We start from the raw sequence: 72,089 nt of genomic DNA, 5'->3' as shown, positions 1-72,089 counted from the left end.
GGGGGGTATAGGGCCGCCGAATTTAAAGGTTAAGCTCGGGAGGTTGCATTGGAAGTCTAACCCTAGCAGCGTGGCAGCGCAGAGGTGAGGGAGGACATAGAGTCGGAAATCCTTAAATCCTCTTCCCTGGACCGTGAGGTTAGCTACGCGAACCCTTTGATCTCTACAGAGTGAGACCCGGAGGCCAGGGAGATTCTTTGATTAACTGAGAGTATGGGAAGAGAACAGTGCCTTACCGTGTTGGGGTGTATGAAGCTCTCTGTGCTCCCGGAGTCGATCAGGCAGGATGTTTTCTGTCCGTTGATGAGCACGGGCGTCGTCGCGATCGAGAGAGTTTGGGGCCGAGACAGGTCCAGGGTCACCGAGGCGAGTCGTGGTAGAAGCTGAAGATTTTCCTCGGGCCGTGTGCAGTCATCCGAATCGAGGTCCTGAGACTCTAGTCAAGATAGCGGCGCCCACGGGTCACACATGGCTGGGGGTGGGCAAGATGGCGGCGCCCACGCATCGCACGTGGTCCCTGGGGAACAAGATGGCCGGGCCCGGTGCCCGCACGTGGTTTGGGAAATTGAAGATGGCGGCGCCCACGGGCCGCACGTGGCCTACGGAGAGAGTTGTGGCGGCGGCCCTGGTTCGCCCCTGGAGACAGCGCCGACCGCCCGGGCCTGGCATACCGCTACAAAATGCCCCTTTTTGCCACAGCCTTTGCAAATGGAGGAGCAGGCCGGGCAGCGATGCCAGGGGTGCTTGGCTTGCCCGCAAAAATAGCAGCGGGGCCCCTGGAGTTGCCTGGCAGCCATGCGGCGCAAGCTTGTGGGGGGTTGGGGGATGCATCGGGGTCGGCCGCGGGTAAGTTCCACGCTGCCCATGGGGCTGCCGCGCGGTCGGGGACGTACTCGCGGCCGTTGCGGGAGGCCACATCTAGGGAGCTAGCGAGGGCCCGTGCCTCCTTGAGGCCGAGTGTCTCTTTCTCCAGCAGCCGCTGACGGATTTGGGAGGACAGCATACCTGCAACGAATGCGTCCCGGATTAAAAGTTCCGTGTGGTTGCTGGCTGAAACTAGCGGACAGTCACAGTTCCTCCCTTGTACCAGAAGTGCGCAGTAGAATTCGTCTAGCGATTCCCCCGGGATTTGTCGCCTTGTCGCTAGCAGATGTCGGGCGTAAACCTGATTTACTGGGTGAATGTACTGTCCTTTCAACAGGGCCATCGCGGCCTTGAAATCATCAGCATCCTCGATGAGCGTGTAGATCTTTGGGCTCACCCTCGAGTGGAGAACTTGCAGTTTCTGGTCCTCCGTGGGTGTAGTCGTGGCCGTCCCGAGGTACCCGTTGAAGCACGCCAGCCAGTGTTTGAAGGTTGCCGCTGGGTTTGCCGCGTGGGGGCTAAGTTGCAGACACTCTGGCTTGATGCGTAGCTCCAATCTTCAAAATCTAGTCCAATAAATTGATGCACGATCAATAACTGTCGAAGCGAGATTGGAGTACAATTGAAGGCTTTATCGGACCCCAGCAGCACAGTACAGAATGCAGCAGCTAGGGAGACACAGACTCTTATACTCCGCCTTACTGGGCGGAATCAGCAGGCAGGCTTCACCAATGATCTTACTGTCTCAGGTACCTCCCACACCAATGACCTTACAGCATCAACCTAGGTGCCGTAATACCTCTAATACCGACTACCACACATATCATGACATCTCCCCCTTTGTTTTGTTTTTTATAGATGTATAGACATGTGAATGTGTCTGTCTAATGTGACTGACTGAGGAAAACAGAGCAAACAAAACAAATGCTCATAAGTCCAGTCTCTGGGGCTTGCATCTGATCCTCGTCAACCGCCGGAGAGGTGGTGGAGGGGATGACGGTGTCTTGACAGGCGAGTGGGAGGCACAACTGGTGGCCTCGTGGTTCGAGGTGTCTGGAGGTGGCAATTTGACATGTGGAAATGGAGGGGAAAGTGGCTGTGGGCAAGCAACGTTTCACAGTGCCCTTCAATTCCTTTGCATTATGGCGCCATCAGCCATACGTATGACATAGGACCTGGGCGCGGCCTGTCGAACAACGACAGCCGGAGCAGACCACGTACCACCTGGTATCTTGACCCTGACCGTGTCTGCCAGGGATTGCACGTCCAAATCAGTGGCATGTGCGTCACAGCCCTGCTTCTGGCTGTTACGAAGCTGCTGCATCTTCTGCAGCACCGGGAGGTGATCAAGGTTGGGCAGGTGTATGGCTGGAAGCATCGTCCGCAGGTCCCTGTTCATCAGCAGTTGAGCTGGCGACATGCTAGTGGACAAGGGGGTCACCCGGTATGCAAGTAGTGCAAGGTGTATGTCGGAAGCGGAGTCCGAGGCCTTGCGGATGAGCTGCTTAATGATGTGCACCCCTTTTTCGACTTTGCCATTGGACTGCGGCTAGTGCGGACTGGAGGTGACATGCCTGAAATTGTACCTCTTGGCAAACGTGGACCATTCTCGACAGTGGAAGCACGAGCCATTGTCGCTCATCACGGATGCCATGCCGTGAGAATGTCTCTTTACGCGCTTTGATGACGGTCCGTGAGGTGAGGTCTGGCAGCTTCAGCACCTCAGGATAGTTCAAAAAGTAATCGATGATTAAGATATAGTCGCGACCATTCGCGTGCAATAGATCAATGCCAGCCTTGGAGCACAGAGAGGTCTCTAGGTCATGTCGTTGGAGCGTCTCCTTGCTCTGCGCTGGTTGGAACCTCTGACAGGTTTCGCAGTTCAGGACCATGTCTGTGATGTCCTGGTTGATGCCGGGCCAGTAGACAGCTTGCCAGGCCCTGTGTCTGCACCTTTCCACGCCCAGGTGTCCCTCATGAATCTGCCGCAGCACCATGCTCTGGAGACATAGCGGGATGACTATCCTGTCCACCTTGAGCAGCATGCCGTCGATCAGCGTCAGGTCGTCCTTGATGTTGTAGAATTGAGGGCATTGCCCTTTCTGCCAGCCATTGCCGAGGTTGTGGATGACTCGCTGCAACAGGGGGTCTTTGGCGTCTCTTCTCGGATGTTCTCGACCTTCTCATCTGTTGCCAGGAGAGTGCTTGCACACAGTTGTACCTGCAATTCAATGTGCTGGATGATATCCAGGGCTCACTGGGTGAGTTGACGGAGCGGGACAATGCATCGGCGATGATGAGCTCCTTGCCAGGTGTGTACACCAAATTGAAATCATACCTCCAGAGTTTGAGCAGACTTCTCTGCAAATGAGGCGTCATGTCGTTCAGGTCCTTTTGGATGATATGGACCAGAGGCCTAAGATCCGTCTCAACAGCAAATGTTGGCAAGCCGTAGACATAATCATGAAATTTGAGGATGTCGATGAGAAGACTTTAACACTCCTTCTCAATCTGCACATATCTGGTCTCAGTGGGCGTCATTGCCCGTGACGCGTATACTATTGGTACCCAGGATGACGTGTCATCTCTTCGAAGCAACACCGCGCCAATGCCATCCTGACTCGCATCTGTGGATATCTTGGTCTCTCGGTCTGGGTCAAAGAATGCAAGGACGGGTGCAGTGGTGAGCTTGGCTTTCAGCTCCAGCCACTCTGTTCGGTGCTCTGCCTTCCACTCAAAGGCGGTATATTTTTTCACCAGGTTGCGTAGAGCCGTGGTGTGTGTGGCCAAATTCGGGATGAACGTGCCAAGAAAATTGACCATTCCCAGGAAGCGCAGTACTGCCTTCTTGTCCTCGGAGACTTTCATTGCCTTGATGGCTTTAATTTTGTCTGTGTCCGGGCGCATAACTTGTTGCGAAATCTGATTGCCGAGGAACTCCAGTGTGGATGTCCCAAAACAGCACTTGGACTTGTTTAGCTTGAGGCCATGTTCATGTATGCATCAAAATACTTTCTTGAGTCGCGACACATGTTCCTCTGGGGTTGTGGACCAGATTATGATATCATCAACGTAGACACGAACCCCTTCTATTCCCTCCATCATCTGTTCCATGATGCAATGGAAAATCTCTGATGCTGAGATGATGCCAACTGGCATTCGGTTGTAGCAGAATCTGCCAAAAGGCTTGTTGAAGGTGCAGAGCCTTCTGCTGGATTCTTCAAATTGAATTTGCCAAAATCCTTGGGATGCGTCCAGTTTTGTGAAGAAGCGCGCATGTGCCATGTCACTCATGATGTCTTCCCTCTTAGGGATGGGGTAATGTTCCCGCATAATGTTTTTGTTTAGATCCTTGGGGTCAATGCAAATGTGTAGGTCCCCCAAAGGCTTCTTTACGCACACCATCGAGCTGACCCAGTCGGTTGGATCAGTGACCTTGGAGATGATGCCTTTTTGTTGTAGACTCGTGAGCTCTGCCTTCGGGCGCTCTCTCAGTGGAGCAGGGACACGTCGTGGTGTGTGGACCACTGGCTTGGCATCAGGCCGCAGTAGAATCTTGTACTCATACGGCAGCGTGCCCATCTCGCTAAATACATCTGGGTACTGGGTTAGGATGTTGTCCATGTTGGCCTGAAGATCCGAATGAGACGGCATTGTGGTGTAGACCCGTTGAATGAGATTCAGTTGCTTGCAGGCGTGTGGACCTAGCAGGGACACCCTGTCTGGTTTAACAATCTCGAAGTGTCAGCTTGCTTGTGTGTGTCGGCTGGACACCTGCTGATGGCAGGACCCCAGTACCTTGATTGCGTTTCCATTGTAGTCCAGGAGTTTGCATATCATGACAATAATCATCTTCCATTGTTCTCGGTATGTCTCCAACCAATCGAGCGGTTTTCCATGATTCCCACTGACTTCAAAATTGCTAAGATTCCTCGGTGTGACATTCAGTCAATTGCTGCTTCGATGTCAAGGACAGTCGCCCTCACAACACCTCTTAAATTTAGCTCTTTTGTCCATGTTTGAACCAAGTCTGTAATGAGGGCGGGAGCTGACGGAATCTAAACTAAGCATCAGTATTCAGGTTATTGCTGAGTAAATGCCTCTTGACAGCAGTGTTAGCAACACCTTTCATCACTTGTTGATGATTGAGAGTTGATTGATGGGACGGTAAGTGGCTGGATTGGATTTGTCCGACTTTTTATGGATGGGCCATTACTGGGCAATTTTCCACATTGTTGGGTTGATGCCAGTATTGTAGCTGTTCTGGAACAACGTGGCTAATATATGATTAGTTCTGAAGTAAAAGTCTTCAGTACTACAGCTGGGATATTCTCAGGGCATGAATGTCCAGCCGCTTTGGGCTCTCACTTGAGCACAACGCGGCCAGAGGCACTGCCAAGAGCCAGGGGGTGAGGAGGCCTTGCCCATAAAATGAGGGTGGGGGGGGTTGAAGGGTGTGAGAGTGCAGGACAGGTAAATTGGGCCTCCAGGAAGTTGCAGTGGTGATGGGCGGGGGTCCTAGAAGGGAGCGGGTGCTGTAAGGGAGCTTGGGGGGGAGCCTGAAGAGGGCGTCTCCCAGGGATCCCATAGCGGGGTGTCCTTACTTGAGGGGTGTGGGGTAGTGTCCAAGTGTGTTGCCCATGGGTGCGGGTGTGGGGGACCCACAAGCTCACTTAGGGATTGTGGTACCCTTTCAAAATGGTGGCCCGATCTCTGAGTTCAGCTCCCCAGTGCTAAAAAAAATAATTCTGGGCGAGATTCTCCGATCGCTGACCGTGAAATCGCGTTCAGCGATTGGCCGGAGAATCCCCGTTCATGCCGGAATCTGGGGAGGTGCCATTTTTTGTGATGCTCAGCCCACTCAAAAACGGCATACTCGGGACGTACACAGCACGTCGTATGATGGCTTCAGGACGTCACCTGAGGCCCTCCCTGATGCTCCTTCCCCATTGGGCCGAGTCCCTGACGGTGTGGGACACGTGCTCATACCATTCGGGGACCTCGCGTGGCAGCTGCGGACTGAATCGAGCGCCACCCAGTCGGGGGCGGAGCCGTTCCGCTGGCGGGGGGGGGGGCCTTCATCGGGGGGGGGGGGGGGGGGGGCCTTCATCGGGGGATTGGAGGGGGCTGGTCCGGGGGTGGTGGGGCTGGTTACAGGGGGGCAGTTTTTGGCTGCCGGGTCCACGCACGGCCAGTGCCTTGTTGCACTGCGCAGCCACCGTAGGCCGCCGCCATGTGCAAGCGTGGCCACGGATTGGTCATTCTGCCCCCGGACGGAGGACAGAGCTGCAGGATCAGAGAATCCAGCCCTCAAAGTGACGCCTAAACCGGTGAAAAACTCCCCAAGGCCCAAAAAAGTGACTAAGTAGTTTTAACAGAGCTGGCGGGAAACTCGCTGAAAACCCCACCACAAAGGAACTTTGAAATGCTTTGGGAGAATCAGGCTCTCAGTGTCCATTATTTTTGCTGTATGCTGTGCATTCAGCTGTTTCTTGATACGACATGGAGTGAATCAAATTGGCTGAAGATTGACAAGTATAATGCTGGAGAGCACCGGAGGAAGCCAAAATGGATCATTCGCTTGACATTTCTGCTGAAGATTGTTGCAAATGCTTCAGTCTTGCCATTTGCATTGGCTTGCTGGTTCCACCATCATTGAGGATAGCAATGTTTGTGGAGCCTTCCCCAAAAACTGGTTGTTTAATTGTCTACTCTGGACTAGATGTGGCAGGACCACGGATCGTTGATCTGATCCATCGGTCGGGGCTTCTGCTGTTTAGCAAACATGTAGTCCTGTGCTATAATTTAACCTGGAGGACAGGTGGATTTTGAGGGCAATCCAGTACTTTCATGATCAATTGCACAGACTTCCTTTTTATTCCAACTCTGCCAGCCATTGTGTCCCTTCAGCATTTCCACTCCACCAAATTCCTCAATATCCGGGCAACTGTGTTGTTTTTTCATGTCATTTTAAAGCTGAATGTGCATTTAGTTTTAAGATTTTACAGTGATTCTGAGTGCACAGTTTGTTTAATTCAAAAATTTACAAAATTCAATTGATTTCCCTTTAGCCTGGGACAAAGGAAAATCATAATATCTTTAACAGTAAGTTTTCTGTTAACTTAAGCAGAAAAAACATGCATGTTTAAAACAATGATTACATCTGTCACACTCTAGTTGTTTCTAACTCATGTTGCCTTTCAAGTATAAATTTAATGCTGAAATTCTGACCTTGTGATGATGACTGCATCTTAGATGTTGCAAGCAGTGTGAGTGAAACAGCAGAAAGTGGGTTCAACCTGTTTCTATCAGACTGTGTTATGATTCCAACTGATGTTAATGCTGGATAGTCAACTCCCAGAATGGAATCCTGGCTCAATAATGACCGTCATTTTTATTTTTTTGTTTCGAGACATGGATGAACAGAACAGAACTTTTAACAAAATAAGAAAACGTTTATTAAACATGAATATTGTTATGGGGATTGACATATCTGTTGCTGATTATTGTTTATTGTTGGTGGGTGAAAATTCGGAGAAAATGTGAAAAAGGAGGAGAATAAAAAAATTTTTTTTAAAACATGAAAAGATTGGGGGGGTGGCATGGTAACGCAGTGGTTAGCACTGCTGTCTCATGGTGACGAGAACCCGGGTTCGATCCCGGCCCTGGGTCACTGTCCGTGTGGAGTTTGCATATTCTCCCCATGTCTGCGTGGGTCTCACCCCCGCAACCCAAAGATATGGAGGGTAGGTGGATTGGTCATGCAAAATTGCCCTTATTTGGAAATATTTAAAAAAAATTATTTTTAGAAATATGAAAAATTGACTATAATACAATAATCCTTCAACCCATCTATATCTTCACAGGTGTACACAGGTTTTTAAGCACAACATAAGTTACAAAACATATCTTATGCCACAATGCCCTCGGTAAGTGTAGTCCATGTAAATCAACAGATCAACTGTGGTTAGACACATCACACTCAGAAACCAAGTGGCAGATGCTGTACAATAGAACCTCTGTGGAATTCTTATCAAATCCCCCCAGATTCTTATTGCACTGTGAACCAACTGGCCTCACTGGAATCTGAATTCGCCCAGATGTTTCCAAACTCCACTTTTAAAAAACACGGCTTGGAATCTGCTCGCAAACAATTCTTTCTCTTGGATGCCTTCACCAAGGTTCCAGTTTTAGGATTACAATCTCTCCTTTCAGGTTTCCTCTGCCTTGGATTTCTATTTGCTTTCCAGCTTCCACGCTATCAGGTACCCAGCCAACACTACTGCTTCACAGACCGTATTAAGCTGTCATCAACCTTAGGATTATTTCAGGCTTCTCGCTAGCCAACTTCTTCAGTCTGCACTTTTCAACTCTGTCTTTAACTGGGAGTTTCTGTCTGCCCCTTTCTTTAACTTCAATGAATAGTACCTTGTTCAGATTCCAGTTTGTTGCCCTTTTGACTTCAGCCTTCAAAGGACTTGCCTTTCATTCGCTGGTTTCTATAACTATCTGTTATTTAGCTTCTGGTACTTGCCCTCTGCCCCTTACTCCATTTTCCTGCCTCTCTGCTGACAGTTTCTTTGAGAGCTGCTTCCTTTCAGGTACCTGGTTCCAACTAAACCATAAGTGCTTATGCATTTCAGTGTGAGTCCCTGGTTCCTAAGCAACAGCCCAGTCTTTCTTTAAACCCTGTTTTCTTTCACATAGTAATGTACACCATTTGAAATGGAAGCAAAGCCCACAGACATGCAGGCACCCTCCACCAGCACAGATACATGCACCTTGGTGGAAAATGTCAGTGGTCAGGCTTCTGGGGCACAATCTGGTGAGCACCACACTGCTGCTGATGTACATCAGGAGGAGGCAGGAATGCCCAGGCGAGACAGCGGACGGAGGTCGGCTGGATCTGGGTACCAGCCGGATGCTGAGACAATGGAATAAGTATACCTCTGTCTGGAATCGCTCCTGGAGTGAAGTATCCTTTCCTCATAGTTTTACAAATTAAAAAAAAGTGATTGAAGTTTCTGTCTGGTATCCTAGCAAATACTGGGGTCTGCTCTGGGATCGGAATGCAGGCCAGTTGGAATGTTGGCATTTAGTAATAGTTTAAATGTGAAATATTACCTAAACTTAGCATGTAAAACTTATTTGTGTCATTTTGAAACATGAAACAGGAACATAAATTTTCTCACACAGTTGAGATAAGTTCCTATTCTTTTTGAGGAGCTGTGCACATTACGATGCTGCCCTCAAAGTGAGTTTGGTAAAGACTAGATATCAAAGGGCTTCATTCCCATTTCCAGCCATGTTTTAACTCAATCTCCTACCTTCTCTGAGTGTAACTTGCTGCTGAGAATTCAGGCCTGGATTTTAATGTTCTGATTTGGGACCACACTAAGTCAGGAATTAGAAAAGAAATGGCCAATGGGTGGCGAAGGCAAAAGTTCTGCCCTAATATTTGCATATAGCTCCTTCAGTGGAGCAGGAAAGGGAACATGTTGACTACATAGTACCACTGCCCCAGCCACGGTAGCATGGTGGTTAGCATCAATGCTTCACAGCTCCAGGGTCCCAGGTTCGATTCCTGACTGGGTCACTGTCTGTGTGGAGTCTGCACGTCCTCCCCGTGTGTGTATGGGTTTCCTCCGGGTGCTCCGGTTTCCTCCCACAGTCCAAAGATGTGCGGGTTAGGTGGATTGGCCATGCTAAATTGCCCATAGTGTAAGGTTAATGGGGGGATTGTTGGGTTACGGGTATACGGGTTACGTGGGTTTAAGTAGGGTGATCATTGCTCGGCACAACATCAAGGGCCTGTTCTGTGCTGTACTGTTCTATGTTCTATGTATATACTACATATTACTGTACTACATACTACCTGGACCATGTCAGAATTTCTGCAATTTTCAGCAAGGTGGCCAACTATTGGAAATCTCTCCAAATCAAACCTGTAGAGTGGAGAAACAAAGCATGGGTTGGAGGCAGGGAGAGGGTAAAAGGTGAGTAAAAATAGGGCTCCCTCCTTTACAGTTCACCATGAAATGCTGCAGCCTGAGTTATGCCTGTGTTTACGAAAGTGATTAATGACAATAATGTGATTGGAAAAAGTAAGTGACCATTAAAAAATGCGTTTGCCAAGTTGTTAATTTGGAGACATGTCAAGTGAAAGAACAACACTGTAAAAGTGTAAAAGTCTTCAGGTGCATTAGGATAGATTACCACTGGACAAAGTGCTATTCCACATTGTACAATATTGGAAGATCAAGACAGAGACTAGGAATGGATGGAATGGGTGGCACGGCAGCACAGTGGTTAGCACTGTTGCTTCACAGCGTCAGGGTCCCAGGTTCGATTTCCGGCTTGGGGCACTGTCTGTGCGAAGTCTGCTCGTTCTCCCCGTGTCTGTGTGGGTTTCCTCTGGGTGCTCAGGTTTCCTTCCACGTGTCCCGAAAGACGTGCTTGTTAGGTGAATTGGATATTCTGAATTCTCCCTCTGTGTACCCGAACAGGCGCCAGAATGTGGTGACTCGGGGATTTTCACAGTAACTTCATTGCAGTGTTAATGTCAGCCTACTGTGACACTACTAAGGATTATAAGATTATTATTATAAGATTAGAAGTAATCCTGTAGCCAGTAGCACATCTCCTGACTCTCAAAGCGTGTCCACAATCAGGAATGTGATGGAGTACTCTGCACTTCTCTGGATGAGTGCAGCTCCAACATCACGGAAGAAGCTGAACACAATATAGGATGAAGAAACCTGCATGTCTCACACCCATCCACAATATTTACTTCCTCCATCACCAGGAACAGTGGCGACAGTGTGTGCCAGCTACACAAAGTACTGCAGAAACTCAGCAAGCCTCCTTGGACAGCACCTTCCAAACCCATGACTGCAACATCTAGAAAGACAAGGAAGTAGGGCATTTTAACTTGCTGAGTTGGCAATGGCCCACCTCCGTCTCCACCTTGAACCTGACATTAGAGGCAGAAAGCCCTGCCCCAGGAGATGGCAATCCTCTGTCAGAACTGCTGGGATGGAGTTGGTATGACTGGGGGAAATTCATGAATCCTATTCCTGTCCCCATGATGAAAATCAGTGTCTGTGAATTCACACAACGGTTTGTTCTCACCAGCGGGACCTCCTGGTCCCACCACTGGCAGGTTTGCCCGGGGGCGGGAGGTGCATTGAACCGGGAATCCTGTTGGCAGTGCAGGATCAGCAGATTCCTGCTACCGGCCAATGCTGGGCTGCCCGGCCGCTGCGAAAAACGCCGCTGGGGGCACGGAAAATCGCATCCAAGAAGTTGTAATGTAAAATCCAGAAATTTGTAAACTAGAATAGTCTCAAATTGCCTGGGAGGAATTTTCTGTTTATTTTTCACAGTGTTATCTCAGGCGGGGAAAGTGATGTGTAGCGTGCTTTGAAAAAGAAAATTCTGCAAAGGGTCCCACACTGTCATGCTGCTTGGTAGCCTCTCCCTTGCAGAGATTGAGGCATCCATTTTAAAGGTGCCCCAATCTAACAGAGTTAAAAATTTTTTAAAATGATCCACCCCATGGACACGGTAACACCCCCCCCCCCCCCCCACCCGTACATGTGGACTCCACCCACCACAGACAGAGGGAACAAGCCCAGGCTTTCCCCTCTACCCCCCTGGGGGATGGACATAGTTATGAATCCCCAGCAGGTTCTCTTCGGCAGGTTCACGTTGATCTAGACGTGTTGTAATCCTCACCGATGTGATGGCATGCGGTGGGGGGGGGGGGATGTCCGAAAGTGGAAGGTGGTACAGGGAGAAAGCCCGCTAACGATATTAAAATGTATTTAAATGGGGTTCCCATCGTTGCATAGACCCCCATTATGCCGCTGGCAGTGGCTGGGGGCAATTGCATCACGAGATCTCACTGGCAGGAATCTCGTTTTTCGGTCGTTGTGAGATTTCGAAACCCTGTCGCCATTTGCGATCATGGCAAATGGGGTGCAAAATCCTAGCTAACGGCTACGCTTTAAACGTAATTGGCTGTCAATTACTTTGGGATGTCCTGAACTCATGAAATGTGCAACATCAATGCAAACTTTTCATGACAGGAGCACCTCACTGATCACTTTAAGGCATTTCTTTTCCTTCATTTTGATTCAGACAACCATAGTTCTCACTTGCTACACTGTAACTGGGAGCCAATCAAATTGTGTGGTGGAGCCAGGAAGGAGAAGAGCAATATTTGTTGAAGTGAACATAAGGGGTCTTGGTGAATATATCTGCTGAAGCTCATTTGAAACAATGTCACTCAGATCTGCATGAACATCAGTCTAGATGATGTGCTTAATTCCAGGAGCAGGGTTTAAACTCACAACCTTTTGACTGAGACAAGTTAATGTAATTGTGATCTTTAAGAGAGCACAGTCCGATTAGAGTCCAGCTAATTTTCAATATATATGCTGTGGCGTATCTGAAGTGCAGAATGTAATTTCTGATATCGATCTGCTGCCTTCTTCCCAGGCAAGGATGAGATTAACATTATTATTTCACAATGAAACCGAATGGCTTTCCATTGTTCATTTTCAGAGCCATGACTAGTTTCTCAGTTGGTATTACTGAATCCAATGAGTTAACAAATTCCCAGTTTGCAAGTCTTCAGAAATGCAGTATTTTTATAGGAATAATTGTTTTATAGGAAGAACTAAATTGTTGAATCTTTGTGGAATAGATATTGTGCAATACAAGGTATAAGATATGTGGTGAAACATTTACGCTACTGGACTAAATAAGATCAAAAAAGAACAATTGATGTTCAGCTGCTGGGCTGGTTTACTATTTCCTTGTATGCTATTTCTGACCATGCACGTGTTCATTGCTTCTGGTATTGATCCAGATTTCAAGCTCAGAAATAGTAAAATTGTTAACATCTGCTATTGCTTTTCAGGGCAGCCATCAGCATCACAAATAGCTTTCCTTTTATAGCTTGTAAATGCTGGATCACAATGTGACCTCCATAAATCATTTGGAAAATAAAAGGGTTGATTTCAACTGTGAAAGGTTCAACAGTGAAATTGCACTTGAAGGAACGACTTTATTAGCAAATGCAATATTTCGTGAATCAAAGGTGGTCAGGGTTGTAAACCTCAGAAAAAGTTCAAGGATGCACTGCATTTCCTCCTTCTGTACTTTCCTTCCCACTTAACTGCTCTTTGTCCCTTGCACTGAGGATGTGCCAATCGCCCATAAATTCCATTTTGTGAACATGGGACATCGGAAATACATATTGAAGTCAAGATTCGAGTGTTCTCATGTTTGTGGTTAGTGATGTGTTATCTGAGTTGGTTGAACATCGACTGCAACTGGATGCAGTCAGACTCGAATCAGGCTTCTGACACAGGAGATGGTCCAACACTGTTTTATTGAACTTGCTTGTTGCTGTACATAATCTGCTGTGGGTTGACACTCTATTGATCTAAACTGATAACCTCAGACTGGCTTGACCAGACTAGCTCTCTGTCACATGGAGACGGTGCGCATGGCCTTGTACATTCTAACTATCTCTGTAGCTGTATCCAGTGAGAAGAGGAAGAGTCTTAATGCCTTGTGTGTTTGATAGTGGTAGTGCCCTGTCTACCAGCCGACAGAGGGGTTGCCCTGTATGGCAACAGCGCCAGGTTAATATCAGAGGCTGAGTCTGCAGCCCTGCAAAGGAGCTGCTTGACAATATGGACCCCCTTCTCGACCTTCCTGTTTGATTGCGGGTAATGGGGACTGGATGTGATATGCCTGAAGTGGCAGGATCGTGGAAAGTCGGACCACTCTTGGCTTTAGAAACATGGACCGTTGTCACTCATTACTGTGAGTGGTATCCCGTGCCTGGCAAACGTCTCTTTGCAGGCTTTGATGACAGACTTGGACGTGAGGTCCGACAGTTTCACCACTTCCGGGTAGCTGGAGAAGTAGTCGATTAAAAGCACGTAATCACACCCATTTGTGTGAAAGAGGTCTATCCCCACCTTGGACCACGGAGAGGTCACGATCTCGTGCTGTTGCAGTGTTTCCTTGGGCTGCACTGGTTGGAATTTCTGGCATGTTGTGCAGTTGAGGACCATGTTGGCAATGTCCTGATGCCAGGCCAGTAAACTGCCTGCCGAGCTCTGCGTCGACATTTCTCAACCCCAAGGTGACCCTCATGGATCTGTCTGAGCACCATGGTTTATCTGCTTTGGGGAATGACGATTCTATCCAGTTTCAGAAGGATCCCCTCAACAACTGTTAACTCGTCCTTAACGTTGAAGAACTGGGGGCACTGCCCCTGTTGCCAGCCATGGGTGAGGTGTTGCATCACACACTGCAGTAGAGGATCTTTGGTAGTTCATTCGCGTATTTGGATAACTCGTTCATCAGTGGCTGGAGGTTGATGGCACACAACTGTATCTGTGCCTCAATGTGGTGAATGAAGTCGCCCTGTTCACACGGCGTGGTGACGGATCGGAATAGGGCATCCATGATGATCAGCTCCTTACCCGGTGTGTAGACGAGTTCGAAGTCATATCGGCGGAGATGAAGAAGAATTTGCTGCAGCCGAGGTGTCATATAATTTAAATCCTTCTGGATTATGTGGACTGTGCTCTGTATCCACCGTGAACCTTGGCAGACCGTATACGTAGTCATGAAACTTGATTATTCCTGTCAGGAGACCCAAGCATTCTTTTTCGATCTGGGCATACCGTTGTTCGATCGAAGTCATGGCCCTGGAGTCATATGCCACTGGAGCCCAGGACGAGGAGTCATCTCGCTGGAGGAGCACTGCCCCAATGCCATCCTGGCTTGCGTCTGTGGATACCTTGGTATCCTTGGTTGGGTCAAAGAACGCCAGTACTGGGGCTGTGGTGAGCTTTGCCTTCAGCTCAAGCCACTCCGCTTGATGTGCGGGAAGCCACTGGAACACTGTTGACTTTTTTACGAGATGCCGGAGGGCTGTGGTGTGGGATGCTATGTTAGGAATGAATTTTCCGAGAAAATTACCATCCCAAGGAAACGTAGGACTGCCTTTTTGTCCTCTGGGGTCTTCATGGCATTGATTGCCAGCACCTTGTCAGCGTCAGGTTGCACACCCTGCTGTGAAATGTGGCCACCCAGAAACTTGATAACGGACCTAACAAATGAGAATTTGGCCGTGTTGAGCTGGAGGCTGTTTTCGTGGATCCTCTGGAAAACCTGTCTGAGGTGAGCAATGTGATCCTCGGGAGTCGTGGACTAGATGATCACGTCGCCCACATAGACTCGCACCCCCTCAATGCCCTCCATCATTTGCTCCATTATTCGATGAAAGACTTCGGAAGCTGAAATGATGCCGAAAGGCATGTGGTTGTAGCAATACCTGTTGAATGGAGTGTTAAACGTGCACAGCTTCCCACTGGACTCATCCAGCTGTATCGGCCAGAAACCCCGTGAGTGTTCCAGCTTGGTGAAAAATTTGGCACGAGCTATCTCACAGGTTAATTCTTCTCGCTTCGGGACCGGGTAGTGCTCTCGCATGATGTTGCGATTCAGGTCTTTGGGATCATTGCAAATGCGGAGTTCACCAGAGAGTTTCTTTAAGCAGACCATGGAGCTGACCCAGTATGTTGGTTCCGTGAGCTTTGAAATGATGCCCAGGTCTTGGAGTTCTTGTAGCTGCGTTTTCAGACGATCCTTGAGAGGAGCCGGCACCCGGCGTGGTGCATGGATGACTGGGGTTGCATTCGGCTTGAGTAGTATCTTGTAGCGATATGGGAGCGTGCCCATCCCATCAAACACATTGTGGTATCGCGTGAGAATGTCATCTATCTCAGCCTGTAGGTTTGCAATGGGCGAGGCAGTCGCAGGTGTGGAGGACATGGCATGGACTCGCTGGACCAGATTTAGGAGTTTGCATGCACGAGCACTGAGCAGGGATGCCTTGTCAGGCCGGACGACCTCGAATCTTAATGTTGCCTTGATTGCCTTGTGAGATACAGCGAGCTGGCATGATCCACTGGCAGCTATGGCATTGCCATTGTAGTCAAGGAGCTGGCAGGCTGGTGGAAGAATGCTAGGTTGGTCTCGGATGCTGTCGCAGTCTGACTGTGATATGAGATTCGCAGACGCGCCAATGTCCAATTTGAATCGGATGCAACACTGGTTGACCGTGATGACAGCACACCACTCGTCGTCAGGATCCACACTCACGATTAAAAGGCAGTTTGCAGGCGCAGTGGAGACCAGCTCGCGTGTGGTGATCCTGAAAACGATCTGATCCTGGATCATGGAATCAGCCGCTGAGTTTAATTACGTGACTGCGCTAGGAGGCATAGATGGGTCAAGAAGGACTGAAAAGATTCATTCTTACCCTGAAGCCTCTGTTGGAAGATGTACCGACTTCGCAGTGGCTGTCGAATTTCAGTAGAACTGTCGTGAACTTCGTCTTGTCTTCGCCATCGGCAAACGTGAGCGAGTTAAAGATGTGGATGGCTTGATCCCCCGCAGTCGACAGGAACAGCGCGATCTTCCTGACATCCGATGCTACCTTGAGGTCAGAGGCCTCAATATACAGGAGGAACTTCTGTTTGAAGACCTTTTAGTTGGTGCCGAGGTTGCCGGAGATCCGGAGATGCGGAGGGGGCTGAATATTTTCCATGCTGCTGGATGTTTGCTTGCTGGTCGTTGCAGAGTCACTCAAAGTCGGTTCATTAGAGGTAATAGTACCATGATGTGTTACTTGAGTTGGTCTAACATCGACTGCAACGGGATGCAGTCAGACTCGAATCAGGCTTCCGACACAGGAGATGATCCAACACTGTTTTATTGAATTTACTTGTTGCTATACATAATCTGCTGTGAGTTGACACTCTATTAATCTAAACTGATAACCTCAGACTGGCTTGACCAGACTAGCTCTCTGTCACATGGAGAAGGTGCTCATGGCCTTGTGCACTCTAACTATCTCTGTAGCTGTATCCAGTGAGAAGAGACAGAGTCTTAATGTGTGTTTTATAGTGGAAGTATTGTATCTGGTGATTGGTTGTTCTGTGTTGTGTGTGTTCATTGGTTGTCCTGTGTGTCAATCACTGCCTGTCTGCATCTCATTATATCCATGAGTAGCTATTATGACAGGTGCCCCAAAAAACATTTCTCACTGTATTCAACAAATGCTCTAAGAGTTTGAGAATTCAATGAAGTGAAGGGACTTAAATGTTTTTTGGAAACTTCTGTTTTGGAAGGCAGACTGTGTCACTATGCAGAGGCAGGTTATTGAAGCTGACCACAACAAAGCTCTGACCCCCAGTCACCCACCTCTAAAATGCCATTGGCTGTAAAGCCAGAAGATTGGTTTACGTAAGGGATGCATCTTTTTGATTGACAGGAGTACTGCCCTGCTCGCCATTATAGTTGTGCACCAGAGAATGCAGAAGATCCTGGCCAAAATGTATAAGGTTCTGGGAGAGATTTAACAACAACTTCTACTTATGTAATAACGTAACATAGTAAAACATCCCAAATTAATTCACAGGAGAGTTATAAAACAAAATTAGCACTGAGCATCGTTGGAAGGTATTAGGATGGATTGTTTCAAGAGGTAGGTCTTAAGAAGCATCTTAAGAAAAGAAAGAGAGATGGAAATATCTAGGCAGGCAATTCCAGAGCTTAAGGCCTTGGCAGATAAGGACATGGCCATCAATGTCAGAGGATTAAAATTGATGATGGTCAAGAGGCCAAAATAGAGGAACACTGCATATAAAACAATGAATGAACAAAATAGGTCCTAAATTTTTTTGGGTTTTCCAATGCACCATTGCGTTGATAATAGTAATAATAATAATAATCTTTATTGTCACAAGTAGACTTACACTAACACTACAATGAAGTTACTGTGAAAACCCCTACTCGCCACATTCCGGCGCCTGTTCAGGTACATGGAGGGAGAATTCAGAATGTCCAAATTACCGAACAACATGGGCGGGATTCTCCGACCCTGGAGAATCGCTGGGCGGGGGGGGGGGGGGGGGGGGGGGGCGCGAATCACACGGCGCCGCTCTGACGCCGGTTCAACGCGGTCTGCGCGGCGCCGGTCGGGGGCCGCTCAATGCGAGTGCCTGCCGAGTTCAGCTGTGTCCCGCCGGCGTCGCTGCCGTGCGGTCCTACCCGGCGGGAATTCGGTGTTCATGCTGTGGGGGGGGGGGGGGGGCCTGGTGGGGGGGAGGGGGATCCGACTCCGGGGTGTCCCCCACGGTGGCTTGGGCCACGATTGGGGCCGACCGATTGGTGGGCAGGCTTATCCTGGTGAGGGCCTATGTTCCTCCACGTCGGGCTCCTGTAGCTCTCTGCCATGTTGCATCGGGGCCGGCATGGAGATGGCAACCCACGTGCATGCGCGAACTCGTGCCGGCCATGGCGCGCATGCGCGAACTCACGCCGACCATGGCGCGCATGCGTGAACTCGTGCCGGCCATGGCATGCATGCGCAAACTCACGCCGGCCATGGCGCGCATGCGTGAACTCGTGCCGGCTGTGGCACGCATGCGCGAACGCGCGCCGCCTTTGCTGATGCCCAGATCAGCAGCTGGAGCAGCGTGAGGCACTCAAGTGCCGTGCTGGCCCCCTGTGCGGATCAGGATCACGGATCCTAGGGGCCAGATGAAGCCATCGTAAAACGCTCCGACATTTACGCCGCCGTCAACACTTAGCCCCAGGATTGGAGAATCCCGCCCCATGTCTTTCGGGACTTCTGGGAGGAAATCGGAGCAACTGGAGGAAACCCACACTGACACAGGAGAATGTGCAGACTTCGCACAGACAGTGACCCAAGCGCTAATTGAACCTGGGACACTGGAGCTGTGAAGCAACAGTGCTCACCACTGTGCTACCTTGCTGTAAAACCATTGGGAGCATAGTGTCATAGAGTCATAGAAGCATGAAAACAGGCCCTTCGGCTCAACTTGTCCATGCTGCCCAGTTTTTAACCACTAAGCCAGTCCCAATTGCCCACATTTGGCCCATAACTCTCTATACCCATCTTACCCATATATCTGTCTAAATGCTCTTTAAAAGACAAAATTGTACCCACATCTACTACTGCCTCTGTCAGATCGTTCCAGACCGCTCCACCCTCCGTGTGAAAAATGTGTCCCTCTGGACCCTTTTGTATCTCTCCCCTCTCACCTTAAACCTACGCACTCTAGTTTTCGACTCCCCTAGCTTTGGGAAAATATGTTGACCATCTACTTTATCTATGCCTCTCATTATTTTATAGACCCTGATAAGATAACGCCTAAGCTTGCTACGCTCCAGGGAAAAAAGTCCCAGCCTATCCAGTCTCTCCTTATAACTCAAACCATCAAGTCCCGGTAGCATCCTAATAAATCTTTTCTGCACTCTTTCTAGTTTAATAATATCCTTTCTCTAATAGGATGACCAGAACTGCACACAGTATTCCAATTGTGGCCTTACTAAAATCTTGTACAACTTCAACAAGGCGTCCCAACTCCTGTATTCAATGTTCTGACCAATGAAACCAAGCATGCAAGATGCCTTCTTCACCAACCTGTCCACCTGTGACTCCATCTTCAAGGAGCTATGAACCTGTACCCCTAGATCTCACCGTTCTATAGCTCTCCCTAACTCCCTACCATTAACTGAGTAGGTCCTGCTGCGTTTCGATCTACCAAAATGCGTCACCTCACATTTATCTAAATTAAACTCCAGCTGCCATTAATCGGCCCACTGGCCCAATTGATCATGATCACGTTGCAATCCTAGATAACTTTCTTCACTGTCCACTATGCCACCAATCTTGGTATCATCTGCAAACTTACTAACCATGCCTCCTAAATTTGCATCCAACTCAATAATGTAAATAACAAACAGTGGACCCAGCACTGATCCCTGAGGCACACCGCTGTTCACAGGCCTGTAGTTTGAAAAACAACCCTCTACAACCAGCGGTTTTTATCTTCTGTCGTCAAGCCAATTTTGTGACTACTTCACCCTGGATCCCATGCAACAACCTACCAGGCAGTACCTTGCCAAAGGACTTGCTAAAGTCCATGTACACAATGTCAACTGCACTGCCCTCATCTACCATCTTGGTTACCCCTTCAGAAACCTCAATCAAATTCGTGAGACATGATTTTCCACTCACAAAGCCATGCTGAATATCCCTAATCAGTTCTTGCCTCTCTAAATGGCTGTAGATCCTGTCTCTCAGAATACCTTCTGACAACTTACCCACCACAGACGTTATGTGCACTGGTCTGTAGTTCCCAGGCTTTTCCATGCGGCCCTGCTAGGTTTGTCCCTAATTTCGCAACTTTTCTGAAGCTTTTACACAACTTATTGTGTCAAAACGGGAAATGTAAATCAGTGGATCAGTGCGAGAAGACTATCGTACAAGCTAAAGACGCATTGCAAAAGTCAGAAGTCCTGACACAATTTGATCCAAAGTTACCCTTACAACTGGCTTACGACGCATCACCATATGGGGTGGCAGCAGCGGTTTTTCACATAATGCCCAGTGGTGAAGAGAAGCCAATAATGCTTACATCAAGATCCTGGAGCAAAGCAGAAATAAACTGTGCACAGATAGACAAGGAAATTCTAGGCATCATTTTCGGAATCAACCATTTTTACCAATCCCGATATAATGATAATAAGAATAATCTTTATTGTCGCATGTAGGCTTACATTAATACTGCAATGAAGTTATTGCGAAAAGCCCCTAGTCTACATATTTCGGCGCCTGTTTGGGTACACAGAGAGAGAATTCAGAATGTCCAATTCACCTAAAAGCATGTCTTTCAGGACTTGTAGGAGGAAACCGGAGCACCCGGAGGAAACCCACGCAGACACAGGGAGAACGTGCAGACTCTGCACAGATGGTGACCCAAGCCAGGAATCAAACCTGAGGCCCTGGCACTGTGAAGCAACAGTAATAACCACTGTGCTACTGTACTTTATGAATGTAAACCACTGACAAAAATATTTGGGCCGCACACCCGTGTTCCGGATGCAAAGATGCGCGTTGCTATTGTCGGCATGTACATAAATGATAAAATATCATCCATCAAATTTCCATAGGAATGCTGATGGACCTCTAGATTACCTTTACCGAAGGATTGTCCATGAATATTTCGAGTGGTAATATTTTCTATTGCGAAGAACTCCATAACAATCCTGTAGCCATAGGGCAAGTTAAAAAATACATGGAAATGATCCATTTATTTCCAAAGTTATGGGTATAGTACTTTGTGACAAGACCACTGGGTACTGCAAAGGCTACGAACCCTGGCAATATTTCCACAATAGTACTAAAAAATTTGTTGCACCCTTAGCCAAGCCGTTTCAGTACAACCACAACACTGGCATCTACCCAACAATGTAGAAAATTGCCCAGGTGTGTCCTGGGCATAAGCAGGACAAATCTAACCGTGTCAATTACTGATCCATCAACTTACTCTCTATCATCAGTAAAGTGATGGAAGGAGTCATCAACAGTGCTATCAAGCAGAACTTACTCAGCAATAACCTGCTCACTGACACTCGGTTTAGGTTCCGTCAGGGTCACTCAGCTCCTGACCTTCTTACAACCTTGGTTCAAACATGGACAAAAGAGCTGAACTCTAGATGTGAGGTGAGAGTGACTGCCCTTGACATCAAGGTTGTATTTGACTGAGTAGGGAACAAAGGATCTGTAGAACAACTGAAGTCAATGGGAATCAGGGGAAAACCCTTTGCTGATTGGAGTCATACTTGGCACAAAGGAAGGTGATTTTGTTTGTTGGAGGTCAACTATCTCAGTTCCGGACAACACTGTGGGACTAATTGAGGGTAGTGTCCTAGGCCCAACCATCTTAAGCTGCTTCATCAATTATCTCTTTTCCATCATTAGGTCAGAAGTGAGGTGGTTTGCTGATGATTGCACAATGTTTAGCACCATTCGCGATTCCTTGAAGTTCCCTTCAGGCCATTCACCATCCTGACTTGGAAATATGTTGCCGTTCCTCTACTGTTGCTGGGTCAAAATTGTGGAACTTCTTCCCTAACAGCACTGCGGATGTACCTTTACCACAATGGACTGCAGCGATTCAATAGGGTAGCTCACCGCAATTTTCTCAAGGGCAATTAGGGATGGGCAATAAATACTGGCCCAGCCAACACTGCCCACATTCCATGAATGAATGAAAAACAAGGCCATCTAGTGAACGTAGTAACAATCTGTGGCATGGGGTGGCACGGTTGCACAGTGTTTAGCACTGCTGTCTCACAGCACCAGGTCCCTGGCCTTGGGTGACTGTCTCTGTGGAGTTTGCACTTTCTCTGCATCTGCGTGGGTTTCCTCCGGGTGCTCTGGTTTTTCCCCACAGTTCTAAGATGTGCAGGTTAGATGAATTGGCCATGCTAAATTGCCCCATATTGTCTAAAGATGTGCCTAGGATGGGGTTATGGGGATAGGGCGGGGTAGTAGGCCTGGGTAGGGTACTCTTTCAGAGGCTCGGTGAGAATTCAGTGGGCTGAATAGCCTCCTTCTGCACTGTAGCAATTCTATGGTTTTATGGTTCTATGGATGCCATATTTCAACCTTGAGCACAGCTGCAGAACCCATAAAACAGGCCCTACCATGTCAAACATCGCTTCCATTGTGTCTCCCAATCTCCTTCAAAACCGTTTGTTAAAACAATGACATTTTCCTCAACTTTAGAGCCTCAGAACTCTCATTATGGTTGCACAGATGCTGTGTATGAGATTGCAAGGATAATGTGTAGCATTTAGATTAATCAAAACATTAAACCAGTTTTCAACACTAATCAGTACAGTACGATCCCTGGAGTCAGGTCTTTGGAAATTTTGTAGCAGCTTAAATGTTTGATCCTTTAGTGCTGAATTCAAATAAAATTAGAAACAAATTCCCCAACTGTTCTCGGAATCAAATTAGAAGCTAAGCTACAAAGACTCTGAAATAAGATATAATCTTATAGGCATAGAATACGTAAGTGCTGATTGGATGCTATTTAAAAACAAGGAGATTTAATTCAAATAAAAAAGAAAATTGGCACTAGAAGATTGAAATAAAACTAGAAAAAATGCGAGAAGAACAAAGTTGGTCATCCCTCTGGAAAGTGTAAAGAGAGGTCATGACCTTCGGTTTGGTACTGTTAATCAGAGCTTCTCTTATCGACCCTCAACCATCTTCTTAAACACTTACCCCCACCCCATCAACCTTACTCCACGCTCATTTCCAAAAATGGTAAGAAGCACATGGGCTTCTTTGTATTAGAATTGAGACAATTCACTAAGTTGCCTCTTAAGAACATCGGAACATAAGAAATAGGAGCAGCAATAGGCTACACGGCCCCTCAAATCTTTTTTTAAAATTCAGAGTACCCAATTCATTTTTTCCAATTAAAGGGCAATTTAGCGTGGCCAATCCACCTACCCTGCACATCTTTGGGTTGTTGGGGGGTGGGGGGGGGGGGGGGGGGGGGGGGGGGGGAACCTGCTGAAGCCACACCATGCCTCTGTATGGACGTTTGGATGTTTTTGATGCTGCGCTGCAAAGTTGAAACCAATACGCACAACTGATGTGTTACTATTTCCGGGCAAACAACATCACCGAAAACGAGCGGCAGGTGGTCATTTTGCTCACCGCCTGTGGCCCGCATACGTTTGGGGTGATTAGGAGCCTTATGTACCCAGCTGCACCGGACACCAAGGCGTTTGATGAACTTGTGAACTTAGTGGGGCAACATTTTAACCCAACCTCGTCCATGATAGTCTAACGTTACCGGTTCAATACCGCTGAGAGGACCCCAGGAGAATCCTTTCCAGAGTTTCTATTCAGGCTACGCAGGATTGCGGAGTACTGTGACTATGGTGAGACCTTATCAGAAATGTTACGCAACCGTTTGGTTTGCGGTATAAAGAATGCGGCCACCCAGAGAATTTTGTTGGCTGAGCCAACATTGACTTTTCAACAGGCCATTCAAATAGTATTGCCCCAAGAGAGCGGAGAACGGTGAGTGCAGGAGCTACAGGGAATGGATGTGCACGCCTTGGGGCACAACCCCTTCCGTCCAAAAGCATCTCCCCGCTCCCCTGTGGTACCTTGGGCGAGGCAACGTCCGGATCAACGCCAGTGGCCGTCGGACGTTTCTCCACGAAGGGAGCCTTCTCCAGAACCAATGGATGAGGAGCCATGTCCGTGTCGGACCTGTGGGCGTCGACCCCTTCGCCGACGCCGGTCCTGCGGGCGCCAGAGGCGCCATCGTTCCGACAGGAACTGGGGAAGCCCAGGGGCCGTACTTTCCATTGGATGAACCTGTGGCGACTACTCCCGAGGACGTGGAGACGGAGGATGACTGCCTGCAGCTGCATTGTGTAGCAGTTCCCCGTGTGGCCACCATTAAGGTGACAGTACAGATCAATGGTCACCCGTTTGAGATGGAGTTGGACACTGGCGCAGCGGTCTCCATGATTGCCCAGAGGACATTCAACCGCATCAAGCAGGGTATACAGACCCTTGCATTAACCGACACACAGGCCAGGTTGGCCACCTACACGGGGGAACCATTGGACATTGCAGGAACTACGATGACCCCTGTTGTTTATGGACGCCAGGAGGGGCATTTCCCACTTTGCGTAGTGCGTGGCTATGGGCTCTGCCTGTTGGACCGGGACTGTCGTGTTAAGCACACTGAGTTAACATGGGCTGCAACTGGATGCAGCTTTAACTAAAAGATACTCCAGACCTTGAAGTTAGTTAAATTTGACTTATTGAACCTGTCACACAGTTAGCACAGTTCTCTGTGAGTTCGACTCTCTGCTAACCTAAGTGTGATTACTCTGCTTGACTGAACCAGACTAGCTCTTAGCCACGTGCTGGAGGGGTTATGTGATATATAAACCCTGACTCACTCTATAGATGTCCCCAGTGGAAAGAGACAGAGTGTGAGTGCCTCGGCCTTTTATAGTGGGAAACCACCCCCAAGTATTCTGCCTGCTGATTGATTACGTCCTGATCTCTGTGTTCATTAGTTGCCTGTCTGTATCTCATTATGTGCATATCTGCATATCATGACATCTCCCCTTTTGAAATAAGCCAATACTGCCCATTGCTTCCGCACGGATCCAGCGCTGGGCTTTGTTGTTCGCAGCCTACGAGTTTTCTCTGGAGCACAAACCAGGAACCCAGATAGGGAATGCCGACGCACTGAGCCGATTGCTTTATCGACCGGCCCCATGTCGACCCCCACGACCGGTGAGGTGGTTGCAACCCTAAATTGTATGGACTCCTTGCCTGTCACGGCATCACAGATCCGTGAGTGGACCCAGATGGAGCCAGTCCTGTCAAAGGTTCGGCACATAGTCCTGTATGGTGGGCAGCATAGACAGCTCCCAGGTGAGTTGCGACCATTTTCCTCCAAGCTGTCAGCTGTTAGCATGGAAAACGGTATCCTCTTGTGGGCGACGCGTGTGATTGTCCTGGAAAAAGGACAGGAGCTGATACTGAGAGACTTGCACAATGGGCATCCGGGTGTGACCAAAATGAAAATGTTGGCCCGGGGTTATGTCTGGTGGCCAAGCCTCGACACCGACATTGAGAAGATGGCCCAAAACTGCTCCATTTGCCAGGAGCATCAGAAGCTTCCACCGGCTGCGCCCCTACATCACTGGGAATGGCCAGGGCAGCCTCGGGCGCGCTTGCTTGTGGATTTCGTCAGCCCTTTTCAAGGATCCATGTTCCTTCTATTAATCGATGCCCAGTCTAAATAGTTAGAGATGCATAAGATGGTAGGTAGAACATCCTGCGCAACAATCGAGAAGATGCATTTGTCTTTCAGTACGCATGGCCTCCCCGAGGTGCTGGTCATGGACAACGGCACTCTGTTTACAAGTGAGGAGTTTGCGAGGTTCATGAAGATGAACGGCATACGCCATATCCGCACTGCCCCTTACCACCCGGCAGCCCCCATGCAGTGATTGGGGTAGCTCCCGCAGAACTCCTAATGGGCTGGAGACTTCACACCCGCATTAGCATGATTTTCCTGGATATTGGCACAAAAGTATGCCGCACTCAAGAATGGCAGGGACATGGTTTTTCTCGGCATCGGCCGATTCGGCAGTTTGCGCCTGGTGACCCAGTGGTCGTTCGAAATTTTGCTGGTGGTGCCCAGTGGGTCCCTGGTGTAATCTTTCACCAACGGGCCCTACCTCTTTTCAGTGCAAGCCCAGAGTCATCTCCAGTGCAAGCATGTAGATTACGTTCGGTCCAGAAGACCATCTCTTCCAAAGATTCCCCGCCTCCAGAGCTCATTTCTACAGTCACAGAGACCAGACACAGTGGAGAGTATTCCTCACAATCTTCCTCTGGTGCCACACTCAAAGCCTGCGCAGGTCGTTGCAGAACCACGTGGAGATAGAGACGCCGAGATGGTGGAGGCAGCGGACTCCGACTCCGAGATGGAGGCACAGGACGCCTCAGAGGGGGAATCCTCAGGCCATGGGCCGTGGATGTACAACTGTTATGCCGTTCATCACGGAAGCACAGTTCTCCGTCTCGTTACACACCGCCTGATCCAGCACCTTGTGCAAATGGTGTCCGGCCTGCGGCAAAACGAATCCGATACCAGAGTCTTCGGTAGATTCCTTGGACTTTGGTGGTGGGGGGGGGGGGGGGGGGGGGGGGGGGGGGATGTTATCACCTGGCTGCTTACCATTGGCTGGGGACTAATGACAATCCCACAATCCTTTGGGAGTATGAGCTTCCCCAATGAGGAGGTGAAGAAATCATTAGCAGATTCCCTGCATAAAAAAAGCTGGTCAGTTTGGAACGGCTAGAGGAGAGTGAGCAGCAAGGAGGTTGCTGCTGCTGTTGTGTATATATATATATGTTATTGTAAATAAATGTTATTTCTTTCTATCCTTCAACTCGTGCTGGATTCTTCATGGCCCTCACAAAAACCGCCTTTCTTATCCTCGCTACTTTCCCCGTCCACACAAATAACGAGGCCAGCCTATCCACCCCTCGACAAAATGTCTTTGGCAAAAAGACTGACAAACACTGGAACAAAAACAGAAACCATGGCAAAATATTCATTTGGCTGCCTGCACCTAGCCAGCCAATGACAAAGGGAGACTATCCCATCTTCGTAAATCCTCCTTCACCTTCCTCACCAGGCTCATGAAATTTAGCTTACGGAGCCATGCCCAGTCCAACGCTACCTGCACCCCAAATACCTGAATCGGTTTGTCACCATCCTAAATGACAACCCTTCCACTCCTGCCCAGACATCTGGAAACAACACAACAAAATACTTACTCTTCCCTAAATTCAATTTATACTCCGAAATACCCCAAATTTCCCGAGCAACCCCATTATGTCCCTCACCGATGAGCCCGGGTTGAAATGTACAGCAGCAAATCATTTGTGTACAGAGACACCCTATTCTCTATCCCCCTCTCACTATCTCCCTCTATAGCCACCACCGCAGTGGATAACCCCTATCGCCCAGGAGCCAACCCCTCACCTGAGGGAGCACCTGGAAGGTGTTGGTACTGACCAGTGCGCCAGGACGAATGTGTCATGCACACTGTCTGGATATTGGGCACAGATTTGCACAATGTGCAGCCAGTGGTCACTCACCAACTGTACATTAATTGAGTGGAAGCCCTTCTGGTTGATGAATGGCAACCCTTCAAGCGGCAGTTCTCGTAGGGGGACATGTGTCCCATCTATCACTTCCTGAACCTGGGGCATGCCTACAATGGTGGCGAATGCCACTGACTGGGCAACCTGTGTGCTCAGTCCACATTAAAGTTGATAAAGTGTGCCACTCAGGAATATAGGGTGTCCGTGACGGCGTGGATGAACCTGTGTATTGTTGCCTGCAATATCCAAGACAGGTTTCAACCGGCGCCTGGAAGGATCCCGTGACATAAAGGTTCAGGGCGACTGTCACCATGACAGTCACCGAGAGCGGGTGTCCTCTCCCATACCCCCGCGATTCCAGGCGCACCATAATCCGGCAGAGATGTTGTACGGTCTCCTTTCTCAGTCGTAGTCGTTGGCGACATGTGGATCCAGCAGGACCTCGAATGACAGACGCTGCCTATATACACGGGGCCTGATGTGGCTCCTCCTTCCCACCCCCACCCCACCCTGTTGGATGGCTGGCTCTCCAGCCTCACCGCTGACCCCTACTCGTCTGGAGCAGGCACCTTTGTCCAGGGCCTTACCCGAACAGTGCCTGTTCGTGCAGCCTCAGTGTGCCCGCAAGGGCCTCCGTGGCCAGGGAGATGCCAATCATTCCTGACTGGACTCCGAAACTCCGGAATCCATTGTCTGCAGGTGTTAAGGGCAGAGTTGTTCGCATGTTGCCATACTCCCATGCCCATCCAGGTCCAACACACTATACGGTGGCCTTGGCTTGCACTGCAGCCCCTGCTCCTGCATGTCCACCTCCCCCTCCAAGTCTCACCCCATCGTCCTGCTGTTTCCCTCAACACACTGCCTTCCACACTGCACCCCTGGCCCCATCACTGCCTGGCACCGGGGGGGGGGGGGGGAGGAGCCCACCATTCGTCCCTTGCCGGCAGGGGTACTGGTGGCTGGCACTACCCATGCCAGTGATACACTCTGCGACCCCTGTCCTGTGCCCTCTGTGGGGTTTATTATGAGTACCCTCCTTGGGTGGGCTATTTGATATCCAACTAGTGGTACCTGGTTTTGGGGTGGCCACCGTGTGCCACCAGCTGGTGTCATGCTTGGTGGCATGCGTGCAGGCAGGGCCCACGGATGCGATTGGGTGAGGGAGGTGGCACTCCCCTTGCCCACCCCCACCTCACAGTCATCATGGCACTCCCCTTCCCCACCTCCACATCACAGTCATTGGGGCACTCCCCGTCCCCACCCCCACATCACAGTCATCGGGGCACTCCCCGTCCCCACCCCCACATCACAGTCATTGGGGCTCTCCCCTTCCCCACCCCCACATCACAGTCATTGGGGCACTCCCCTTCCCCACCCCCACATCACAGTCATCGGGGCTCTCCCCTTCCCCACCCCCACCTCACAGTCATTGGGGCACTCCCCTTCCCCACCCACACCTCACAGTCATTGGGGCTCTCCCCTTCCCCACCCCCACATCACAGTCATTGGGGCTCTCCCCTTCCCCACCCCCACATCACAGTCATTGGGGCTCTCCCCTTCCCCACCCCCACCTCACAGTCATTGGGGCACTCCCCTTCCCCACCCACACCTCACAGTCATTGGGGCACTCCCCTTCCCCACCCACACCTCACAGTCATTGGGGCTCTCCCCTTCCCCACCCCCACATCACAGTCATTGGGGCTCTCCCCTTCCCCACCCCCACCTCACAGTCATTGGGGCACTCCCCTTCCCCACCCACACCTCACAGTCATTGGGGCTCTCCCCTTCCCCACCCCCACATCACAGTCATCGGGGCTCTCCCCTTCTCCACCCCCACCTCACAGTCATTGGGGCACTCCCCTTCCCCACCCACACCTCACAGTCATCGGGGCACTCCCCTTCCCCACCCCCACCTCACAGTCATCGGGGTACTCCCCTTCCCCACCCCCACCTCACAGTCATCGGGGCTCTCCCCTTCCCCACCCTCACCTCACAGTCATCGGGGCTCTCCCCTTCCCCACCCTCACCTCACAGTCATCGGGGTACTCCCCTTCCCCACCCACACCTCACAGTCATCGGAGCTCTCCCTTTCCCCACCCCCACCTCACAGTCATCGGGGTACTCCCTTTCCCCACCCCCACCTCACAGTCATCAGGACACTCCCCTTCCCCACCCCCACCTCACAGTCATTGGGGCTCTCCCCTTCCCCACCCCCACCTCACAGTCATCGGGGCTCTCCCTTTCCCCATCGGGACGATAGCTACAGTGTGCGGGGGGCAGGATGGATGGGAGCAGGAGCACAGTGGGTATGCGTGGTTTTGTGATGGCCGATGGTCCTGCGGGGTGGGCTAGCTGATAGCGCCGCTGGAGGGGCATCTGCTCTGTGAGGGGCAGTGTGCAAGGGTGGGTGCTGAAGGCAACTGTGCCATTCACTGTTCAGGGTCGGCACTACTTTGCACCTCCTTTCCCTGTAGTGAGGCAGCACTGCTATTGGGTCAACATTTAATATTTAAGTTACTGATGTATCAGTTATAATGGGGATTTCCCATGTAAATAGCTCCTGGTGATTTTTTCCGAAATTGCAGAGAGTGCTGAATCAGGTGAGAAAGGCTGTGGGATGGGAAAGTCATCGGCTTCACATCCACCGATTCTCATTTGGTCAACAAACACTCTGTGAAATTTAAAGTGTAGCCGAGGATCACGCAGTCAGCTAGTGAGGTGGTCGGGGGGGGAGGGGAGGGGGGGGGGGCAGGAGTTGGTTTCTGTGGGGCTAAACAAGTCAGCAAAGCCGGGGTTCTGCGATCGGGGCACCATTTTTAAAGGGCATCCTTATTTCAAAGTTATATTTAGTGCCCCCATCCACCCCAACATAGATCAGGACCCCACCCCAAGCATTGGGGCACTAGTCTCCACCACAACATCACCATTATGGCAACCCCTTCCCCCTCACAGCCATCGGGGCTCTCCCCTTCCCCACCTCCACCTCACAGACATCGGGCACTCCCCTTCCCCACCCCCACCTCACAGTCATCGGGGTACTCCCCCTCCCCACCCCCACCTCACATTCATCGGGGTACTCCCCCTCCCCACCCCCACCTCACAGTCATCGGGGCACTCCCCCTCCCCCACCCCCACCTCACAGTCATTGGGGCTCTCCCCTTCCCCACCCCCACCTCACAGTCATTGGGGCACTCCCCTTCCCCACCCCCACATCACAGTCATCAGGGCTCTCCCCTTCCCCACCCCCACCTCACAGTCATCGGGGCTCTCCCCTTCCCCACCCCCACCTCACAGTCATCGGGGCTCTCCCCTTCCCCACCTCCACCTCACAGTCATCGGGGCACTCCCCTTCCCCACCCCCACATCACAGTCATTGGGACTCTCCCTTTCCCCACCCCCACCTCACAGTCATCGGAGCTCTCCCCTTCCCCACCTCCACCTCACAGACATCGGGGTACTCCCCTTCCCCACCCTCACCTCACAGTCATCAGGGCTCTCCCCTTCCCCAGCCTCACCTCACAGCCATCAGGGCTCTCCCCTTCCCCAGCCTCACCTCACAATCATTGGGGCTCTCCCCTTCCCCACTCCCACCTCACAGTCATCAGGGTACTCCCCTTCCCCACCCCCACCTCACAGTAACCAGGGCACTCCCTTTCCCCACCCCCACCTAAGAGTCATCGGAGCTCTCCCTTTCCCCACCCCCACCTCACAGTCATCGGGGCTCTCCCCTTCCCCACCCTCACCTCACAGTCATCGGGGCTCTCCCCTTCCCCACCCCCACCTCACAGTCATCGGGGCTCTCCCTTTCCCCACCCCCACCTCACAGTCATCGGGGCTCTCCCTTTCCCCACCCCCACCTCAGCCATCGGGGTACTCCCCCTCCCCACCCCCACCTCACAGTTATCAGGGCTCTCCCTTTCCCCATTCGCCACCTCACAGTCATCAGGGGACTCCCCTTCCCCACCCCCACCTCACAGTCATCGGGGCTCTCCCCTTCCCCACCCTCACCTCACAGTCATCGGGGCTCTCCCCTTCCCCACCCCCACATCACAGTCATCGGGGCTCTCCCCTTCTCCACCCCCACCTCACAGTCATTGGGGCACTCCCCTTCCCCACCCTCACCTCACAGTCATCGGGGCACTCCCCTTCCCCACCCCCACCTCACAGTCATCGGGGCTCTCCCCTTCTCCACCCCCACCTCACAGTCATTGGGGCACTCCCCTTCCCCACCCACACCTCACAGTCATCGGGGCACTCCCCTTCCCCACCCCCACCTCACAGTCATCGGGGTACTCCCCTTCCCCACCCCCACCTCACAGTCATCGGGGCTCTCCCCTTCCCCACCCTCACCTCACAGTCATCGGGGCTCTCCCCTTCCCCACCCTCACCTCACAGTCATCGGGGTACTCCCCTTCCCCACCCACACCTCACAGTCATCGGAGCTCTCCCTTTCCCCACCCCCACCTCACAGTCATCGGGGTACTCCCTTTCCCCACCCCCACCTCACAGTCATCAGGACACTCCCCTTCCCCACCCCCACCTCACAGTCATTGGGGCTCTCCCCTTCCCCACCCCCACCTCACAGTCATCGGGGCTCTCCCTTTCCCCATCGGGACGATAGCTACAGTGTGCGGGGGGCAGGATGGATGGGAGCAGGAGCACAGTGGGTATGCGTGGTTTTGTGATGGCCGATGGTCCTGCGGGGTGGGCTAGCTGATAGCGCCGCTGGAGGGGCATCTGCTCTGTGAGGGGCAGTGTGCAAGGGTGGGTGCTGAAGGCAACTGTGCCATTCACTGTTCAGGGTCGGCACTACTTTGCACCTCCTTTCCCTGTAGTGAGGCAGCACTGCTATTGGGTCAACATTTAATATTTAAGTTACTGATGTATCAGTTATAATGGGGATTTCCCATGTAAATAGCTCCTGGTGATTTTTTCCGAAATTGCAGAGAGTGCTGAATCAGGTGAGAAAGGCTGTGGGATGGGAAAGTCATCGGCTTCACATCCACCGATTCTCATTTGGTCAACAAACACTCTGTGAAATTTAAAGTGTAGCCGAGGATCACGCAGTCAGCTAGTGAGGTGGTCGGGGGGGGAGGGGAGGGGGGGGGGGCAGGAGTTGGTTTCTGTGGGGCTAAACAAGTCAGCAAAGCCGGGGTTCTGCGATCGGGGCACCATTTTTAAAGGGCATCCTTATTTCAAAGTTATATTTAGTGCCCCCATCCACCCCAACATAGATCAGGACCCCACCCCAAGCATTGGGGCACTAGTCTCCACCACAACATCACCATTATGGCAACCCCTTCCCCCTCACAGCCATCGGGGCTCTCCCCTTCCCCACCTCCACCTCACAGACATCGGGCACTCCCCTTCCCCACCCCCACCTCACAGTCATCGGGGTACTCCCCCTCCCCACCCCCACCTCACATTCATCGGGGTACTCCCCCTCCCCACCCCCACCTCACAGTCATCGGGGCACTCCCCCTCCCCACCCCCACCTCACAGTCATTGGGGCTCTCCCCTTCCCCACCCCCACATCACAGTCATTGGGGCACTCCCCTTCCCCACCCCCACATCACAGTCATCAGGGCTCTCCCCTTCCCCACCCCCACCTCACAGTCATCAGGGCTCTCCCCTTCCCCACCCCCACCTCACAGTCATCGGGGCTCTCCCCTTCCCCACCTCCACCTCACAGTCATTGGGGCACTCCCCTTCCCCACCCCCACATCACAGTCATTGGGACTCTCCCTTTCCCCACCCCCACCTCACAGTCATCGGAGCTCTCCCCTTCCCCACCTCCACCTCACAGACATCGGGGTACTCCCCTTCCCCACCCTCACCTCACAGTCATCAGGGCTCTCCCCTTCCCCAGCCTCACCTCACAGCCATCAGGGCTCTCCCCTTCCCCAGCCTCACCTCACAATCATTGGGGCTCTCCCCTTCCCCACTCCCACCTCACAGTCATCAGGGTACTCCCCTTCCCCACCCCCACCTCACAGTAACCAGGGCACTCCCTTTCCCCACCCCCACCTAAGAGTCATCGGAGCTCTCCCTTTCCCCACCCCCACCTCACAGTCATCGGGGCTCTCCCCTTCCCCACCCTCACCTCACAGTCATCGGAGCTCTCCCCTTCCCCACCCCCACCTCACAGTCATCGGGGCTCTCCCTTTCCCCACCCCCACCTCACAGTCATCGGGGCTCTCCCTTTCCCCACCCCCACCTCAGCCATCGGGGTACTCCCCCTCCCCACCCCCACCTCACAGTTATCAGGGCTCTCCCTTTCCCCATTCGCCACCTCACAGTCATCAGGGGACTCCCCTTCCCCACCCCCACCTCACAGTCATCGGGGCTCTCCCCTTCCCCACCCTCACCTCACAGTCATCGGAGCTCTCCCCTTCCCCACCCTCACCTCACAGTCATCGGGGCACTCCCCTTCCCCACCCCCACCTCACAGTCATCGGGGCTCTCCCCTTCCCCACCCTCACCTCACAGTCATCGGAGCTCTCCCCTTCCCCACCCTGACCTCACAGTCATCGGGGCACTCCCCTTTCCCACCCCCACCTCACAGTTATCAGTGCTCTCCCTTTCCCCATTCGCCACCTCACAGTCATCAGGGGACTCCCCTTCCCCACCCCCACCTCACAGTCATCGGGACTCTCCCCTTCCCCACCCCCACCTCACAGTCATTGGGGCTCTCCCCTTCCCCACCCCCACCTCACAGTCATCAGGGCACTCCCTTTCCCCACCCCCACCTCACAGTCATCAGGGCTCTCCCCTTCCCCACCCCCACCTCACAGTCATCAGGGCTCTCCCCTTCCCCACCCCCACCTCACAGTCATCAGGGCACTCCCTTTCCCCACCCCACCCCACAGTCATCAGGGCTCTCCCTTTCCCCATTCCCCACAGTTATTGGTGCTCTCTCCTCCCACCACACATAAGGGGAATGCAGTCCCAATTCAGGAGGGTTACCCCCTTTCCAGCAGCCCTTTGTCATTGCCCCTTCATGTCCCCCTTGGCACTGCCCCTTGTGCCCACAGCACTGCTTACTTAGGCACTGCCTCATTGGCACTGCACTTGCAGTGTCCCCTGGCAGTGCCCCCACACTAGGGGGAAATCCCAGGGTGCCAAGAAGCAGTGCCCAGTCTTGTTTCTCAACCTCAGGATTCCAGGCACCTCTGCAAACCCGGCGTAGTCATCACGATTAGTTTTCGTTTTTAAAAACCAGTAGGGACCGTGGTAGTGTGATGCCACGTTGCTGGGGGAAGGATATGTTATGGGCGCGCATTATGGCGTAAATCCCTTTAATTGTATTTAAATTTATTTAAAATCATGAAAATCAGGTTCAAGTCCACGCTGGGCGTAAACTTGATCACATCACCAACAGGCGTGGGGAAAATCTCAAACTGAGAACTTGCCGGGGCAAATCCCCTTTTGTCTCTCTCGAGATTTAGTGGCCACAACAGGATTCACGCCTGCAGCAAACCGTGCCACTAGATCGTGCCCTTTCTTTATCTTTTTTCTTTTTCTCTTCTTTCTCGCTCAATGGGCAAAATTTAGGCAAAATGTCACTTTTGGTGCATAACCCGATGTGAATCCTGCCACCTAGCAGGGACCCAGCAGGACCTCCTTCAAGCTTCCTCATACCCCCAGATACTCACTTCCTCAAATTCATCCCTGCTCATGCACAGAGCCCATACATGTCAGGAATCATCGGCATCTGACCCGGCAGGCGGCCCGCTCACGTTGTACCCATTTGTCTCCCTGCAGAATAAGCTTGCTCACAACAACTACGAGCGAGCGAGCGAAGACAAGCGACGGCATGACTGAGCTGAGGAGCCTGACTCCATTTGAGGAGAGAGCCATGGAACTTGCAGGGGGGCAGCAGGAGTGTACCTGTATGGAGAGCGAGGTGGGCCTGCAAGAGAAAAGTGAGGAGACTCTGCACTTTCATCCAGCTGCCCAGCTCACATGTGTTCTGTGTGTCCCATAACTTTCCCATAGCCATGTACTAACACCATGTCCCTTTCCTTGCAGGAAAATCACCTGAGGAGCCTGCCCCATCACCACCAGGGATCCACCACCCACCCTTGACATGAGCTCAGAGGAGATGTCAGAGGAGAAGATGCGCCGCTGCTATCACCCGCAACCTCCACCAGCTCAGAGATGCACACTTCGGTGGGCGCTCTCAGCAGGCAAGCTTCTGGGTCACCATCTGGTGAGCACCACACTGCTGCTGATGGATATCAGGCAGAGACAGGGACATCCCAGGGATCGAACATTCGGAGGTCTGTTGGATCCCAGGACTCAGCTGTGCTCGAGCCAGGTGTCGTGATTCTGGATTTGTTTGTCCCTCGGCTGCTTGAGATGTAAAGGCAAAGCTGGGAAATCCAGGAAGGGGTGTCCACAACACTCCTGCAACTGCAAGGCGGAATGGAGGAGACCCAAAGCCTTCTTTCACAGGCAATAAAGCCGGCAATACGAGACGCACAGGTCAACACTGCAAGTTTGGCGGCCGCAGTGGAAAGCCTGAGGCTTGACGTCAGATCCATGACAGGAGATGTCCGATGCATGGCTCAGTCCCTGAGCACCATATTAGGGCTTCAGCTGCCAGGTGCAAACACTGTGGGCATCCACAAATGGCAGTGCCAGAGGATGGTGGGGCTTCTGGCTCTCACTCCAGCTGCCCTTCTATCCCATGGAGTGACCCAGGGCCTACAAGCACCCAAATGGAGGGGGATCCACTGATGCAAAGCCAGGTGACTTCCACCCAGGCGCACAGCCTGGGCACTGGTGAAGTTAGGCTCCAGTAGCTTGGGAAGACTGTCAACTATCCAATGTTGAAAACACACCATATTAAATATTATTTTTCTCACCACTTTAGAAGTTTTTTCCAAATGACATGGCACCTCTCACTATTAGGATACAGTTGTTCTCACTGGGCCTCCAAGACCTCCAAACCATGAGGGTTTCTCATTGCAACTGTTCATTTGCAGTGACATGACTCAGTCATGATGCATGGTACCCTAATCCCTTGCTCCTAATCCCCCTCGAGAGCATACGGAGAGACGAACGTAGCACTCAACCTCACTCGGACATGAGCCAGGGAGCCAGAGTGCTGACATCCGGCAGAGAGGAGTCAGATATTAATCTCTGAGGAATATCGGAGAACAGATTGCTGCCCCAGTGCTTGGAGAGGGGGTGGGGAAACCCATTTAGGAGGTGACCTCGGTTGGTGGGGAATGGGGGTGGGCTGCCATCGCTGTGGGGGGGTGGGGCGGGGGGGTGGGTGGCCCCTTGCCTGGGGTGGGAGTTAGGTTTCTCAGTGCTCGCAGGAATTAGCAATTGTAGGTAAGTGAGCACTTCACAGCGCCCAAGTGGAATCCTGTGGATGGGCGTGCCATGTAGCATGTGGGAGTTATTGCCCAACAGCCCAATCAGACCGTGATGCCCGGACACTGCGCTAGAACATTGCAGGAAGCAACACCATGGATGCAGAGGCCAACATCCGAACACCCAGGAGCTGGGCCCCAGCAGTGGGGACATTTACCCGACTAGAGAGTGAGTGTGCGCTGGGGAGGGGACCAGCACCTGTTCCAGGTAACATTACGTGCAGGTGTCTGGGGTACAGAGTCTGGGGTCCGGGGACCAAGGCCACCGCTGCAGCCAGAGGTGCATGGGCAGGGCATGTCGGGTGGCAGGGGATGTGGAGAGGGGGAGGAGTAACTGGGGAATGGAGGGTCCCAGGGTGGAGGACACCACTGGTTGTCGGTCCCTCACGATCTCCAATTCCTTAGATTTTACACGGAATGAACAATATCTTGGATCCCATGCAGACTGCCCTCGTGGTGCTGCTGGCAGGGGCCAGGCGGCTAGATGCTGGAGAAGGCTGTGGCAGCAGCGTCGACAGAGGAACTCTCCCATCAGTTGTGGGCCACCTTCTCCTGCAGGGACACAGAGAAGGCATCGTGAGCCACGCGCTTCATTCATTATGGAGTGTGGGGGTGGAGTATGGAGGGATGGGAGGCTGCAAGCGGGGGCAGCACTGTTGGGCATGCTGCTGGGTGGGGAATGTGCCAGGCACATAGTTTTGGGAGGGGTGGGCAGGGCATGGCCACCAACCCATCCGTGTGGCCCAGTGTAGGTTGTTGATCTTACAGCACTGGGTGCTAGTCCTCCTGGTGACGCTCCTCGAGCTAACGGCTGCTGCCACTTCCTGCCAAGTGACACTGGCTGCCCTATGGCTGACCATCTGATTCCCTCAGGGGAACAGGGCAACCTATATGCACTCATCCAACAATCTGACCAGGTTGGCATCCCCGAATCGTGGGACTGGTCTCCTCGGTGGCATACCTGTGAGCTGTGTGGGGTTTGTTCTGCAAGAGCAGTTTAAGTGCTGCTCCCACTTGATAGCAGGGAGCTGGTGGGCACGGTCCTGGAGCCGGTGGGACCATAATTTGTGCTGTGAAGCCTGTGGAGTCTCGTTAAGTGGACCAATTCGCATTTGATACCGGTGACGGCTTGGTCGGGTCAAGCGTCGGAGTGCTCGCGGCAGCTCCCGCTCGTAACCACATTTAGAAACTTTTCCATTAAGTCGCTTTTATTGTACAAGGTGACTTGTTTTTTTTATTTCAGTGTGGTTTTCCCTTTCCTTTTATCCTTTCTTTGTAGCAGCAGTTTACGCTATTTCTGAAAATATTCCTACAACCAAATAAGGTTCTGTTTTGAACTTTTATCATGGTTCATTGTAATCTAAGATTCATGAAATGGAACAATTTGCTTCAGGTTTTAAGGAACTATCAGTAGCTTTCAGTGATTCAGCCTCAGCAAACAGAACTCCCTAAGAGCTGCCTTGACTACTTCAGACTGGCACAAGCCAGTTGTTAATGATTCCATGATTTCAATGTCTGACTCTGATTAAAAAGGGTTGACTCATATATTTCAATTAATATGAAATATTAAAACTGACTGAAATAAAGGAATTCTATAAATACTCAAGTTATGTAATTCCAAACGTTATGGATGCCACATGAGATCAGCTGGCACGCTGACCTCCAACCTTTCCGCCTTACCTCCTCCAGTTACAGGTGAGATACCGCTTCTCTTTTGCAAATTACGTGTCATGACCCAGGTAAATTAACATTTGGGTCACTAAAAATATAAAAAACCATCGTCAAATTCTGCTTTCCATTTTGGAAGTAGTAAAAGCTCGTGTCAAAGGCCCTGTGGGATTAATACTCTGCAACAAGAAACATCATGATGGATGCCAATTCAGAGTGCCAGTAATGCGGCCCAGAAAAAGAGGAGAAAGAGTGTCCAGTTATGGTGCAGGGCAAGGCAGCAAAGAGAAGGGGCGATGTTTATGACTATCCGAAAACAGAACAATAGATCCCAAATCGTTTTACAGCTGTCTCAGGAACAGTAAAGTAAAAGAGAAAATATTGGAATTAAACAACATCTGTGGTGATTGAAGCAATTATAGGTGTCATTTTCCCATGCCCTTACCAGTAGGTGCAATATCGGGAGAAAATTCACCAGGAGGCCCAAAGATGGGTTTCAGGCCATGAAATTTTCTGTAGAATCCTCCACTGGTGCCCACCAAGGTGGATCGTGAACCTACTGGAGGCTGGCATGAAACTGATTTGCATCCTGCTAATGGAGTGCAGATGAAGGCCTGACTGGAATCTTCCATCCATGCCCACTTCTCTGTGACACCAGCAGGAAAACACACTGATGCAAAACATGCTTCGAACAACATGGGACATGATTTAATGGCCGCGATGCGCCCAACCTGGCGATGTGGCAAGGCCATTGGATCTCACGAGAGGCCTTTCCCGCAAGATTTGCGATGCTTGAAACATCTCGGAATTCAACGGAATCTCGCAAGGCATCATAATCTGGATCTCGCCATCACAACTCTGTTTTTGTCCTATTAAATCATGCCCATGGTATGCAGTTGTTGGGACTCACCTGAACAATAGCTGGAGCTGCCTCTGGAATTCAGGATGGAGGCTGGCAGACCCCAGAACACCACCACAGGAGTTGGAGGAAGCATCTACAGATGGATCTTGCAGACTCAATGTCATTAAGGTGGTCCATCTTCCGGACCCAGAATGTTCCTTGAGCTCCATCCTCTTTCTTAGGAGATCAGGAGGTCCATCTTCTTTCTTCGATAATGGGTGGTGATGTTGAGCGTCTTTTCAATATTGTGACCAGATAGGACGATGGACTACGGGCCATCAGGCCTGCCCGCCACTGAATACAGTGCAAAGCACCCGGGTGCATAATTAGTGAGGTTGGAGCTAAAAGATATGGGGCCGGATGACAGCAAAACTGGCAATGCACCTGGACCAATTTACCGACCTTTAAGGGGCTAGCACCGGCGCCACATGGAGCACGACCAAGTCTACATGGATGAAAAACTGTCAGATTTGCCGGATTCGGGATTGGCACTCAGGAGGCTGACAAGCTGCAGCTGCATATACTCTTTCATTCTCCAGACGCACCATCCCAACAACAAGATGGCAGCAAGACGAACGGCACCAAGATTAACAGGTGCCAAACTGGAAACCCTGCTAGATGCTGTGGAGGAGAGATGGGCCACCATATACCCAGTGGTTAGAATAACGCCGTTGGGCACTTGGCCGTCTGGGAGTGGAGGATCGCTGGGTGGGCCGCTGGCAATGCCCCCCCAGCCGCGCAGAGTACTCCGTGAACTCGCCGATTCTCGGATCCCGGAGAATCGCTGGACTAGCGCCAGGCCCGATTTTGGCATGGAATTGGATTCTCTGCCCCCCCCACCCCCCTCCCGCGCCAACGTGATTTTGGCGCAGGGCTGCGGAGAACTCTGCCCAACAGATGTGAAAACTTCTACAGCAGCTTTCACAATTAGATCACTTACAATAAGCAGCATCCTCTGAATTACTTCACTGCGTAACCCATAAACCAGCCTGTTTCGAGAAGTATCATCAAGTTCATCAAATTCATAATATCTAACTAATCTTCTTAAAGGCGCTATAAACTGGAAAATGGATTCATCTCCTTCCTGATTATGGCGTTGGAATCTCAACCTTTCTATAATCAGCAATGGTTTAGGAGAGAAGTATTCCTCTAACATGTTCATTAATTCACACATCTGGTTTCTTGTAAAACATGATGAGATGTTTATTAAGGGCATTGCTCAATGTAATCAAGATGGTGATCTGTTCAAAGCCCATCCTCTTCTCTTGCCTTCTACTTTCTGTGTTTTTGGCTGTCATTTCTTGGCGATTTCTGGAGATACCACATCACCTGAAAAAGTTGAATAAGAAGTGGACATTAAAATGACAATGGAACTACACGATATTGCTGATTCTTTTCTTGAAGTGAGGGAAGAATCATCCCTGAAGACATTACCTCATGGCCAAAATCTGTTCCACTGGGTACGATCAAATATTTCATGCTAAATGAACCAGAAAACAAAGGTAAGATGAAAAACTTGGGAAAAAGGTTTGAGGTTGGAGGCCAAAAGCAAGATAAAAGCCTTCATTTTTAAAAATAAATTTAAAGTACCCAATTCTTTTTTATTTCCGTTTAAGGGCAATTTAGCGGGACCAATCCACCTAGCCTGCACATCTTTGGGTCGTGTGTGTGAGACCCACACAAACAAGGGGAGAATGTACAAACTCCACACGGTCAGTGACCCAGGGCCGGGATCGAACCCGGGACCTCAGCGCCGTGAGGCAGCAGTGCTAACCACTGCGCCAACTTGCCACCTGCTAAAAGTCTTCATAAATCCCATTTCCTGAGGGTGAAAAGAAATGGGATGATGGAAAGAAGAAATGGGTTGATTTTTTCAGAAACCTCTGAGGCATTTTACTATTATGTTTTGCAAATTACTCCCTGACCCTAGTAAAGTATTCGTCGATGGGTAATCTAATTGGAGAATTGTTGGAAGAGATATTGCTGATCTTGAAATTTCCAAAGCTCATTGTTGTAACCTGCCTGGATCCTATTTCTGCGGATGATTGATTATCCCATGAAATATTTTAAGTTTATTGACAACTCAAGAATGCACAAGAATCAGCAACATGCTAGAAACAGTTATGAAAATCAGTAATATGCGAAAAGCATTTACAAAACACAAAAAAATATAAAATCACCAGCTCGCACGCCAGCAGCGGCACAGACCTCCGCAAAAGGACTCACTGATGCCCTGCCCTAAAGGCAGCCCCACATCGGTGGAAAGGCACCCAAATGAGCAGCATAGACCACTGGAAAAGGATACAGGGCCTGGCAAAAGAGAGAGGGAGAGAACTCCCTCTAGAAAGAAAAAATAAGACAAAATACAGAGCAGCCCCAGCTCAAAAAACAATTAAGTACAAGACAAAGCCACCAGTACTCAGGCCAATGCGCACTCCCCTCCCCCGGTTCCAGCGACAGTCCCACATCGGTGAGCAGGCGCCCGCAAGCAACTCAATCCACTGGAAAAGGACAGGTAGTTACAGTTGAGGAGAGAGAGGGAACACCCCTCTCTCTCACTAGTACCGGGCAGGACCCTTCAACCCCCAGTGCACAAAAGCAGGAAGGCTGGCAAGCACCCAGCCGCTAGGTCCAAAATAACAATACACAACAAAAATACAATAATAACCAGACAATCCGCCAACAATCAAAAACAACCAACCTCAGTACAAAGAGTACACATAATCAATTGGGCCACTACCCTGCTGCTCTCACAGTTTCGGCATCCGGTCTCCAGACACCAATTAGTCTAAAACTGCAAAAACGAGTCCGTTCTCCTCCACTTTCAACCCGGCAGGAGGCCAATCTGCCCCAGGTTCCACTCGCAGCCTCTAAGTAGAAAGGCAGCCAGTAACAAGTATGAGTCCCAGGCGTGGCAACTGCAGGCAAGCAACTCCATCCTCTCTTTCCTCTGCAAGCAATCTCTCCTCCATCCAACTGGTTGTAGCACCGTTGTCATAGTCCAGGCTTCAAAGTCCAGAAGGGCAGCCAGCACCAGGTCAGGGAGCAGGGTTACAGCCAGAAACAGTTGGAGCTCAGAGACAGATTCCCCTCCAACACCTCAGAGTGTGAGCTACTCTGGTGGAGTGTGAGCTCCCCAGTGAGGGGGTGGGGAAATCACTAGTAGTTGCATTGTATAAAGAGAGCTAGCCAGTGTAGTATTCGCTAGCAAAGGACGCGGCAGTGAACTGCTGCTGCTGTGAAATATATTATATTGCTACTCCGGATAGCATGTTGTATTACTGGGTTTAAGTAATATATGTCGTTACTAACTGTAGATAATGTTGAAGAACACTCGGGTCTTCGAAGTAAACTGAAAGAGTTTATTAAGTAACGATAAAAGTAATAAATGAGTTTGACACTCCACTGAACTACCTCAAGCAATAAAGTAAGGATTAATAACTGCATGAATCGTATCTAAGCTACATGCGGTGTGAGGCTGAGATCTTCTCTGCTGCACTGCTGCTTTCTGGTAACTCATGCATGGAAAAAAGAGCTGAAAAAGAGCTAGAGCTTCTGGGAACTCAGTTATACGGTGCAGGCATTGTCAAACTCGGGGGCACGACCCGCGGGTGGGTCGCGAGCGGGTGTCGGGAGGGTCATGGAGCCGTCTGTCGCGGTGCTACCGATCGCACAAATTTGCGTGCAACAGCCGGCTGTTAATAACGCTGGCTGCAAGCGGCCTTCAAAATGGCTGCGAACATGTTAAAAAAATGCGGCTGCACTGCGCATGTGTGCCACACATAGTCTAGCGCATGCGCGCCGATGATCTGGCAAGCATGCGCAGTGCAGCCGCATTTTTTAAAAACGGTCGCAGCTTTTTGTTTTACAAGTTCGGGGGGGGTTTATTCATTTTATTCATTTATTTTATTCATTTAATTTTTTTTAAATGTATTTTATTTTTATTTTTGTTTACAAGTCCGCAGGGGGTTTTATTGGATAAAATTTTACAGGAAAAAAATGCAGAACTTTGGACAGATGGAGACTCCATACTTTCCGACACCGGAAGGCTTCACCTTCATCCAACAGGTTCCATTGGAGGAGCGTTTACGAGGGCCAAAGGGACCCAAAACCATGTCCTCCATTTTTGTCAGCAGCAAACAAGGTAAGAGAAAATGGTGAATCGCAAAGGTCGGCCGGCGTGGGTCCCGAAGGTTGGCCGGCGTGGGTCCCGAAGGTTGGCCGGTTGGTAAAAATGGGTCCCCGGAAAAAAGTTTAAAGAACACTGATAGTGGATCTAGTAATGCCCTCTAGTGGTAGCTTTACAGCTAGGTGTTGTGATTAACCCTTTAGTTACATGTCTGTCTACATGTCATTACACTGTATACAAATTGTTGGAAATAAAGTTACTTTGTGTTTGACTCGACAAACACATGCTGGATTTTTTGTGACCATCACAAATCTCATATTAAGGCTTCGTGTGCATTCATTCAAAGATGTACATTATCTGGAAGAATTGAGTCTACGTTATAGGCTCAGTTTAAAAAGGAATGTCCTTATTGGAGCAAAGTGCTGTCTGAGTAAAACTGCTGTCTGCTTTGGGACTACCTCGAAGGGGACATGATGAGTCATCATTATTAAATTGAAGAGGTAATTGTCATCAGATGAATTTTCCATCTCTTTGCTCAGCAGCAAGTTTCATGTTTGCCCGTCTCAAGGCTTACACATCGTAACGTTGATCACCTTTACCGTCATTCTGACAGGAGGGTAAGCTTGGATTTCAATTCAAAAATTATCCATACAGGCTTGTTTTTACAAGTAGAAAAAGCAGTGATCAATCTGTGAGGTGAGGGTGGGTGAGGTCGGGAGGGGTGAGGGGGACCCTGAAATGATGGTGAGCGTGGGACCCCATGAACTGTAAATCTGCCTCTGTTCCCCTGCATCCTCAAATCATGATCATTAGCTTTTTAAAACTTCTCTTTAATAAATTTAGAGTACAAATTTTTTTTTTTATAATTAAGGGACAATGGTGAATTTATCGACACTGCACAACTTTTTGGGTTGTGGGGATGAGACCCACGCAGACACGGGGAGAATTTGCAAACTCCACACGGGCTGGGATCGAACCCGGGTCCATGCCGCCGTGAGGCTGCAGTGATAACCACTGTGCCATCGTGCCACCCTAAAACGCACTCATAACGTTTTATTTTTTATTTACAATTTGGGTTAAACATTATTCTTATGATGAGGCAAAGCTAAAAGTGGTATGTTTTTGGTTATAATGTTTGGCAGTTAGCAAGGCTATGTTCCATCTTGAAGTGTCGTCAAAGGGTGCTATATTTTTGTTAGCACATTGTTATAACCAGGTGAGGAGGGTCAATGACCTTCCTCTTTGTCCTCTCCTCGTTTGATCGCAACAGATTTTTTTGTTTGAAAAAGATATATTGCTAATTCTGTGAGTACTTAACTATTATGCTCTGTGATCATAGCCAATAGGAGAGGTTTTCAAGAAAGAGGTTCTGAGAATGACCTTGGCTGGGATTTTCCGGCCATTCATGCCATTGGAATCTTCCCGTACTGCCAGAGGCGCACACCGCTGCCCGTTTCCTGGTGGTGAGGGCTGTATTCAACAGGTAACCCTGTTGACAACGGCGGGACAAGAAGACCCCACTGCTGGCCAATAGCTGGCTGCCTCTTCCTCCATGAAATGCGCAGTGGGTTGCACAGAATGCCCCGCCCCATAGCTTTATTATAATTAAACTGACTTAAATAAAATAATGATCCATAACTGTGGTGATCTTTGTGAGGGGTTTCCAAGATAGAAGGCAGAGTGATCACAAAGACACACAAAGCTCTTTTGAAGAACTGAGCTAATTTTATTAACACTACTAAATTTAAGTTCAACACTTGTTCTGAATAGCACATAGGTGTAAGAATTAAACTACTGTTATGGGAGCAGCGTTTTCAGAACCCCAAAATGTATCACGGAGTTCAACCAACCTCTCCCTTTAATGTATTGTTGCTTTTGAAGCATACGGCTTGGTCTCCAGGTGTGCTATTACAATTATGGACATGTGGGTTTTTAAACACAAAACAATGTTTATTCCATGAATTCAACTTAACCTTTTTAAATAAACATTGGATCCCTTAACACCCCTTACTTCAAAGATAACCCCGAAAATAATACAACACTAAATAATCCCTCAAAATGTTCCTTCAAACCTCCTTAACACCTTAAAGACTTAGCACCTTTATACAGAAACACATCAGATTAAAGATATTACTATTATGAGTTTAAATTACCCAAATGATTCAGAGATAGTATTTCATGGCAGAGATCACCGCAGATCCAGCTCACTGCAAACACAGACACACCCAAGCTCTTTTTCTTCATGCAGTTCTCAGCAAACCATCCAGGCACTTTTCAGCTGCTCTCTCAAACTGAAACTAAAAGCAGAAGTGAGCTCAAGTCAGCTACCCCACCCTCTGACATCACTTCAGTAATATGAGCTGCACTATTTCTTAAAGGTACATTGCTTAAACATCCATTTCATAAAGGTACTCTCACATGACACTGCACTCACCAACACTACCTCTATCTACTAATTATAATTATTATATCTTAACTAGCTGTGCAATACACTATGGATCTTATCTTCTGCAGCTCCAGTCTAAACTCCTCCCCTTAGCTTAAGAGCTAGTGCAATTTATAGTACTGTTCCTTAGCTCCCTCTAGTGGCTAGGCTTAACATAACATTAACTCTTCACATTCTGTACATTTGTATAATGTCACAGTAACTACCTTTGGTCCCCAACTTAAGTCGCTGGTTCGCTGCACATGTGCGGTGCGACGACCCGGAAGTGCTGATATCATAGATATCATCATAGAATTTACAGTGCAGAAGGAGGCCATTCGGCCCATCGAGTCTGCACCGGCTCTTGGAAAGAGCACCCTACCCAAGGTCAACACCTACACCCTATCCCCATAACCCAGTAACCCCACCCAACACTAAGGGCAATTTTGGACACTAAGGGCAATTTATCATGGCCAATCCACCTAACCTGCACATCTTTGGACTGTGGGAGGAAATCGGAGCACCCGGAGGAAACCCACGCACACACAGGGAGGATGTGCAGACTCCGCACAGACAGTGACCCAAGCCGGAATCGAACCTGGGACCCTGGAGCTGTGAAATAGTTGTGCTATCCACAATGCTACCGTACTGCCCCACTCCGGGCCCACTTTGTTTTACAAGATTGAGCTCATGCGCTGCGCTGGACCTGCTGAATTAAGAATCCAGTTACAGCGCTAACTTGGTCGACTTTCCTCGATGTTAGGTAAGTTTTTACACCTTTTTATTTGCACTTTTATTTCTCCAGGACCATCAAGCAGAGGCAGGAGACATCGGGAGCTATTTGTTTGACAGGTTAATGTTTTATATTATTAGTGTTTAGCATTTATAAAAATGTTTAAAAAGCAAATGAAGTGAAAGGAAGATATATTTTTCTTTGTTTTTAACTTTGGTTTGACATGAGGCTATTTATTCCATTAAAAAGCTAATTTACTGAATAAAGTGAGTTTGGAGTCACAGAAAGTGAAAGAAAGATTTTTTTAAACTTTGGATGTTATGAGGATGTTAATTCCATTAAAGGAACTATAATGGATGGAATACAGTGATCACTCGCTAATGAGTATGATTCTCCAGCAAAGATACTCTGTGTTACTGGTCTCGGGTTTTGTGGATCCTTGCATGGCTAATGAGCCCAATCCTAGAGCTGCATCTTGATTCACTCAGGCATTGACGTCTATGTTCCATTTCTTGAGGTAAGCTTTCAGGGTGTCTTTGAAGAGCTGCTTTTGTCCTCCTCGGTTCAGGATCCTTCCTTGAGCTCGGTGAAGAAGATTTGCTTTGGCAGTCAGGACTCTGACATACTAAGAATATGGGCAGCCCAGTGGAGTTGATTTTGGATGATCAGGGCCTCGGTACTGGTGCTGTTGACTCTTTCAAGGACACTAAGCTGCATTTTAAGCTGTATTGTTTAAGAGTCTCCCTGATGTAATGTTCATCCTTACAAGCCTCAGTGATTACTTTACTTGTTTTAACAAAGTTTAATGCCCTAGTTGGCGTATACAAGCCTCCTGTAAGCTAATGTAAATTAGCTCTCTGACAGATATTGCAGAACCAGTGCAGATTCAAAATCTGTAGTAATGCTTTACCTCTGTTGGGGCATCACCCTTATAGCTTTGCTTCTTAAAGTCCTTGAACTTCTTTTGAAGTGTTGACATGTGTGCAGGGATCATGAGAGAAGAGTCAGGCATCATATCTGCCTGGTGAGGAATCAAATCAATTACCTATTTACATCATGGAGCTCATGCCCTCAGCCATGGAGGTCATGAGTTGAGCTATGGAGCGGACATTCCCTGCCATGGAGTGCATGTCCTGCACCAAGATCTCCATTATGGATGCCATCCTCACCGTTTTGGCACTCATTGCATTGGAGTGATGGCAGAATCTCCTTGGACAGTAGGCAATGGGACTCCTCCACTCAGCCTTGCAGTCTGAGGAGGAATACTCTTATTCCTTCCTGATGCTCACCACTCTGCTTTTATATTTCCAGCAGCTCTGAGACAACTGTACCCAGGGGCACCTTATCGCTCAAGGGGTCAGCAGAGTCCTGGGCTCCAGTATCCCTCCTAGTGCTGGATTCCTATGATAATAATAATAACAGTATTTATTAATGGCACAAGTAGGCTTCCATTAATACTGCAATGAAGTTATGTCCAATTCACCCAACAAGCACGTCTTTCGGGACTTGTGGGAGGAAATCGGAGCACCCGGAGGAAACCCACGCAGACAAGGGGAGAATATGAAGGCTCCGCACAGACAGTGACCCAAACCGGGAATCAAACCTGGGACCCTGGAGCTGTGAAGCAACAGTGCTAACCACTGTGTTATTGCACTGCCCTGTCTGCCTCTGCCTGCTGGAGATCATCAGGGTTGAGGCTCTCTCGAGTGAGTAACCCAGAAGCCGGCCTACTAGTTAATCCCACCGAAGTGTGAATATCGGTGTTGGTGGAGTGTGTGGGTGACAGTTGTGTCGCCTCCTGGATGTTTGCCTCCAAGATGTTTCAATCGGGGCTGCTTGGGTCTGTCATGAAAGCGAATCCAGAAGCCACGGTTTAAAGCCGCTTTTGAATATTGAAATACATTTAAATGTATGGTGATACATGTGTAATGCCCTTGCTGGCCATGAACTTGAATGCGTCCGTGGGGAGGGCCTGGAACCATCGTGAGAGGTAGCGACCATAATGGGCTTTCTGTCCATGGGGAACAGGGCCGGGAAATCCTGCCGACTCACTCACTCATGCACACAAGTGAAGATGGATTTAAGAAACAAAGCATGTACTTAAGTTATTAACTGCTGCAACAACAAAAAAAACCATCTAGATGTGCAGTTTCCTTTTAAGTTTGGAAGCAAGGCTGGCTTGATGCATTCCTTCTCTTGGTTATCGGAAAATAAATGAAGGTTGAAAGTCTCTGTGATCAATGTCCTATTGAGAAAAACCTTGCAGCAGAAGACAAATTAGGCCCTTTCTCACTGCCTGGGATGCCTGTTTGTATTAGGCAGGATTCCTTGCTTCCAGAGGGTTTGTCCCAAATCCTGCTGGTTTGCAGACTATCTTGAATTTCCTTAGTTCTTGGGGTAAAGGGCATTGTGATATAAAGTCAGTTTTGGCCATGTGACCCCCCCCCCCCCCCCCCCCCCAGTACCCTAATCATCAACATCACTGGTTTGAACATTGAAACCACTGAGTCACAATGGGATTTTGATGCTGACTGTTCACACCTACTTGTGATAAACTGCTTCCTCTGCTCCTTTCTTTATCAAGGGTCAAACCTGCAGACACTGAGAAGCTATTAATTTTGTGCTTCAGTAAATATCCAGTCAATAAGGAGTGTAAATTCACAAGTAGTTTCCCCAATGTGAATGCGAATTCAATAGAGGGCATGCCATGCATGGTCATTTACATTTTAACAACTTTCCGGAGGCATGTCCAGACTTGAGGTAATCAATTGTCCATTGTCAGTGCAGAAATGACAGAAGGTCACATGACCCTCAGTGGTCATCTTAGGCAGCATTTTGTTGACTTTTAAAGTCAATTTTCAAAAATCTGTCTTGACTGAAGTTTGTAACTTGAAAGTTACGAATATGGTATCCGTGCAGGCATGACACGTCTTTTCCACTATATTAATGACTTGGGTGAAGAGACGGAGGTTAATATATTTAAGCTGCTGGTGGTGCAAAGCTAAATGGGGATGCAATTGTGAGGAGGAAACAAACAGGCTACAAATGTATATACATTTTGAGTGTTTACCTTAACCTCTATAAGCCGATGGTACGTCCACACCTGGGGTATGCATCCACAGTTTGGAATCCACACATTCAGAGAGATATGCAGAGGGAGTGCAAAGATATGTTACCAGGAAAATGGAAGGCATGAGGGGAATATCTTATGAGGAACGTTTAAGAATGCTTGAATTACATTCATTAGATAAGAGAAGATTGATTTTTGATTTAGTTGAAGTTTATAAACTGATACATGTCCTTACTACCTCTAAGCCTGTAAAGGTCTTTACTCACAGGTATAGTACCTTGCATGGTCATCAGTATAAACTACAGAAATTTGGTTCACATCATGATATTCGTAAGATAGCCAGGTTCACTTGTGCTTTCAAAAATCATGAAACAGGTGCTGTGGCTACTGTGGGAGAGAGAGAGGGTACGGAAAGTGTCCAACACCGCATTAGTTTGCTGGGGAACCGGTGGATGTGGTATATCTGGATTTCCAGAAGGCATTCAACAAGGTGCGCACAAAAGGCTTGTTGCATAAGATAAGGGTACATGGCGTTACGAGTATTGTATTAGCACGGATAGAGGATTGGTTAACTAACAGAAAGCAAAGAGTAGGGATAAATGGATGTTTTTCTGGTTGGCAATCAGTGGCTAGTGTTGTGTCTCAGGGATCTGTTTTGGGACCGCAATTGTTTACAATTTATTTAGATGATTTGGAGTTGGGGACCAAGTGTAATGTGTCAAAGTTCGCAGATGGCACTAAGATGAGTGGTAGAGTAAAATAAGGGGCAGCACGGTAGCACAGTGGGTAGTAGCACTGTTGTTTCACAGCTCCAGGGTCCCATGTTCAATTCCTGGCTTGGGTCATTGTCTGTGTGGAGTCTGCACGTTCTCCCTGTGTCTGCATGTGTTTCCTCCGGGTGCTCCGATTTTCTCCCACAAGTCCCGAAAGATGTGCTGTTAGGTAGTTAGGACATTCTGAATTCTCCCTCTGTGTAGAATGTGGTGACTAGGGGCTTTTCACAGTAACTTAATTGCAGTGTTAATGTAAACCTATTGTGACAATAAAAATTACTTTCAAAAGAGTAAGGTGTGCAGAGGACACTGAAAGTCTACAGAGGGATATAGGTAGTTGTAATGAACTCCAATTGGCTTTATTGGTTGGCCAATTGGAGTATGAGCTCCCTCAATGATAGCTCATTGAGGGGGGCCATATAATAAGTTGACTGGACTGCTAGCAGCACTGTTTGTAGCTGCTCCTGTAATATCGTTATTGTAAATAAATATTGGTGTGGTGACGGAACCCCTGCCTCCCGTGGATTACTACAGTAGTATAAGTGAGTGGGCAAGGGTCTGGCAGATGGAGTACAATGTTGATAAATGTGATGATCATCCATTTTGGTAGGAATAAAAGCAAAATGGACTATTATTTAAATGGTATAAAATTGCAGCATGCTGCCGTGCAGAAGGACCTGGGTGTCCTTGTGCATGAATCACAAAAAGTTGGTTTGCAGATGCAGCAGGCAATTAAGAAGGCAAATGGAATTTTGTCCTTCATTTAGAGATGGATGGAGTTTAAAAACAGAGATGATTTGTTGCAGCTGTATGGGGTGCTGGTGAGGCCACACCTGGTGTACTGTATACACATTTGGTGCCCTTACTTGAGAAAGGAAGTATTGGTACTGGAGGGGTGCAAAGAAGATTCACTAGGATTCGGGAGTTGGGAGGATTGGCTTATGAGGAGAGACTGAGTAAACTGGAACTACTCTTTGAATTTAGAAGAATGGGGGGGGGGAGCTGATACGAACATATAAAATTATGAAGGGAATAGATAAGATAGAAGCAGGGAGGTTATTTCCACTGGCGGGTGAAACTAGAACTAGGGGGCATAGCCTCAGAATAATGGAGAGCAGATTTAGGGCTGAGTTGAGGAGGAACTTCTTCACCGAAAGGGTTGTGAATCTGTGGAATTCCCTGCCATGTGAAGCAGTTGAGGCTACCTCGTTAGGTGTTTTTAAGACAAAGATAGATAGATTTTTGAACAGTAAAGGAATTAAGAGTTATGGTGAGCGGGCAGGTAAGTGAAGCTGAGTCCACAAAAAGATCAGCAATGCTCTTATTGAATGGCAGAGCCAGCTCGAGGGCAAGATGCCTACTCCTGCTCCTCGTTCTTAGGTTCTTATGATATTCGTGCCGTTGGCCTGGGGACTGTAACCAGGGCTGGGGGAGTAGTGGGGGTGGCCAGGTGTGGACTGCGCCAAGTTCTGTAGACTGGCCAAAGTGAATGATGAAACATGTAGTTTAAAATAATTTATTGTAACACAACTGCGTGGTAAGATAACTAGGATAAATTAACTAATAAACAACCAACACTAAACAACTCTTTGGAACTATTGAAAATATATCTATCTCCCAGCACGATAAACCCCCAACTCCCAGATCACATTGTGATGTGATGGGTTTACAATGCCACCTAGTGGTCGTGCATGACATTATGTACAAACTTACATTATGTGTATCATCACATTCCCTTTCTTTGTAAAATAAATTTATGTACAAGCATTGAATTACTTTTTACATTTCCACATGATATGCATAATTATATATACGTGACCCTTACACAGTTCACTACATGTTCAGTCTTTCAGGTTAACGCCATCTTCTCGTTGGTCTCCTGAACATCGACCAAATACATGATCTTGTTTCTTTTTTTGAAAGACCGGTTTTCTTTCTGGCCTTTGAGTCACCAGCTCTTTCAGCCTTTCTTTCAGCCTTTTGAAATTATGCTTTATCCTTTTCCTTTTCTTCTTGGCTTTAGAGCCATCATCCGTGAAATTGGTACGGTCCACACTCATATCTGCCTGTGCACCCAAAGCATCATTTTTGCTGCTGGTCTCAGCCAAGGGATTAGCAGTTTCTAGATCCCTTGCTGCAACAGCTACTTCCGGACCTTTTGCTGGATTGAGGAGTTTTGGTTGATTCATGGTGCTTGTACTCGAAAGCTGTACCACATGCCCATCAACTGGTGAGGCATCTAATGGCATACTTTTGGACGCTTTCGACGTTGCACGCAAGTTTGAGAATGATCTGCAAACCCTCGCATTCCAGTATCTTAGCTGGATCAACATCCTCAACAGTAGGCATTACTTCTTCACTTTGTGGTTGAGCCTCAATTGGTGGCTCATCCTCATTTGATATAACGTTACATGCTTCATCTGTTGTGGGAGAACTGGACAAAAATGTATCCATCTGTTCTTCCTGTAAGTTTTTTGATGGACTGGCCTCCACTGGGAATCCACTGCAGGAACCATTCAATGGGTATCGGATAAATCATCATACTTCTCTGGAGCCAATTTCTCCAAAATGGGGATTATTTCTTCAGTTACCAGTTGGCTGTTCGCAGTTGATTCGCACTCACTGAAAATCGCACCAATGACACAGAGGACCTCGCTGCTGTCTCCTCCACCAGGTAAACAGGTCTTGATCGCTCCAGCATCCAACGGGAGTAACATTGCCAGGCAAAGTGATTTGCTTTGGAACATATTAGTCCAAAAGCTGGACATCTGGGGGGTTGGGGTTGAGGAATCTGGAGAAAGAGGAGAGCAACTGTCGGGGGCATAAGACTGTATTTGCGGGGTGGGTCATGTTTTGTGTTGGTGGTCCTGGAGTCTGTTGTGTGTTTTGTGTGAGTGAGCTATTAGAGTTGTGTAAGGTTCCTGTCTGTGTTGTGTGAGCAAGCTTTTAGCGCATATGTAAGATTGCTGTCTGTGTTGTGTGAGTAAGCTTTTAGTGCTGTGTACGGTTGCTGTCTGTGTTGTGTGAGTAAGCTTTTAGTGCTGTGTACGGTTGCTGTCTGTGTTGTGTGAGTAAGCTTTTAGTGCTGTGTACGGTTGCTGTCTGTGTTGTGTGAGGAAGCTTTTAGTGTTGTGTACAGGAGTATGTGGCATGGGAGTATGCGATGGGAGCAGCTGCGGGGCACATTGGGTGGGATGTCATGAGAGCCAAGGAGCCGGGGTTAATGGGCTGGATGGGTGAGACCCCGAAAGAGAAATCAATACAGTGCCCAGCCTGGGGGCAGGGACTTGAACCTCTGGAGTGGCTGTCCAGGAGACTTAAGTGTTGAGGCATGACAGCAATGAAATCTCTGAATTATGCAGACTGAGTAAGAAGAGTGCCTATTAGCCCTGAAGCAGAAAGCAAATGTGCCCTCCGGGACGCATGCTTGTCACACTAATTGACCATTAAGAGTTAACCCTTAACAATGTCAGCTGCCCACAGTTGAAGGAACTCCCAAGCTGCCTGCCTTTTTTTCAGCCTTGTGGAGTCTGAGGACCAGGTCAGTGTTAAATGTTTTAGGCTGCACCCACTTTTCAGTTTTTTAACAAATCTTTTATTGCAATGTCCTGTGCACTTCAGCCCCACGTTTCTGATCTTTGGACACCCGGTGCAGAGAGGGGTGGGGACGGAGGAGGGCCTCCTTGTGAACTTGTTGCTGGGTCTGGCGACACTTGCAATTAACAAGTCCAGGCAGCAGGTGACTGAGGGGGTTGTCCGGCTCGACTGCCTGCCCCTCTTCCATGGCTTCATTCCCGGCCCGGTGTCCTTGGAGAGGGAACATCTAATGTCCACGGGGACCATCGAGGCCTGCCATGCCTGTGGACACTGCAAGGTCTGGGGTGTTTTATTGACCCTGTTAATCACCTTTTGATTTGATGCTTTCAGTTGCTCTTTTTTACTGTTTAGGGAAGTGCCCCTTTAAGGAACAGGCCCTTTTAATTTGTCCCTCAGTTTGTTTTTATTTTAGTTTGATTGGTTGAACTCAAAATATTTCAAAGACAAGAATGGGATGAATCCTCCAGGTTCAGGACTCAAACCTTGGTTGCACAGGAATCAAGAGGCAGTGAGTTCACTTCCCTGCTGGACCCCAACACCTTCAGTCAGGATCCATTAACCGCCCATGAACTGGCCATTCGGGATGAGCGAACAGATGACCCTCCTGTCAGAACCCCCATTGTTACAAAGCATAAAGGAGGGGAGAGCCAGACGGGCGAGCAAAGGTGAGTTTAAGTGAGCAAGGGGCATAGGCTGAGGCCTGCTGTGTTCTGGAGATGGGAGGGTACCTGAGCTGTGTGTGAGCAGTCACTGCTGGCTAAGGTCTGGGACTGGCTACTTCCAGGACTGGAAAGCAATGGATCAAGGGAGATAATGATGTTGCGACATCAACCTGACGTCTCTCATTCTCTCTCTCTCTTATCCCTCGCAGGAATCTGATCGATATCGGGATGGAACCAATGGAGCTGGACATCCTACTAGTAACTGAGCAGGAGGAACACAGGCTCCAGCAGCACCATGTGGTGGCACCGAGGGAAGACCCTGCAGCAGGAGACGAAGGACTCGTGGGTCCTTCATGGAGCTGTTGGACAACACGTGCCATCGAAGACTCCGCCTCATGAGGGAGACTGTGCATACCTGTACCATTTCCTATGAACATGGCACCATGTGGTGTTGGAGCTTACCATCTCCCTGTGGCAGTCACAGTCACAGCAGTCCTAAACCTCTAAATCACGGTGTCCTTCCAGGACTCAACGGGGACCTTTGTGGAATAGCACAGGAATCCACCCATAAGTGAATCTGTGAGGTGATGGATGCCTCTGGACTACATACATTTTGACCAGCACGAGGCCCAGCAGGACTAAAGGACTAGGGGCTTTGGGTACGTAGCTGGTTTGTCACAGGTGCAGGTGGCGATCAACTGCATCCATGTCGTTCTCAGCACTTGATGGCACCAGGTGGTCCACTTCATCAATTGGAAGGGGTTCCATTCCCTGAATGTCCAGTTGGTGCGTGCCCATGAGTTTATCCATTTTCCAGGAAGCGTGCAGGACAGCTACATCCTCAGCTCGTTACAGATCCTTCGAATTTTTGAGGCTGTTACGATCCTCGACCAGATCCCAATAGTAACTAGGATACTCGACAGGAACCCCAATATTTTATTTTAATTTTGTAAGACTGTGAGGAATGGATACTTCGCTCCAGGAGTGATTGCACAAAGAAATAGGGATATTGTATATTAAAACAAACTTTATTATTAACACGGTATTGAAATATATTTAACATCACACCTGAAAATAGCTTACAATGATCACTTAAACTATACTACTCAATAATATATATATGGTAGTTCTGGTGGTGGCCATGGAATTAGCGGTCGCACGTTTGGTAGCTCCCACTCCAGGTGGAATTTTTTCATCCTTTCCCGGTCTGAGGGGTGATGTTTTTGGAATAATAATAATCTTTATTATTGTCAAAAGTAGGCTTACATTAACACTGCAATGAAGTTACTGTGAAAATCCTCTAGTCGCCACATTCCGGCGCCTGTTCGGGTACACCGAGGGAGAATTTAGAATGTCCAATTCCCCCAACATCACGTCTTTCGGACTTGTGGGAGGAAACCGGAGCACCCGGAGACACGGGGAGAACGTGCAGACTCTTCAGGGACCCTGGCGCTGTGAAGCAACGTGAGTGTCGGGGAAGGTGTAACTCCTCAGGTGTGATTGGTGGATAGATCCACGAACTAGGAGTGGGTTTAGAAGAAGGAAGTTCTTGGAGCAGGAGAATCTTCGTGGTGCACCACAGGATAAGAACATAGAACATAGAACAGTACAGCACAGAACAGGCCCTTCGGCCCTCAATGTTGTGCCGAACAATGATCACCCTACTTTAAACCCACGTAACCCGTATATCTGTAACCCAACAATCCCCCCATTAACCTTACACTACGGGCAATTTAGCATGGCCAATCCACCTAACCCGCACATCTTTGGACTGTGGGAGGAAACCGGAGCACCCGGAGGAAACCCACGCACACACAGGGAGGACGTGCAGACTCCACACAGACAGTGACCCAGCCGGGAATCGAACCTGGGACCCTGGAGCTGTGAAGCATTGATGCTAACCACCATGCTACCGTGAGGCCCCATAAGATGGTGGAGGGCAAGGGGGATGTTCTGCCTGCTTCGTGGTTAGCGGAGCAGTTGGTGGACATTTTAAATGATAAGTTCAGTCAGCAGAGGTCAGCACTGCTGCCTCACAGCACCAGAGACCTGGTTCGATTCTGGCCTTGGGTGACTGTCTGCGTGGAGTTTGCACATTTCCCCGTGTCTGCGTGGGTTTCCTCTGGGTGCTCCGGTTTCCTCCCACAGTCCAATGATGTGCAGGTTAGGTGGATTGGCCATACTAAATTGCTCTTTAGTGTTGGGTTACTGGGGTTACAGGGATAGGTTGGTGGATTGGGCCGAATGGCCTCCTTCTGCCCTGTAAATTCTATGTTTCTATGAGGAGGGAGGCCCTGGAGGACCTGGCCAAGGTGGTAGAGCTACTTGAAGCAGGGATTGACCGAGTGGTGCAGAGGCTGGAGTTCCAGGGCCGGGCGATCCAGAAAGTGGTGGGGTGGGGGTACGAGGAGCAGCTGGCCTCATTAGTGGCCAAGGTGGAGGTGATGCGGGAGACCCAAAAGAGGCAGAAGGAGAAGGTGGAGGATCTGGAGAACTGCTCCAGAAGACTTTGAAGATCGAGGGGATGCCCGAAGGCATCGAAGTTGCGGAAGCCGGCACGTATGTGGCCTAAATGCTGGAAAAGCTGATGGGAGAGGGGGGTTTTGACCGACCCCTGGAGTTAAACCGAGCGCATAGAGCGCTGATGAGGAGGCCATAGGTATGTGAGACGCCAAGGGTAATGGTGGTGCGGTTGCTTCTTCGACAAAGAGAAGATTCTTCAGCAGGCGAGGCAGACGAGGAGTTGCACCTGGGAAGGGAATATGCTGCGGGTTTATCAAGACCTAGGTGCAGAACTGGCGTAGAGGATGTTGTGTTATGCTTCTTTATGTAGCATAAGCTGCTTCCTTGATGTATGCTCTGACGTGGAAGGTTCAGACGTGGAAATAGGTTTAACACATTTATTGAACAGTTGACAATTCTCCTACTTGAGTTTGACTCTCCTGCTAATCTTGCTATTGTAACTCAGCCTAACTAACCAGTCTGCTCTAAGCCATGTGGTGGGTGTGATGCTTCTGATCTGCCCCGCCCTTTTCTCTGAGTGTCGCCTGTAGAAAGAGAAAGAGCATGTGTGCCCTGTCCTTTTATATGGGTTTCCCTCTTGTGGGAGTCTCACCTAGAACATAGAACAGTACAGCACAGAACAGGCCCTTCGGCCCTTGATGTTGTGCCGAGCAATGAGCACCCTACTCAAACCCACGTATCCACCCTATACCCGTAACCCAACAATCCCCCCCCCCCCTTAACCTTACTTTTTAGGACACTACGGGCAATTTATCATGGCCAATCCACCTAACCCGCACATCTTTGGACTGTGGGAGGGAACCGGAGCACCCGGAGGAAACCCACGCACACACGGGGAGGACGTGCAGACTCCACACAGACAGTGACCCAGCCGGGAATCAAACCTGGGACCCTGGAGCTGTGAAGCATTTATGCTAACCACCATGCTACCCTGCTGCCCCAAAACCTCTGGATGTCTTGACTGCCCATTGGTCATGTCCTATTCTATGTGTTCATTAGCTGTATGTCTGCATGTCATGATGTCTCTGGTGCTCTCTCTAGTGTTTACTCAGTCCTTGTGTATCTGCATTAACCCTTTGTGTATTTATAGTGATGCATATCACCACATCCCCCCTTTTTTCGTGTTACATATTGTCTCTACAGTGTTAAAGAAAATTGAACAAAAGAGGTAGATAAGTGATGACATGTACAAATCATGATGACAGTGATGAATATACAATACCAAATAATATTTATGAGTCCAAAGTTCATGAATTAATATGGTTGAGTCGCTTTTTTGTTTTGTTATTGAAGTGTCGATGTTGATGTTGTCATTTCCTTGTGAACACTGTCAGTATCCCTGTGCTTAAGGAACCAAGAAGTCATCAGGCGGTGAGAAAATGGTCAAATCACTTCGTTGTCTGATTTGGACTCTTTTTTTTTCTGTGCTCGTGGTAGCAATGCAGCATGTCATCTGCCTTGAAAGATGGTTTGCTTGTTCGTAGTGGAGCAAACTTGAATCGGTGAGATTTGCTGTCATGCCATGGTATGGCTGTACTCTTGCCAGTGTTAGGAGCTGTGCTGTTACATTGTCCTGCATATGACCATGTCGTACCAGTCGTTGTTCCACTGTTGTTGGTTTTGTCGTGCTTCTTGTTGACGCTGGTGCCTTTGGTACGCTTCTTGTTGTTGACTTTGTTGTTGTTTTTGTAGATTTTGTTGTTGTTTTTATTGTGCTCAATGACCATTCCGAGTGGAGAATTCGAGTCCTTCACAAAGTTACTTGTGTCAGTGTCCTTTGTGGCATCTGCTGTTTCATTGTGCGTTTCCTCGGTGCTCCCCATCTGGAGTCACTGGAATCACCTTTGGCTTGTCGATGCTCCCCATCTGGAGCCCTTTCTGGTTCACCTGAATGAGCCTTGGGTTCTTGACACTCCGCGTCCGGAGTCATTTCAGGTTCACTTGAATCATCTGAGGTGTCACTTGAATCATCTGAGGTGTCACTTGAATCATCTGAGGTGTCTTGATGCTCCCCGTCTGGAGTCAAAACGTTCAGGAATGCATTTTCTTGTGGAGAGGCTCGAGTGGATGAGGTTTGAATTATCGTGGTGTCACTGGAGTCACTAGTAGCCTCACTTTGATTGTCGAGTGCCTCTATACATACTAGCTGAGATCTGTCAGTCTCGCTGAGATGTCGCACATCTTGTATGGGAATTGTGATGCCTTCGTCACTTGTCACGCACACAGTCGGTAGATCTTCAGTGTCTTCGTCGGTTAGATGAGCTGGGTAGACTGTCAGAGTCTTCTACTGATGGCTCAAATAATCTGGGTAGACTGTCATAGTCCTTTTGTTGTTCACGTGAGCATGGGAGACTGTCATAGTCGTCTCGCTGTGCACTTGAGCGTGGCAGACTTGCATTGTATGCTGCAGGTTGCTCAGATAAGTTTGCTGGACCTTCATGGTCCTGTTCATGCAAGAACTGTGCACTGGAGTCTTATGTTGTTTCCATCGTAGAGTCTGTCAATGACCTCGCTGTGGAGGCTTATACAGATCTCCTCTGTGGAGTCTGGCATAATTCCTTGTGTGGAGTCATGCAGTGGTCTCGCTGTGGAGTCGATGTGTGTTCTCTGTGTGGAGACGTGCAGTGGTCTTGCTGTGGAGTCTGTCATCGCTTTCTGTGCAGAGTTGGGGACCCTTCGTGGTGCGTGGATCACTGTCTGTGTGGAGTCAGGGACTCTTTGTGGTGCGTGGAGCACTGTTCGTGGTGCGTGGAGCAATGTTCGTGGTGCGTGGAGCACTGTTCGTTGTGCGTGGACCACTGGTTTGGCGCCAGGCCTCTCTCTGTGGGTTTGTACCTCTCTCTGTCTCTTGGTGTCAGGCCGCTCTCTGTGGACTTGTTCCTCTCTCTGTCTCTTTGTGTCAGGCCGCAGCAGAATCCTGTACTTCTGGGTTAGGATGTTGTCTCTGCTGGGCTGAGGATCCTCAAATCCGAAGAACTCGTCCGTGACAGTGTCGGATTCTTCACTTTACAACACATCTGGTTGTGTTTTGGATTTGGTACTGAGTTTGCCATGTCCAATGGTGAAATCATCGTCTGAGTCGTAGTCTGAAAGGACCATATCATCACTTTCTGTGTTGGAGCTGTCATTGTGCTCACGATGTCCAAAGAGCAAAGCAGAAAGAACAAAGAAAAATTATGACACAAAAACAGGCCTTTCGTCCCTCCAAGACTACGCCGATCCAGATCCTCTATCTAAAATTGTTGCCAATTTTCTAAAGAACAAAGAAAAATTAAAGAAGAAATCAACGTCTGAGCCATAGTCTTCAAGGACCAAATCATTTCATTAGGCGGTGCTAACCGCTTGTTGCAAGGTTCTGCCAAGGTTACTTTCAGCTACTAGTTGAAGTTCAGGCATTGTGCTGTCATTCCAGGTGAAAGAATTGTGTTTTACGGCTTTAAAATGTTTTTCCTTATTTTCGGGCGTTTCCCCTTGGGCGTGGTCCAGGGCCTCTGACATCATATATGTTCTATGACGCTTGTGACGTAGAACGTAGGAATGGATGGCGCATGTGCAGATCGCTTTTCCTTTACGTTGCGCCTTTTTCGCAATTGCGCGTGTGCGGTTTCTCGCGCATGCGCAGAACACCGTTCTGCCGATTTGCGTCTTTTGGGGAACTGCGCATGTGCGGCTCCTTTCCCAAGATGGCCAATCAAAATCGGGGTTTGCTGCTGTTCCAGGCCTACCTTCGCCTTGTGGTGAGTATTGGCGCCTCTTTTACCAATCTCTTTTGTGTTTTCCTCGCAGTAATTGTCCAAACTTGTCCAGGACTGTCAGGAAGTCTCTCTTGTCTTGCCGTTTTGAGTATTTGAAGGTCTTGAAGATTTCTGCTGCACTTTCACCAGCAATGGTGAGCAGAAGCTTTATTTTCTCTGCATCCGCCACGCCATCTAGGTCGGATGCTACCACGTGAATCTCAAATCTCTGTTTGAATGCACGCCAGTTGGCACTGAGATTGCCGTGGTACCTGAGCTGCGGAGGAACCGGAATCTCGAACATCGTGCCTGGGTGCTGTTGCTGGTAGTCACGGATATTGAGTTGAACTATATAGATTCAACAGGGCACTACTGGTACCATGTTGTGTTATGCATCTTCATGTAGCATAAGCTGCTTCCTTGATGTATGCTCTGACAAAGGAAGATTCAGACTTGAAGATAGGTTTAACACATTTATTGAACAGTTAACAATTCTCCTACTTGAGTTTGCCTCTCCTGCTAATCCTTCTATAGTAACTCAATCTAACTAACCAGTCTGCTCTAAGCCATGCGGTGGGTGTGATGCTTCTGATCTGCCCGTCCTTCTCTCTGAATGTCGCCAGCAAAAAGAGAAGAGAAGGGTAGGGTCACCTCTGGGTGTCTTGACTGCCCACTGGTCGTGTCCTATTCTATGTGTTCATTAGCTGTATGTCTGCATGTCATGATGTCTCTGGTGCTCCCTCTAGTGTTTACTCAGTCCCAGTGTATCTACATTAACCCCTTGTGTATTTACAGTGATGCATATCACCACAGAGGAGGGCCGGGTTTAACCGGGTCAAGGCTGCCCTCTTCAAGAAGGGAGTGAAGTTTGGAGTGCTGTACCCGGCCTGTCTCTGGGTGACTTTCCAGAATTGAGAATATTATTTTGGAATGCCAGAGGAGGCATCAGAGTTTTTGAGGGACAATGGACTGGCAGGAGGAGGACATTGAACTTTTGAGGAGTTGTGAGGAGGTTTTGTATGTTGTTCTTGGAGAATTATTTACCTTTTGAAATATTGTGGTGGGTTTGGTGGCGGGGTGAGTGCAAATGTTTCTGTTTGTTTGTCTCTTGGGGAGTATGGACAGGGGAGGGGAAATGGGGGGGAAGGAGGTTTGGAGGCCTTGGGCGGGGCTGCCATGCTAGCTGGGTGGGCTAGTCAATGGGAGCACAGTGGGGGATGATCAGGAGGTAGGCACATGGGAGGGGGATGAGGCTGTTGTTTTGTTGGGGCGGGGATGCTGACAAGGGTGTGGATGTTGTGGCGCGATTGGAAAGGGAATGATGGTGGTGGACATCTGAGGGTGGGCCAGGAGGGTTGCGTGACAAGGGCTGGGGGCGGGCGCAAAAAAGGATATGGTTGATCGGCAGGGGAGGAGGGCGGGGAGCCCATCCTCCCCACCAGGCTGGTCACATGGAATGTGAGGTGGCTGAATGGACCATCAAATGGTCAAGTTTGTTCGTGCACCAAGGAGTCTGAAGGTGGATGAGGTTCGGTTCGAGACGCATTTAAGGATCAGTCAAGGCTGAGGAAAGGATGGGTGGGGCAGGTGTTCCATTCGGGGCTGAACAGGAAGACGAGGGTAGGGGCGGTGATGCTGTTTAATAAGCGGGTGGCCTTCGAGGTGGGGAACATTGTGGCAGATTTGGAGGGGAGGTTCGTGATCGTTACTGGGAAGCTGGAGAGGTTGCCAGTAGTCCTGGTAAATGTTTACGCCCCTAATTGGGTTGATGTGGATTTTATGAGGCGGGTGCTGGGGAAGATCCCTGACCTGGACTTGCACCGGTTGATCATGGAGCCGTGGGGTTTCAACCCTGTCATTGAGCCAAGTTTGGACCGGTCAAGTCTGAGGTCGGTGAAGGTGTCGGCTGTGGCGAAGGAGCTGAAGGGATTTATGGAGCATATTGGTGGTGGTCGGGGGGGGGGGTGTAGGTTTGGAGGCGAAGGGCAAAGGAATTTTCATATTCCTTCCATGTGCACAGGGTGTAATCCCGGATTGTTTTTTTTGTGGTGGACAGGGCTATGTTGGCGGGCGTGGTCGACTCGGAATATTTGCCGATTGTGGTTTCTGACCAAGCGCCACTAGGTGGATTTGTGAATGGATAGGGCGCGGGGGGGGGGGGGGGGGGGGGGGAGGGGGGGCGGGCACGGCGGGTGGGGGGGGGGGGGTGGGGAGAGAGGGGGGGAGAGGACAGTTGTGGGCGGTGTGCAGGGAGACGCATAAATCATATCCACATGTTCTGGGCATGTCCGAAGCTGAAGGAATTCTGGCAGGGGTTTGCAGACGTAATGTCCGAGGAGCTGGGGGTGAAGGCGGCCATGTGTCCAGAAATATTCACGGTGGCGGAAAACCTGGGAGTCCAGGGAGTGAGAGAGGCCGATGTCTTGGCCTTTGCTTCCCTGACAGCCCTGAGACAGATCTTGCTCGGATGGATGAACTCGGAGCCGCCGAAAGCGGGGGTGTGGGTGAGCGACCTGGTGGAATTTGAGGTTGGAGAAAGTCAAGTTCGCCCTGAGGGGGTCGGTTGATGGGTTCACTCGGAGGTGAAAACCGTTCATTGACTTCTTTAAGGAGGATTGAGGAGTCGGGGGGGGGGGGGGGGGGGGGGGTGGGGGTGTAAAAATGGGAGGACAGGGAATGACCGGGGGAGGTGGGCGTCGGTTATTTATTGCGTTGTATAATTTTAATGCTTTCATTTGTTTTGCTGATTGTTTATGCAAATGCCTGAATAAAATATTTTTTAAAGAATGTGAATACAATACCTTTACTTGCTATCTTTATTCTCACTTAAACAACAAGAAAATGGACCATCTCAGCTCTCAACCGAGCTCTAAATACCAATGGCACTGAAACTCTGACTGGATGTCTTCAAAAGTTTGTTTCAGTTCTCCCTTGTCCTCAGACAAGTCTGCACTGCTTCAAATACAGTTAATCTCTTTTAACTAACTTACAGGGAGAACAAACTGCCTTACTTGGTTTCAGCTTCTGCTAGAATCAGAACTGAACCTGAAAAATGCTTTCTCAAAAAGCCCTTGTGTCTTAACTCCACCTAACAATGACATCATCTCATCAAGCTGAAAACTAATTAACTTTTCAGAAAAACCCCTTAATCAAAGCAAAACTGCATTGGCCCAAGCTTTTACAACAGTTAATTGCACCTCAGGCTCCTAAAAGCATTGTTGCCTTACAAACCACGTTTTAAAACAAAAATGACTGCAGCAGTCAAACACACTCTAACCCAGGCTTTTAACCCTTACTTCAACAAATACTTATAACACAATATATCTGAAATTTCTACATTCACCATAAGGGACAACCCAGGCTGCAGGGATAACTCCTTGTGGACAAGACATATCCCCTCAAGTCGTGGCTAATGATGCCAGTGCAGAGGCCACAGACCGCAGTCGTGTCCAGGTGCAATGATGCGCACAATGTGACCTGAGCTGTCATCGAGCGGTACATCAGCCTGTTGAAGATATGGTTCTGCTGCCCAACAGGTCTGGTGGGGCCCTACAATACCAACCTCCAGAGGAACTCCTGCATTGTTGTAGTCTGCTATGCCATACACAACCTGGCTCTGCAGCGGGATGATGAGCTTACTGAAGATGACCTCTTCATCCTCATACTGCACATGTCCTCGGAAGTGCCTGCTGAGGGTGCAGAGAATGGAGGCCAGGTGGGGGCAAGAGTGCACGTGGACAGGAGGGCTAGAAACACTTTCATCACCTTCCGCTTCATGGAGGACTAGCTCACTGCCTGACAGCGTGACCCCCCACCCCGTGGAGATTCTGACCATTCTGTGACTAGGGTACAAAGTTAGCCGAGATACCAAACATCGGTGCTGGAGCAGGGGACTCTTCGAATGCTTGCTGCCCGGTCAATGCAAGAGGGTGATTACAACTCACAGTGAGGAATGGTCTATGATGCCCTTTTTTGTCAATTATTTGGACTCTTCTTGAAGACAAATCTTCACCAACCCCAAAATTATTTTATATTGATCAGAAAAAAAACAGAAAGACTCTCAACATCACTCAATCACATTCAGCATTAAACAATGAGTACTGTGCTGATGCTAATTTATTAATGATTTTGGCACTAAAAATACTTTGAATATATATATAGTTGAGATTTAGTTAGAATAAATTCTGAAAAGCTTTTTGACAGCTTTTTGTGTGCAAAGGTCAGGATGCAGAAGAGTTCCAAACAATCTGCTGTTCTATTTTCTACATTCGTCCCAGCTTGAAAGGTCAGTTTGTACAAATATTATTTTGTGTTAAAACAGGTTCCTCAATTCTTTTTTGACCTTCAACTGAAATGTAATTAAGAACATATTTGACCTTTGAGATAAAAATTGAAAAAATGAAGTCAGATCTAAAAATTGATGGTTGTATTCCACAAGATTGGGTGAGGCATCAGCTCTTAAAGGACAGCTGTTCACGTTTTACAAAAGAGTTGCCTGTAATTGCCCTGTTGAAGGCAGTAACATTTTTAGAAGCATCCTCTATGTAATAAGGGCAGCATAAAGACTTTGAATTTCAGTGGTTAGTATAATGCCAAAGGCACCTGGATGATCCTAGGTTGTCGGCTGTCCCTTGAGTCGAGGATGATGTTTACTTGATGCATCTTCATGTGACTGAGCCGGCCGATTTCCAACATGCCGATATTTGATCTCACGGGGCGAGATGTTGATGAGGTAGTGGGATCCGGAGCACAGGATTTTCTTCCTTTTCACTCCTCTGCATCCCTTTCTCTCATTATTAAGGTGTGGGGAAGTGTTAAACAATATGTAGGGCGTGATTTAACGGCCGCGTTGCGCCTGGATCCACGCCGGTTAAGTTGCAGGAGACAGGATCCATGCTGGGCGCGAATTTGTTTGTCATCCAACCGGCCCTCTCCCTGTGTCGGGTTCTGGATCCTGCCCAGATGTGGCGAGACATCAATTGACACCAATTAATCTTACTCATTAGTAATAATAATAATCTTTATTGTCACAAGTAGGCTTACATTAACACTGCAATGAAGTTACTGTGAAAAGCCCCTAGTCGCCAACCCAATATAACGACCTCCCAGAAACAATCGGGGTCCCCAGTGAAAGGTCACATGGGTGCTGGTTGGCACTCCTTTTTAAAAATGGCAAGCTGGTGCAATGGCCACTGACGGGATCTGAGGATGTGGGTAGCCATTTTCATTCCCCAGCACGCAGCTCAGGGTCACTGGAACTGCTTCCCCAGTACTCAGGAGGGATGGGAGACCCCACAGGGGGGAATGAGCCTGGTTGGTGGGCAGGGAACCATAACTCAGGGCTTGTGCCTTTGTTGGAAGGGTGAGGGGCTTGGCGTCTGCGGGACCTACAGGCCATCCTCTTGTATTGTTGATACCCATAACAGGGGTAACTACATCTGCTGCCTGTCTGCCCTACCCAACACTTCCAGGACAGAGCCATGTTTGTGGTTATATGCTGAAGGTCACATTAACTCCCTTTGACTGTGGGCAGCCTCTAGTTTCACAGCAGACGGCTAATGAGGGATTGGCCTTGTTAGTTGCGTGAGCACTTCACAGCTGCAGGTTGGGTTTGCTGTTTGCTCTGGCTGGTGGCTGCAGATGCCTGGAGGCCGCTGTTGCTGTTTCCTTGCTTTTCTGTAGCCGGAAAGAATTACCATTTTTTTCTAAGATACCTGGGTCCTGCAACACCGAGCTCAGGGGGATATATGAGTCCAGACGGCAATCCGGTTTGAAGCAAGAAGATACTGCGGGACCTGGTGTGTGACATTATTCCAAATGGGACAACTGATGACACCATTGAAAAAATGCTTCATCAGATTGCTGATGCTTTTGTTGCTGGTGTGGTGAGTGCTGCATGTAACTGGCACGTCACCGCAGGTTAAACATGCTGGAAGTCAAGGATGTTCAACTGCACCTAGAGCACCAGTGGAATATGTGGATACCAGGATTTGGTTCTGGTGAGATTTGGCCATTTGGGAGGGCCAGCACAGCTGCGGCATTAATACATGGCACAAGTAACACATTGATGGACAGATCATTTCTACAACAAAGTTTGGATATTATAAAACATTCTAAAGTTTATCCTCCGTTTCTGTTGAGGAACGTGCAAGGGGTGATACTGTGTGTTTTCTTTTGTGCAAGTGAGCTGATATGGTTTTGTATTGATACCAATATGGAACAGCGAGATTTCCTTCTTGTTTAATGGTTAGTGTCATAAGTGGAATGTAACCTCGTTGATTTTCAAATCTTTGTTAGTGTTGACCATTTAATAAACAAAATGTTCTCAAGTGCATTCTTGTGGTATACGTGCCATGTCTCAGGCAAGTGTTATTGCCCAGCATTCCAATCAAACTGTGAGGCCTGGACCTTTCCTGGATCCTTGGGGGGGGGGCGTCAGCATCATAGAGGCAGCAGCCAACAATTAGACAACCAAGAGCTGGCTTCAACACTGGGGATACCCCTGCAATCACATGGTGAGTGTGTGGATCAGGCAGGGTGCCTGATCGTGATCTGCCTATGTTCCTGGCAGGGTTTCCGGGACGCCTACTGTATCTGGGGGTGAATGTGCAGAGTGGGAGTCTCCAGCACAGTTAGCTCAGTGGGTAGCACTCTGAGAGAAGGCAGGAGAGTCAGGGAGGCTTGGGGGAATATGAGGGTACCGGGTCGGAGCACTAACTGATTGTCTGTCTCTCTCCTTCTCCAATTCTTACAGAGAGCAAAATGGATGGTGTCATTGGCCCCATAGCGGCAGCCCTTGCGGTGCTGGTGGCAACCCAGGTGGCCTGATTCTGGAGAAGGCAGCAGCATTCACATAGGCTGGAGGTGGCACCGCAGGGGGCTGCTGCACACTCTGCAGACCCAGCGGCCTATCAGATTGAGAAGAAACCCAGAGGGGGACCCCAGCGATGACCCAAGGTGTACAGGAGTCGTTACTCTTTTAGTGAGGTGACGGACAGCATAAGCCACAGGAGGCTCCATCTGAACAAGGAGACAGTGCGGCACCAGTTCCATGTCCTTGAGGACTTGGAACCATGTGGAGGAGGAGGACGCCCACTTCCAGTGGTTGGGAAGGTCACTGCAGCCCTGAACCTTTGTGCAATGTATTCATTCCAGGACTCGAGCGGGCAACTTGTGTGGCATTTTCCAATCTACAGCCCACAAGTATATCCACAAAGTCATGGATGTCCTGTTTGCCTGGGCAGCTGACGATATTAACTTTGAGATGGACCAAGCCCATCAAGATGCCTGGGCAGCAGCATTCCAGGGTATAATAGATAGCACGCATGTCACCTGGCTCACAGCAGGGCATCTGGGAGTGCCCTTCATTAAGGAAGGGGTTCCACTCCCTGAATGTTCAACTCATGTGTGACCACCACCTCTCTATCATGCACCACTCAGTGAGTGTACATGACAGCAACATTCTGGAACACTTGGATATCCCCAGCGTCTTCGAGGACCACCCCAGGATGACATGTGGAGGCTTGACCCCGAGGCAGAGACCAGCTAAAATGATGGATGAAGTCCATGACGCCACCCGTGCTGTCATTGAGTAGTAGCCCACCCCCCACCCCCAAACACTGGACCAGCAGCTCGGTTGCCCTTGAGCTGCATGCCGGGAAATGGAAAGGGACACTCACCTCCTCACTTCCCCTCAGCAGCCTTTGCGCCAGCTTCCCGTTTTTGAAAAGGGGTGCGAAACAATGCCCGCATACCTCCCGCTAGGGAGCCAGTTAATTCCAGAGTGGCCGCTACATTTGACTTTAATCTTGTTAATAAGATTGAAATGAATGCAAATGTGGGTTAATAATATTCTCGCCATTTTTGGGATTGATCCGGAACTCATCAAAAGTGTGGCTCCTACAATGAGACCCAAAGGGCGAAATTCTCCCATCGGGAGACTAATTCCCGACGCCGGAGTGAAAACCGGAGTGTTTTGCTCCGGTGTCGGAGGCTGCTGCTCGCCCCCTATTCTCCCACCCCTGGAGGGGCTAGGAGTGGCGCCGTGTCATTTACGTGCGCCGGGCCTTGGTGCCGCGTAAAAGTGGCGCCTCGTAAATTAATGACGTCACCTGCGCATGCGCGGTTTCCGTCCTCCCCGGGGCCGCCCCGCAAGAAATGTTGGATGGATCTTGTGGGGCGGCGGAGGAAAGGAGTTCCTCCTTCAGAGAGGCCGGCCCGCCAATCGGTGGGCACCGATCGCGGGCCAGACCCCTTTTGAGGCTCCCCCCTGGTGCTAGGACCCCCCCTCCCCCCCCCCCACAGGCCACACCCCCAGCATTCCCGCGCTGTTCCCGCCGGCAGCGACCAGGTGTGGACAGCGCCGCCGGGAACCCGTAGCATTGGGCAGGCCGCTCGGCCAATTCGGGCCGGAGAATAGCCGCTCGCCCATTAGAAACGGTGAACGCCGATTCTCCTAGCGGCCAGCCGTAAATGTTGCCGCGCCTACTAGTTAACCCCACCGAAGTGTGAATATCTGTGTTGGTGGAGTATGTGGGTGACAGTTGTGTCGCCTCCTGGATGTTTGCCTCCAAGATGTTTCCATCGGAGCTGCTTGGGTCTGTCATGTCCGGAGGGCACAAGGATGGTCCGGGCTGGTCGACTGATTAACCTGCAAGGGAAGTGAGATGGCATTGGTGTATCCTGGGGATAACTGGTTGGCACTGCCATGGTGCCAGCAACAGTGCCAGGGCACTGTCCAGCCATGTCCCTCATCACATAGGGGATATGTTCACCTCCGAGCTCCTGGCATGGTCATTATGACAGGGAAGGGGGTGGGGGGCAGAAAGCGAATCCAGAAGCCACGGTTTAAAGCCGTTTTTGAATATTTAAATACATAACCTCCTTGCTCTTGAACTCGAAGCTCTTCTTAATAAATTCTAGGATGTTTTATGCTTTATTAACGTCTCTCTCAACCTGTCCTGTCATCTCAGTAACTTAAGCACATATTCACCAGGTCCCTCTGCTCCTGTACGCCATTTCGAGTTGTGTCCTTATTTTGTATTGCCTCTCCATTTCCTTCCTATTAAAAAACATTTCTCCACATTCAACTTCATCTGTCACCACTCTGCCAGTCTAAAAACTTGTCTAAGTCTTTTGAAGTTCCACACTACTCTCCTTATTGTTCACAATGCTTCGTATCATCTGCAAAACTTGAAATTGAGCCCTGTATACCCTGGTCTAGGTCACTAACATATATCAGGAAAAGCAAGGATCCTGCTGTCAATTCTGTATCCATGTTGCCACTTAATGAGCTTAACTTTGCTCACAAGTTTGTGATGCAGCACTGTATCAAATTTAGGAATTGTTGCATCTTTAAAGGGACTTAATAAAATATTAAGCATGTCAGCTATTTTGAACAGTTTTCACACCTCGTTAATCTCCTGCAGTATTTACTGCAGCGTTCAGATTTTATTCCCTGACGAGGGCCCAGGAAATGTCTGTGCTATCATGTGTCACTCCCACAATCCATGGCTCAGAGGTGAAAGCATTACTTGGAAGACAACCAACACTTGGGTGGAATGCCAGCGGAATAATTGAACAGCCGGAATCATTACCATTGTTGGCATGGTGCTGCTCTATCAGAAAGATTGAACAGCTAACATCGATGAAGGCTCTTGCCAGATGGGCGAGTTCTTTTGAGGATCCTTTTAAAATGTTGCTGGCTGCATTGTTTGTGGGAATGGAGTGGACTGGCCTTACCATCATTTTATTGTCCATGAAAAATGAGTTAAAATGCCAACCACATGTTGTGGGACTGGTGTCAGATGGAGTAGGTGATATACATTGATGAACCAGTTGGGGTCTAATAACAAAAGTAGAATTGTTACCACTAGCATTTTTAGCATACAATTTACCAGATTATTTAATTCATTCTCACAATACACCATGGTCGCATCTAAGGTCCTCATTTGTAGGTTGCTAGTCCAGTACGATAATTACCTTTTCCCTTTCCGTTATGTTACTTCATATTAGATGTGGTAATGAATGATATTTAAAGAGGAATTCTGAACGAGACACTAAAATGAATCACTCCTCCCTTGAAAAGACTCATTGTCATGGGTAACGTTTCAATGGTTCAGTGACTGGTCCTGATCATAAATGTTTATTTTGTTCTTACATTCATTGTACAGGGCAGTGTGATGTGAAAAAGCATGCAAAATATCTTTCTTCCAATTTGGACTTCATCTGAATGACGTTCAAAATGGAACAAGATTCATGATTGGAACCATAATTATGTAGCAAATGCTGAGTAGATCATGTAATGCGAGTACAATGCTTTCATTAACAGTTAATAGCAGTAGAAATTACAACAATAAGATTATAATCTTATATAATTAGTACTTGAACTTCCAAACCACAATTGAAGACAACCATGATACCTGATATATTTCCATGACTCAGGGATTCTTTAAGGACCGCTGGTTTAACCATTCAGAGAAAATGAAATGAATGGACCACACATGGAGCAACCTGAAACTCACGTTGGGCTCCCACTGATACCATTCGCTCCTAATTTGCCAGGGACAGTCATTTCAATGATCTAGAAAAATGCTGACAACCTGAACAAGGGGAGAGTACAGAACAGCATATTCTGCACATAGTTTTAATTGTTCAATTGTTCCATTCCCCAGAGATTACAATTTGTTTCTATGTGTTTGTATCTCAATATTCAAATTATTCTTGACTGAACTATAGAAAAATTCAATGTGCCTTCAGAGCAGTTGCTGCAAAATGGTAACACGATTGAATTAAGTACTCAACACTGATCCAAGTTGCCAATTATACTCCTGCTTTCTTTTCTTAAGGTCCAGGTTTGAACAAGATTCATTAATATGTTACATAAAATAATAGTTCATAGAAATTAGTTTCAGATACCATTTACAAGCAGTGCTGACTCACCTTGTGATACATAACATTATTTAGGATTCTTGTTTC

Source organism: Scyliorhinus canicula, chromosome 10 (assembly GCF_902713615.1).
Source record: "Scyliorhinus canicula chromosome 10, sScyCan1.1, whole genome shotgun sequence".
Taxonomy (NCBI): domain Eukaryota; kingdom Metazoa; phylum Chordata; class Chondrichthyes; order Carcharhiniformes; family Scyliorhinidae; genus Scyliorhinus; species Scyliorhinus canicula.
This window is presented reverse-complemented; position numbering follows the sequence as displayed.